We start from the raw sequence: 72,089 nt of genomic DNA, 5'->3' as shown, positions 1-72,089 counted from the left end.
ACATGTGCTGTCCTGTCACACGTTCTCCTCGCCAGACGCAGTGCAAAAGCTTTCTGCTTGCATTAAGAGCAAGAAAGGCAGAAGCCAGGACTCCGGAGCTCAGAGAAGGTAACCGCAAGAGGCGAGCCTCCTTCGGCAGAAGCTGCTTTCCGGAGCTCTTGGCAACCGGCCAAGGAACCATGTGTGTCAGAGGGAGCGTGCCGATCAGCGCGCTGGCGGGGGAAAGAGCGAGCGCTGCGGGCAGGCGAATAAGGAAGGTGTTGAACAGGTGTCTGGCAGGCGAAACTTTCATATTGCAAGTGGAACATAGCTGCCGCTCGCACGCTTGCTGATTAGTTGCTAGATGTCGTGTGGAAGAAGTACTGAAACGACTTCCTTCTGCTGCTCCCTACTGCTGTTGCTGCTCTCTGCGGCAACAATTTTACTTTCTCTTGGACTCCCAGATGCAGAGAAATGCCCTGCACAGCGCAGAAACCTGTCACACTAAGGGTGGAATAGGGTGCTGCAAATCCGTGCTTGTGTCAGTGGCAGGGGTGAGCTGCACAAACTTGTGCTCTCCTGTCACACGTTCTCCTCGCCAGACGCAGTGCAAAAGCTTTCTGCTTGCATTAAGAGCAAGAAAGGCAGAAGCCAGGACTCCGGAGCTCAGAGAAGGTAACCGCAAGAGGCGAGCCTCCTTCGGCAGAAGCTGCATTCCGGAGCTCTTGGCAACCGGCCAACTTCCCATGTATGTCTGAGGGAGAGTGCCGGTCAGCGCGCGGGCGGGGGAAAGCGCGAGCGCTGCGGGCAGGCGAATAAGGAAGGTGTTGAACAGGCATCTGGCACGCGAAACTTTCAGACTGCAAGTGGAACTTAGCTGCTGCTCGCACGCTTGTTGATTAGTCGCTAGTTGTCGTGTGGAACAAGTACGGCCATGACTTCCTTCTGCTGCTCCCTACTGCTGTTGCTGCTCTCTGCGACAACAATTGCGCTTTCCCTTGGACTCCCAGATGCAGAGAAATGCCCTGCACAGCGCAGAAACCTGTCACACCATGGGTGGAATAGGGTGCTGCAAATCCGTGCTTGTGTCAGTGGCAGGGGTGAGCTGCACAAACATGTGCTGTCCTGTCACACGTTCTCCTCGCCAGACGCAGTGCAAAAGCTTTCTGCTTGCATTAAGAGCAAGAAAGGCAGAAACCAGGACTCCGGAGCTCAGAGAAGGTAACCGCAAGAGGCGAGCCTCCTTCGGCAGAAGCTGCTTTCCGGAGCTCTTGGCAACCGGCCAAGGAACCATGTGTGTCAGAGGGAGCGTGCCGATCAGCGCGCTGGCGGGGGAAAGAGCGAGCGCTGCAGGCAGGCGAATAAGGAAGGTGTTGAACAGGTATCTGGCAGGCGAAACTTTCATATTGCAAGTGGAACATAGCTGCCGCTCGCACGCTTGCTGATTAGTTGCTAGATGTCGTGTGGAAGAAGTACTGAAACGACTTCCTTCTGCTGCTCCCTACTGCTGTTGCTGCTCTCTGCGGCAACAATTTTACTTTCTCTTGGACTCCCAGATGCAGAGAAATGCCCTGCACAGCGCAGAAACCTGTCACACTAAGGGTGGAATAGGGTGCTGCAAATCCGTGCTTGTGTCAGTGGCAGGGGTGAGCTGCACAAACATGTGCTGTCCTGTCACACGTTCTCCTCGCCAGACGCAGTGCAAAAGCTTTCTGCTTGCATTAAGAGCAAGAAAGGCAGAAGCCAGGACTCCGGAGCTCAGAGAAGGTAACCGCAAGAGGCGAGCCTCCTTCGGCAGAAGCTGCTTTCCGGAGCTCTTGGCAACCGGCCAAGGATCCATGTGTGTCAGAGGGAGAGTGCCGGTCAGAGCGCGGGCGGGGGAAAGCGCGAGCGCTGCGGGCAGGCGAATAAGGAAGGTGTTGAACAGGCATGTGGCACGGGAAACTTTCAGACTGCAAGTGGAACGTAGATGCTGCTCAGCCGCTTGCTGACAAGTCTCTAGTTGTCTTGTAGAAGAAGTACGGCCACGACTTCCTTCTGCTGCTCCCTACTGCTGTTGCTGCTCTCTGCGGCAACAATTTTACTTTCCCTTGGACTCCCAGATGCAGAGAAATGCGCTGCACAGCGCAGAAACCTGTCACACCATGGGTGGAATAGGGTGCTGCAAATCCGTGCTTGTGTCAGTGGCAGGGGTGAGCTGCACAAACATGTGCTGTCCTGTCACACGTTCTCCTCGCCAGACGCAGTGCAAAAGCTTTCTGCTTGCATTAAGAGCAAGAAAGGCAGAAGCCAGGACTCCGGAGCTCAGAGAAGGTAACCGCAAGAGGCGAGCCTCCTTCGGCAGAAGCTGCTTTCCGGAGCTCTTGGCAACCGGCCAAGGAACCATGTGTGTCAGAGGGAGCGTGCCGATCAGCGCGCTGGCGGGGGAAAGAGCGAGCGCTGCGGGCAGGCGAATAAGGAAGGTGTTGAACAGGTGTCTGGCAGGCGAAACTTTCATATTGCAAGTGGAACATAGCTGCCGCTCGCACGCTTGCTGATTAGTTGCTAGATGTCGTGTGGAAGAAGTACTGAAACGACTTCCTTCTGCTGCTCCCTACTGCTGTTGCTGCTCTCTGCGGCAACAATTTTACTTTCTCTTGGACTCCCAGATGCAGAGAAATGCCCTGCACAGCGCAGAAACCTGTCACACTAAGGGTGGAATAGGGTGCTGCAAATCCGTGCTTGTGTCAGTGGCAGGGGTGAGCTGCACAAACTTGTGCTCTCCTGTCACACGTTCTCCTCGCCAGACGCAGTGCAAAAGCTTTCTGCTTGCATTAAGAGCAAGAAAGGCAGAAGCCAGGACTCCGGAGCTCAGAGAAGGTAACCGCAAGAGGCGAGCCTCCTTCGGCAGAAGCTGCATTCCGGAGCTCTTGGCAACCGGCCAACTTCCCATGTATGTCTGAGGGAGAGTGCCGGTCAGCGCGCGGGCGGGGGAAAGCGCGAGCGCTGCGGGCAGGCGAATAAGGAAGGTGTTGAACAGGCATCTGGCACGCGAAACTTTCAGACTGCAAGTGGAACTTAGCTGCTGCTCGCACGCTTGTTGATTAGTCGCTAGTTGTCGTGTGGAACAAGTACGGCCATGACTTCCTTCTGCTGCTCCCTACTGCTGTTGCTGCTCTCTGCGACAACAATTGCGCTTTCCCTTGGACTCCCAGATGCAGAGAAATGCCCTGGGCAGCACAGAAAGCTGTCACTCCATGGGTGGAATAGGGTGCTGCAAATCCGTGCTTGTGTCAGTGGCAGGGGCAAGCTGCACAAACATGTGCTCTCCTGTCACACGTTCTCCTCGCCAGACGCAGAGCAAAAGCTTTCCGCTTGTATTAAGAGCAAAGAAAAGCAGAAGCCGCGACTCCGCAGTTCGGAGAAGGTAACCGCAAGAGGCGAGCCTCCTTCGGCAGAAGCTGCATTCCGGAGCTCTTGGCAACCGGCCAACTTCCCATGTATGACTGAGGGAGAGTGCCGGTCAGCGCGCGGGCGGGGGAAAGCGCGAGCGCTGCGGGCAGGCGAATAAGGAAGGTGTTGAACAGGCATCTGGCACGCGAAACTTTCAGACTGCAAGTGGAACTTAGCTGCTGCTCGCACGCTTGTTGATTAGTCGCTAGTTGTCGTGTGGAACAAGTACGGCCATGACTTCCTTCTGCTGCTCCCTACTGCTGTTGCTGCTCTCTGCGACAACAATTGCGCTTTCCCTTGGACTCCCAGATGCAGAGAAATGCCCTGCACAGCGCAGAAACCTGTCACACCATGGGTGGAATAGGGTGCTGCAAATCCGTGCTTGTGTCAGTGGCAGGGGTGAGCTGCACAAACATGTGCTGTCCTGTCACACGTTCTCCTCGCCAGACGCAGTGCAAAAGCTTTCTGCTTGCATTAAGAGCAAGAAAGGCAGAAACCAGGACTCCGGAGCTCAGAGAAGGTAACCGCAAGAGGCGAGCCTCCTTCGGCAGAAGGTGCTTTCCGGAGCTCTTGGCAACCGGCCAAGGAACCATGTGTGTCAGAGGGAGCGTGCCGATCAGCGCGCTGGCGGGGGAAAGAGCGAGCGCTGCGGGCAGGCGAATAAGGAAGGTGTTGAACAGGTATCTGGCAGGCGAAACTTTCATATTGCAATTGGAACATAGCTGCCGCTCGCACGCTTGCTGATTAGTTGCTAGATGTCGTGTGGAAGAAGTACTGAAACGACTTCCTTCTGCTGCTCCCTACTGCTGTTGCTGCTCTCTGCGACAACAATTTTACTTTCCCTTGGACTCCCAGATGCAGAGAAATGCGCTGCACAGCGCAGAAACCTGTCACACCATGGGTGGAATAGGGTGCTGCAAATCCGTGCTTGTGTCAGTGGCAGGGGTGAGCTGCACAAACATGTGCTGTCCTGTCACACGTTCTCCTCGCCAGACGCAGTGCAAAAGCTTTCTGCTTGCATTAAGAGCAAGAAAGGCAGAAGCCAGGACTCCGGAGCTCAGAGAAGGTAACCGCAAGAGGCGAGCCTCCTTCGGCAGAAGCTGCTTTCCGGAGCTCTTGGCAACCGGCCAAGGAACCATGTGTGTCAGAGGGAGCGTGCCGATCAGCGCGCTGGCGGGGGAAAGAGCGAGCGCTGCGGGCAGGCGAATAAGGAAGGTGTTGAACAGGTGTCTGGCAGGCGAAACTTTCATATTGCAAGTGGAACATAGCTGCCGCTCGCACGCTTGCTGATTAGTTGCTAGATGTCGTGTGGAAGAAGTACTGAAACGACTTCCTTCTGCTGCTCCCTACTGCTGTTGCTGCTCTCTGCGGCAACAATTTTACTTTCTCTTGGACTCCCAGATGCAGAGAAATGCCCTGCACAGCGCAGAAACCTGTCACACTAAGGGTGGAATAGGGTGCTGCAAATCCGTGCTTGTGTCAGTGGCAGGGGTGAGCTGCACAAACTTGTGCTCTCCTGTCACACGTTCTCCTCGCCAGACGCAGTGCAAAAGCTTTCTGCTTGCATTAAGAGCAAGAAAGGCAGAAGCCAGGACTCCGGAGCTCAGAGAAGGTAACCGCAAGAGGCGAGCCTCCTTCGGCAGAAGCTGCATTCCGGAGCTCTTGGCAACCGGCCAACTTCCCATGTATGTCTGAGGGAGAGTGCCGGTCAGCGCGCGGGCGGGGGAAAGCGCGAGCGCTGCGGGCAGGCGAATAAGGAAGGTGTTGAACAGGCATCTGGCACGCGAAACTTTCAGACTGCAAGTGGAACTTAGCTGCTGCTCGCACGCTTGTTGATTAGTCGCTAGTTGTCGTGTGGAACAAGTACGGCCATGACTTCCTTCTGCTGCTCCCTACTGCTGTTGCTGCTCTCTGCGACAACAATTGCGCTTTCCCTTGGACTCCCAGATGCAGAGAAATGCCCTGGGCAGCACAGAAAGCTGTCACCCCATGGGTGGAATAGGGTGCTGCAAATCCGTGCTTGTGTCAGTGGCAGGGGCAAGCTGCACAAACATGTGCTCTCCTGTCACACGTTCTCCTCGCCAAACGCAGAGCAAAAGCTTTCCGCTTGTATTAAGAGCAAAGAAAAGCAGAAGCCGCGACTCCGCAGTTCGGAGAAGGTAACCGCAAGAGGCGAGCCTCCTTCGGCAGAAGCTGCATTCCGGAGCTCTTGGCAACCGGCCAACTTCCCATGTATGACTGAGGGAGAGTGCCGGTCAGCGCGCGGGCGGGGGAAAGCGCGAGCGCTGCGGGCAGGCGAATAAGGAAGGTGTTGAACAGGCATCTGGCACGCGAAACTTTCAGACTGCAAGTGGAACTTAGCTGCTGCTCGCACGCTTCTTGATTAGTCGCTAGTTGTCGTGTGGAACAAGTACGGCCATGACTTCCTTCTGCTGCTCCCTACTGCTGTTGCTGCTCTCTGCGACAACAATTGCGCTTTCCCTTGGACTCCCAGATGCAGAGAAATGCCCTGCACAGCGCAGAAACCTGTCACACCATGGGTGGAATAGGGTGCTGCAAATCCGTGCTTGTGTCAGTGGCAGGGGTGAGCTGCACAAACATGTGCTGTCCTGTCACACGTTCTCCTCGCCAGACGCAGTGCAAAAGCTTTCTGCTTGCATTAAGAGCAAGAAAGGCAGAAACCAGGACTCCGGAGCTCAGAGAAGGTAACCGCAAGAGGCGAGCCTCCTTCGGCAGAAGGTGCTTTCCGGAGCTCTTGGCAACCGGCCAAGGAACCATGTGTGTCAGAGGGAGCGTGCCGATCAGCGCGCTGGCGGGGGAAAGAGCGAGCGCTGCGGGCAGGCGAATAAGGAAGGTGTTGAACAGGTATCTGGCAGGCGAAACTTTCATATTGCAATTGGAACATAGCTGCCGCTCGCACGCTTGCTGATTAGTTGCTAGATGTCGTGTGGAAGAAGTACTGAAACGACTTCCTTCTGCTGCTCCCTACTGCTGTTGCTGCTCTCTGCGGCAACAATTTTACTTTCTCTTGGACTCCCAGATGCAGAGAAATGCCCTGCACAGCTCAGAAACCTGTCACGCCATGGGTGGAATAGGGTGCTGCAAATCCGTGCTTGTGTCAGTGGCAGGGGTGAGCTGCACAAACATGTGCTGTCCTGTCACACGTTCTCCTCGCCAGACGCATTGCAAAAGCTTTCTGCTTGCATTAAGAGCAAGAAAGGCAGAAGCCAGGACTCCGGAGCTCAGAGAAGGTAACCGCAAGAGGCGAGCCTCCTTCGGCAGAAGCTGCTTTCCGGAGCTCTTGGCAACCGGCCAAGGAACCATGTGTGTCAGAGGGAGCGTGCCGATCAGCGCGCTGGCGGGGGAAAGAGCGAGCGCTGCGGGCAGGCGAATAAGGAAGGTGTTGAACAGGTGTCTGGCAGGCGAAACTTTCATATTGCAAGTGGAACATAGCTGCCGCTCGCACGCTTGCTGATTAGTTGCTAGATGTCGTGTGGAAGAAGTACTGAAACGACTTCCTTCTGCTGCTCCCTACTGCTGTTGCTGCTCTCTGCGGCAACAATTTTACTTTCTCTTGGACTCCCAGATGCAGAGAAATGCCCTGCACAGCGCAGAAACCTGTCACACTAAGGGTGGAATAGGGTGCTGCAAATCCGTGCTTGTGTCAGTGGCAGGGGTGAGCTGCACAAACTTGTGCTCTCCTGTCACACGTTCTCCTCGCCAGACGCAGTGCAAAAGCTTTCTGCTTGCATTAAGAGCAAGAAAGGCAGAAGCCAGGACTCCGGAGCTCAGAGAAGGTAACCGCAAGAGGCGAGCCTCCTTCGGCAGAAGCTGCATTCCGGAGCTCTTGGCAACCGGCCAACTTCCCATGTATGTCTGAGGGAGAGTGCCGGTCAGCGCGCGGGCGGGGGAAAGCGCGAGCGCTGCGGGCAGGCGAATAAGGAAGGTGTTGAACAGGCATCTGGCACGCGAAACTTTCAGACTGCAAGTGGAACTTAGCTGCTGCTCGCACGCTTGTTGATTAGTCGCTAGTTGTCGTGTGGAACAAGTACGGCCATGACTTCCTTCTGCTGCTCCCTACTGCTGTTGCTGCTCTCTGCGACAACAATTGCGCTTTCCCTTGGACTCCCAGATGCAGAGAAATGCCCTGGGCAGCACAGAAAGCTGTCACCCCATGGGTGGAATAGGGTGCTGCAAATCCGTGCTTGTGTCAGTGGCAGGGGCAAGCTGCACAAACATGTGCTCTCCTGTCACACGTTCTCCTCGCCAGACGCAGAGCAAAAGCTTTCCGCTTGTATTAAGAGCAAGAAAAGCAGAAGCCGCGACTCCGCAGTTCGGAGAAGGTAACCGCAAGAGGCGAGCCTCCTTCGGCAGAAGCTGCTTTCCGGAGCTCTTGGCAACCGGCCAAGGAACCATGTGTGTCAGAGGGAGCGTGCCGATCAGCGCGCTGGCGGGGGAAAGAGCGAGCGCTGCAGGCAGGCGAATAAGGAAGGTGTTGAACAGGTATCTGGCAGGCGAAACTTTCATATTGCAAGTGGAACATACTGCCGCTCGCACGCTTGCTGATTAGTTGCTAGATGTCGTGTGGAAGAAGTACTGAAACGACTTCCTTCTGCTGCTCCCTACTGCTGTTGCTGCTCTCTGCGGCAACAATTTTACTTTCTCTTGGACTCCCAGATGCAGAGAAATGCCCTGCACAGCGCAGAAACCTGTCACACTAAGGGTGGAATAGGGTGCTGCAAATCCGTGCTTGTGTCAGTGGCAGGGGTGAGCTGCACAAACTTGTGCTCTCCTGTCACACGTTCTCCTCGCCAGACGCAGTGCAAAAGCTTTCTGCTTGCATTAAGAGCAAGAAAGGCAGAAGCCAGGACTCCGGAGCTCAGAGAAGGTAACCGCAAGAGGCGAGCCTCCTTCGGCAGAAGCTGCTTTCCGGAGCTCTTGGCAACCGGCCAAGGATCCATGTGTGTCAGAGGGAGCGTGCCGGTCAGAGCGCGGGCGGGGGAAAGCGCGAGCGCTGCGGGCAGGCGAATAAGGAAGGTGTTGAACAGGCATGTGGCACGGGAAACTTTCAGACTGCAAGTGGAACGTAGATGCTGCTCAGCCGCTTGCTGACAAGTCTCTAGTTGTCTTGTAGAAGAAGTACGGCCACGACTTCCTTCTGCTGCTCCCTACTGCTGTTGCTGCTCTCTGCGACAACAATTGCGCTTTCCCTTGGACTCCCAGATGCAGAGAAATGCCCTGCACAGCGCAGAAACCTGTCACACCATGGGTGGAATAGGGTGCTGCAAATCCGTGCTTGTGTCAGTGGCAGGGGTGAGCTGCACAAACATGTGCTGTCCTGTCACACGTTCTCCTCGCCAGACGCAGTGCAAAAGCTTTCTGCTTGCATTAAGAGCAAGAAAGGCAGAAACCAGGACTCCGGAGCTCAGAGAAGGTAACCGCAAGAGGCGAGCCTCCTTCGGCAGAAGGTGCTTTCCGGAGCTCTTGGCAACCGGCCAAGGAACCATGTGTGTCAGAGGGAGCGTGCCGATCAGCGCGCTGGCGGGGGAAAGAGCGAGCGCTGCGGGCAGGCGAATAAGGAAGGTGTTGAACAGGTATCTGGCAGGCGAAACTTTCATATTGCAATTGGAACATAGCTGCCGCTCGCACGCTTGCTGATTAGTTGCTAGATGTCGTGTGGAAGAAGTACTGAAACGACTTCCTTCTGCTGCTCCCTACTGCTGTTGCTGCTCTCTGCGGCAACAATTTTACTTTCTCTTGGACTCCCAGATGCAGAGAAATGCCCTGCACAGCGCAGAAACCTGTCACGCCATGGGTGGAATAGGGTGCTGCAAATCCGTGCTTGTGTCAGTGGCAGGGGTGAGCTGCACAAACATGTGCTGTCCTGTCACACGTTCTCCTCGCCAGACGCATTGCAAAAGCTTTCTGCTTGCATTAAGAGCAAGAAAGGCAGAAACCAGGACTCCGGAGCTCAGAGAAGGTAACCGCAAGAGGCGAGCCTCCTTCGGCAGAAGCTGCTTTCCGGAGCTCTTGGCAACCGGCCAAGGAACCATGTGTGTCAGAGGGAGCGTGCCGATCAGCGCGCTGGCGGGGGAAAGAGCGAGCGCTGCGGGCAGGCGAATAAGGAAGGTGTTGAACAGGTGTCTGGCAGGCGAAACTTTCATATTGCAAGTGGAACATAGCTGCCGCTCGCACGCTTGCTGATTAGTTGCTAGATGTCGTGTGGAAGAAGTACTGAAACGACTTCCTTCTGCTGCTCCCTACTGCTGTTGCTGCTCTCTGCGGCAACAATTTTACTTTCTCTTGGACTCCCAGATGCAGAGAAATGCCCTGCACAGCGCAGAAACCTGTCACACTAAGGGTGGAATAGGGTGCTGCAAATCCGTGCTTGTGTCAGTGGCAGGGGTGAGCTGCACAAACTTGTGCTCTCCTGTCACACGTTCTCCTCGCCAGACGCAGTGCAAAAGCTTTCTGCTTGCATTAAGAGCAAGAAAGGCAGAAGCCAGGACTCCGGAGCTCAGAGAAGGTAACCGCAAGAGGCGAGCCTCCTTCGGCAGAAGCTGCATTCCGGAGCTCTTGGCAACCGGCCAACTTCCCATGTATGTCTGAGGGAGAGTGCCGGTCAGCGCGCGGGCGGGGGAAAGCGCGAGCGCTGCGGGCAGGCGAATAAGGAAGGTGTTGAACAGGCATCTGGCACGCGAAACTTTCAGACTGCAAGTGGAACTTAGCTGCTGCTCGCACGCTTCTTGATTAGTCGCTAGTTGTCGTGTGGAACAAGTACGGCCATGACTTCCTTCTGCTGCTCCCTACTGCTGTTGCTGCTCTCTGCGACAACAATTGCGCTTTCCCTTGGACTCCCAGATGCAGAGAAATGCCCTGGGCAGCACAGAAAGCTGTCACCCCATGGGTGGAATAGGGTGCTGCAAATCCGTGCTTGTGTCAGTGGCAGGGGCAAGCTGCACAAACATGTGCTCTCCTGTCACACGTTCTCCTCGCCAAACGCAGAGCAAAAGCTTTCCGCTTGTATTAAGAGCAAAGAAAAGCAGAAGCCGCGACTCCGCAGTTCGGAGAAGGTAACCGCAAGAGGCGAGCCTCCTTCGGCAGAAGCTGCATTCCGGAGCTCTTGGCAACCGGCCAACTTCCCATGTATGACTGAGGGAGAGTGCCGGTCAGCGCGCGGGCGGGGGAAAGCGCGAGCGCTGCGGGCAGGCGAATAAGGAAGGTGTTGAACAGGCATCTGGCACGCGAAACTTTCAGACTGCAAGTGGAACTTAGCTGCTGCTCGCACGCTTGTTGATTAGTCGCTAGTTGTCGTGTGGAACAAGTACGGCCATGACTTCCTTCTGCTGCTCCCTACTGCTGTTGCTGCTCTCTGCGACAACAATTGCGCTTTCCCTTGGACTCCCAGATGCAGAGAAATGCCCTGCACAGCGCAGAAACCTGTCACACCATGGGTGGAATAGGGTGCTGCAAATCCGTGCTTGTGTCAGTGGCAGGGGTGAGCTGCACAAACATGTGCTGTCCTGTCACACGTTCTCCTCGCCAGACGCAGTGCAAAAGCTTTCTGCTTGCATTAAGAGCAAGAAAGGCAGAAACCAGGACTCCGGAGCTCAGAGAAGGTAACCGCAAGAGGCGAGCCTCCTTCGGCAGAAGGTGCTTTCCGGAGCTCTTGGCAACCGGCCAAGGAACCATGTGTGTCAGAGGGAGCGTGCCGATCAGCGCGCTGGCGGGGGAAAGAGCGAGCGCTGCGGGCAGGCGAATAAGGAAGGTGTTGAACAGGTATCTGGCAGGCGAAACTTTCATATTGCAATTGGAACATAGCTGCCGCTCGCACGCTTGCTGATTAGTTGCTAGATGTCGTGTGGAAGAAGTACTGAAACGACTTCCTTCTGCTGCTCCCTACTGCTGTTGCTGCTCTCTGCGGCAACAATTTTACTTTCTCTTGGACTCCCAGATGCAGAGAAATGCCCTGCACAGCTCAGAAACCTGTCACGCCATGGGTGGAATAGGGTGCTGCAAATCCGTGCTTGTGTCAGTGGCAGGGGTGAGCTGCACAAACATGTGCTGTCCTGTCACACGTTCTCCTCGCCAGACGCATTGCAAAAGCTTTCTGCTTGCATTAAGAGCAAGAAAGGCAGAAGCCAGGACTCCGGAGCTCAGAGAAGGTAACCGCAAGAGGCGAGCCTCCTTCGGCAGAAGCTGCTTTCCGGAGCTCTTGGCAACCGGCCAAGGAACCATGTGTGTCAGAGGGAGCGTGCCGATCAGCGCGCTGGCGGGGGAAAGAGCGAGCGCTGCGGGCAGGCGAATAAGGAAGGTGTTGAACAGGTGTCTGGCAGGCGAAACTTTCATATTGCAAGTGGAACATAGCTGCCGCTCGCACGCTTGCTGATTAGTTGCTAGATGTCGTGTGGAAGAAGTACTGAAACGACTTCCTTCTGCTGCTCCCTACTGCTGTTGCTGCTCTCTGCGGCAACAATTTTACTTTCTCTTGGACTCCCAGATGCAGAGAAATGCCCTGCACAGCGCAGAAACCTGTCACACTAAGGGTGGAATAGGGTGCTGCAAATCCGTGCTTGTGTCAGTGGCAGGGGTGAGCTGCACAAACTTGTGCTCTCCTGTCACACGTTCTCCTCGCCAGACGCAGTGCAAAAGCTTTCTGCTTGCATTAAGAGCAAGAAAGGCAGAAGCCAGGACTCCGGAGCTCAGAGAAGGTAACCGCAAGAGGCGAGCCTCCTTCGGCAGAAGCTGCATTCCGGAGCTCTTGGCAACCGGCCAACTTCCCATGTATGTCTGAGGGAGAGTGCCGGTCAGCGCGCGGGCGGGGGAAAGCGCGAGCGCTGCGGGCAGGCGAATAAGGAAGGTGTTGAACAGGCATCTGGCACGCGAAACTTTCAGACTGCAAGTGGAACTTAGCTGCTGCTCGCACGCTTGTTGATTAGTCGCTAGTTGTCGTGTGGAACAAGTACGGCCATGACTTCCTTCTGCTGCTCCCTACTGCTGTTGCTGCTCTCTGCGACAACAATTGCGCTTTCCCTTGGACTCCCAGATGCAGAGAAATGCCCTGGGCAGCACAGAAAGCTGTCACCCCATGGGTGGAATAGGGTGCTGCAAATCCGTGCTTGTGTCAGTGGCAGGGGCAAGCTGCACAAACATGTGCTCTCCTGTCACACGTTCTCCTCGCCAGACGCAGAGCAAAAGCTTTCCGCTTGTATTAAGAGCAAAGAAAAGCAGAAGCCGCGACTCCGCAGTTCGGAGAAGGTAACCGCAAGAGGCGAGCCTCCTTCGGCAGAAGCTGCATTCCGGAGCTCTTGGCAACCGGCCAACTTCCCATGTATGTCTGAGGGAGAGTGCCGGTCAGCGCGCGGGCGGGGGAAAGCGCGAGCGCTGCGGGCAGGCGAATAAGGAAGGTGTTGAACAGGCATCTGGCACGCGAAACTTTCAGACTGCAAGTGGAACTTAGCTGCTGCTCGCACGCTTCTTGATTAGTCGCTAGTTGTCGTGTGGAACAAGTACGGCCATGACTTCCTTCTGCTGCTCCCTACTGCTGTTGCTGCTCTCTGCGACAACAATTTTACTTTCTCTTGGACTCCCAGATGCAGAGAAATGCCCTGCACAGCGCAGAAACCTGTCACGCCATGGGTGGAATAGGGTGCTGCAAATCCGTGCTTGTGTCAGTGGCAGGGGTGAGCTGCACAAACATGTGCTGTCCTGTCACACGTTCTCCTCGCCAGACGCAGTGCAAAAGCTTTCTGCTTGCATTAAGAGCAAGAAAGGCAGAAACCAGGACTCCGGAGCTCAGAGAAGGTAACCGCAAGAGGCGAGCCTCCTTCGGCAGAAGGTGCTTTCCGGAGCTCTTGGCAACCGGCCAAGGAACCATGTGTGTCAGAGGGAGCGTGCCGGTCAGAGCGCGGGCGGGGGAAAGCGCGAGCGCTGCGGGCAGGCGAATAAGGAAGGTGTTGAACAGGCATGTGGCACGGGAAACTTTCAGACTGCAAGTGGAACGTAGATGCTGCTCAGCCGCTTGCTGACAAGTCTCTAGTTGTCTTGTAGAAGAAGTACGGCCACGACTTCCTTCTGCTGCTCCCTACTGCTGTTGCTGCTCTCTGCGACAACAATTGCGCTTTCCCTTGGACTCCCAGATGCAGAGAAATGCCCTGCACAGCGCAGAAACCTGTCACACCATGGGTGGAATAGGGTGCTGCAAATCCGTGCTTGTGTCAGTGGCAGGGGTGAGCTGCACAAACATGTGCTGTCCTGTCACACGTTCTCCTCGCCAGACGCAGTGCAAAAGCTTTCTGCTTGCATTAAGAGCAAGAAAGGCAGAAGCCAGGACTCCGGAGCTCAGAGAAGGTAACCGCAAGAGGCGAGCCTCCTTCGGCAGAAGCTGCATTCCGGAGCTCTTGGCAACCGGCCAACTTCCCATGTATGTCTGAGGGAGAGTGCCGGTCAGCGCGCGGGCGGGGGAAAGCGCGAGCGCTGCGGGCAGGCGAATAAGGAAGGTGTTGAACAGGCATCTGGCACGCGAAACTTTCAGACTGCAAGTGGAACTTAGCTGCTGCTCGCACGCTTGTTGATTAGTCGCTAGTTGTCGTGTGGAACAAGTACGGCCATGACTTCCTTCTGCTGCTCCCTACTGCTGTTGCTGCTCTCTGCGACAACAATTGCGCTTTCCCTTGGACTCCCAGATGCAGAGAAATGCCCTGGGCAGCACAGAAAGCTGTCACCCCATGGGTGGAATAGGGTGCTGCAAATCCGTGCTTGTGTCAGTGGCAGGGGCAAGCTGCACAAACATGTGCTCTCCTGTCACACGTTCTCCTCGCCAGACGCAGAGCAAAAGCTTTCCGCTTGTATTAAGAGCAAAGAAAAGCAGAAGCCGCGACTCCGCAGTTCGGAGAAGGTAACCGCAAGAGGCGAGCCTCCTTCGGCAGAAGCTGCATTCCGGAGCTCTTGGCAACCGGCCAACTTCCCATGTATGTCTGAGGGAGAGTGCCGGTCAGCGCGCGGGCGGGGGAAAGCGCGAGCGCTGCGGGCAGGCGAATAAGGAAGGTGTTGAACAGGCATCTGGCACGCGAAACTTTCAGACTGCAAGTGGAACTTAGCTGCTGCTCGCACGCTTCTTGATTAGTCGCTAGTTGTCGTGTGGAACAAGTACGGCCATGACTTCCTTCTGCTGCTCCCTACTGCTGTTGCTGCTCTCTGCGACAACAATTTTACTTTCTCTTGGACTCCCAGATGCAGAGAAATGCCCTGCACAGCGCAGAAACCTGTCACGCCATGGGTGGAATAGGGTGCTGCAAATCCGTGCTTGTGTCAGTGGCAGGGGTGAGCTGCACAAACATGTGCTGTCCTGTCACACGTTCTCCTCGCCAGACGCAGTGCAAAAGCTTTCTGCTTGCATTAAGAGCAAGAAAGGCAGAAACCAGGACTCCGGAGCTCAGAGAAGGTAACCGCAAGAGGCGAGCCTCCTTCGGCAGAAGGTGCTTTCCGGAGCTCTTGGCAACCGGCCAAGGAACCATGTGTGTCAGAGGGAGCGTGCCGGTCAGAGCGCGGGCGGGGGAAAGCGCGAGCGCTGCGGGCAGGCGAATAAGGAAGGTGTTGAACAGGCATGTGGCACGGGAAACTTTCAGACTGCAAGTGGAACGTAGATGCTGCTCAGCCGCTTGCTGACAAGTCTCTAGTTGTCTTGTAGAAGAAGTACGGCCACGACTTCCTTCTGCTGCTCCCTACTGCTGTTGCTGCTCTCTGCGACAACAATTGCGCTTTCCCTTGGACTCCCAGATGCAGAGAAATGCCCTGCACAGCGCAGAAACCTGTCACACCATGGGTGGAATAGGGTGCTGCAAATCCGTGCTTGTGTCAGTGGCAGGGGTGAGCTGCACAAACATGTGCTGTCCTGTCACACGTTCTCCTCGCCAGACGCAGTGCAAAAGCTTTCTGCTTGCATTAAGAGCAAGAAAGGCAGAAGCCAGGACTCCGGAGCTCAGAGAAGGTAACCGCAAGAGGCGAGCCTCCTTCGGCAGAAGCTGCTTTCCGGAGCTCTTGGCAACCGGCCAAGGAACCATGTGTGTCAGAGGGAGCGTGCCGATCAGCGCGCCTGCGGGTGAAAGAGCGAGCGCTGCGGGCAGGCGAATAAGGAAGGTGTTGAACAGGTGTCTGGCAGGCGAAACTTTCATATTGCAAGTGGAACATAGCTGCCGCTCGCACGCTTGCTGATTAGTTGCTAGATGTCGTGTGGAAGAAGTACTGAAACGACTTCCTTCTGCTGCTCCCTACTGCTGTTGCTGCTCTCTGCGGCAACAATTTTACTTTCTCTTGGACTCCCAGATGCAGAGAAATGCCCTGCACAGCGCAGAAACCTGTCACACTAAGGGTGGAATAGGGTGCTGCAAATCCGTGCTTGTGTCAGTGGCAGGGGTGAGCTGCACAAACATGTGCTGTCCTGTCACACGTTCTCCTCGCCAGACGCAGTGCAAAAGCTTTCTGCTTGCATTAAGAGCAAGAAAGGCAGAAGCCAGGACTCCGGAGCTCAGAGAAGGTAACCGCAAGAGGCGAGCCTCCTTCGGCAGAAGCTGCTTTCCGGAGCTCTTGGCAACCGGCCAAGGATCCATGTGTGTCAGAGGGAGAGTGCCGGTCAGAGCGCGGGCGGGGGAAAGCGCGAGCGCTGCGGGCAGGCGAATAAGGAAGGTGTTGAACAGGCATGTGGCACGGGAAACTTTCAGACTGCAAGTGGAACGTAGATGCTGCTCAGCTGCTTGCTGACAAGTCTCTAGTTGTCTTGTAGAAGAAGTACGGCCACGACTTCCTTCTGCTGTTTCCTACTGCTGTTGCTGCTCTCTGCGACAACAATTTTACTTTCCCTTGGACTCCCAGATGCAGAGAAATGCCCTGCACAGCGCAGAAACCTGTCACACTAAGGGTGGAATAGGGTGCTGCAAATCCGTGCTTGTGTCAGTGGCAGGGGTGAGCTGCACAAACTTGTGCTCTCCTGTCACACGTTCTCCTCGCCAGACGCAGTGCAAAAGCTTTCTGCTTGCATTAAGAGCAAGAAAGGCAGAAGCCAGGACTCCGGAGCTCAGAGAAGGTAACCGCAAGAGGCGAGCCTCCTTCGGCAGAAGCTGCTTTCCGGAGCTCTTGGCAACCGGCCAAGGAACCATGTGTGTCAGAGGGAGCGTGCCGATCAGCGCGCTGGCGGGGGAAAGAGCGAGCGCTGCGGGCAGGCGAATAAGGAAGGTGTTGAACAGGTGTCTGGCAGGCGAAACTTTCATATTGCAAGTGGAACATAGCTGCCGCTCGCACGCTTGCTGATTAGTTGCTAGATGTCGTGTGGAAGAAGTACTGAAACGACTTCCTTCTGCTGCTCCCTACTGCTGTTGCTGCTCTCTGCGGCAACAATTTTACTTTCTCTTGGACTCCCAGATGCAGAGAAATGCCCTGCACAGCGCAGAAACCTGTCACACTAAGGGTGGAATAGGGTGCTGCAAATCCGTGCTTGTGTCAGTGGCAGGGGTGAGCTGCACAAACTTGTGCTCTCCTGTCACACGTTCTCCTCGCCAGACGCAGTGCAAAAGCTTTCTGCTTGCATTAAGAGCAAGAAAGGCAGAAGCCAGGACTCCGGAGCTCAGAGAAGGTAACCGCAAGAGGCGAGCCTCCTTCGGCAGAAGCTGCTTTCCGGAGCTCTTGGCAACCGGCCAAGGAACCATGTGTGTCAGAGGGAGAGTGCCGGTCAGAGCGCGGGCGGGGGAAAGAGCGAGCGCTGCGGGCAGGCGAAACTTCTGCTGCTCCCTACTGCTGTTGCTGGTCTCTGCGGCAACAATTGCGCTTTCCCTTGGACTCCCAGATGCAGAGAAATGCCCTGCACAGCGCAGAAACCTGTCACACCATGGGTGGAATAGGGTGCTGCAAATCCGTGCTTGTGTCAGTGGCAGGGGTGAGCTGCACAAACATGTGCTGTCCTGTCACACGTTCTCCTCGCCAGACGCAGTGCAAAAGCTTTCTGCTTGCATTAAGAGCAAGAAAGGCAGAAGCCAGGACTCCGGAGCTCAGAGAAGGTAACCGCAAGAGGCGAGCCTCCTTCGGCAGAAGCTGCTTTCCGGAGCTCTTGGCAACCGGCCAAGGAACCATGTGTGTCAGAGGGAGCGTGCCGATCAGCGCGCTGGCGGGGGAAAGAGCGAGCGCTGCGGGCAGGCGAATAAGGAAGGTGTTGAACAGGTGTCTGGCAGGCGAAACTTTCATATTGCAAGTGGAACATAGCTGCCGCTCGCACGCTTGCTGATTAGTTGCTAGATGTCGTGTGGAAGAAGTACTGAAACGACTTCCTTCTGCTGCTCCCTACTGCTGTTGCTGCTCTCTGCGGCAACAATTTTACTTTCTCTTGGAATCCCAGATGCAGAGAAATGCCCTGCACAGCGCAGAAACCTGTCACACTAAGGGTGGAATAGGGTGCTGCAAATCCGTGCTTGTGTCAGTGGCAGGGGTGAGCTGCACAAACTTGTGCTCTCCTGTCACACGTTCTCCTCGCCAGACGCAGTGCAAAAGCTTTCTGCTTGCATTAAGAGCAAGAAAGGCAGAAGCCAGGACTCCGGAGCTCAGAGAAGGTAACCGCAAGAGGCGAGCCTCCTTCGGCAGAAGCTGCTTTCCGGAGCTCTTGGCAACCGGCCAAGGATCCATGTGTGTCAGAGGGAGAGTGCCGGTCAGAGCGCGGGCGGGGGAAAGCGCGAGCGCTGCGGGCAGGCGAATAAGGAAGGTGTTGAACAGGCATGTGGCACGGGAAACTTTCAGACTGCAAGTGGAACGTAGATGCTGCTCAGCCGCTTGCTGACAAGTCTCTAGTTGTCTTGTAGAAGAAGTACGGGCAAGACTTCCTTCTGCTGCTCCCTACTGCTGTTGCTGCTCTCTGCGACAACAATTTTACTTTCCCTTGGACTCCCAGATGCAGAGAAATGCCCTGCACAGCGCAGAAACCTGTCACACCATGGGTGGAATAGGGTGCTGCAAATCCGTGCTTCTGTCAGTGGCAGGGGTGAGCTGCACAAACATGTGCTGTCCTGTCACACGTTCTCCTCGCCAGACGCAGTGCAAAAGCTTTCTGCTTGCATTAAGAGCAAGAAAGGCAGAAGCCAGGACTCCGGAGCTCAGAGAAGGTAACCGCAAGAGGCGAGCCTCCTTCGGCAGAAGCTGCTTTCCGGAGCTCTTGGCAACCGGCCAAGGAACCATGTGTGTCAGAGGGACCGTGCCGGTCAGAGCGCGGGCGGGGGAAAGAGCGAGCGCTGCGGGCAGGCGAACCTTCTGCTGCTCCCTACTGCTGTTGCTGCTCTCTGCGACAACAATTGCGCTTTCCCTTGGACTCCCAGATGCAGAGAAATGCCCTGCACAGCGCAGAAACCTGTCACACCATGGGTGGAATAGGGTGCTGCAAATCCGTGCTTGTGTCAGTGGCAGGGGTGAGCTGCACAAACATGTGCTGTCCTGTCACACGTTCTCCTCGCCAGACGCAGTGCAAAAGCTTTCTGCTTGCATTAAGAGCAAGAAAGGCAGAAACCAGGACTCCGGAGCTCAGAGAAGGTAACCGCAAGAGGCGAGCCTCCTTCGGCAGAAGCTGCTTTCCGGAGCTCTTGGCAACCGGCCAAGGAACCATGTGTGTCAGAGGGAGCGTGCCGATCAGCGCGCTGGCGGGGGAAAGAGCGAGCGCTGCGGGCAGGCGAATAAGGAAGGTGTTGAACAGGTATCTGGCAGGCGAAACTTTCATATTGCAATTGGAACATAGCTGCCGCTCGCACGCTTGCTGATTAGTTGCTAGATGTCGTGTGGAAGAAGTACTGAAACGACTTCCTTCTGCTGCTCCCTACTGCTGTTGCTGCTCTCTGCGACAACAATTTTACTTTCCCTTGGACTCCCAGATGCAGAGAAATGCGCTGCACAGCGCAGAAACCTGTCACACCATGGGTGGAATAGGGTGCTGCAAATCCGTGCTTGTGTCAGTGGCAGGGGTGAGCTGCACAAACATGTGCTGTCCTGTCACACGTTCTCCTCGCCAGACGCAGTGCAAAAGCTTTCTGCTTGCATTAAGAGCAAGAAAGGCAGAAGCCAGGACTCCGGAGCTCAGAGAAGGTAACCGCAAGAGGCGAGCCTCCTTCGGCAGAAGCTGCTTTCCGGAGCTCTTGGCAACCGGCCAAGGAACCATGTGTGTCAGAGGGAGCGTGCCGATCAGCGCGCTGGCGGGGGAAAGAGCGAGCGCTGCGGGCAGGCGAATAAGGAAGGTGTTGAACAGGTGTCTGGCAGGCGAAACTTTCATATTGCAAGTGGAACATAGCTGCCGCTCGCACGCTTGCTGATTAGTTGCTAGATGTCGTGTGGAAGAAGTACTGAAACGACTTCCTTCTGCTGCTCCCTACTGCTGTTGCTGCTCTCTGCGGCAACAATTTTACTTTCTCTTGGACTCCCAGATGCAGAGAAATGCCCTGCACAGCGCAGAAACCTGTCACACTAAGGGTGGAATAGGGTGCTGCAAATCCGTGCTTGTGTCAGTGGCAGGGGTGAGCTGCACAAACTTGTGCTCTCCTGTCACACGTTCTCCTCGCCAGACGCAGTGCAAAAGCTTTCTGCTTGCATTAAGAGCAAGAAAGGCAGAAGCCAGGACTCCGGAGCTCAGAGAAGGTAACCGCAAGAGGCGAGCCTCCTTCGGCAGAAGCTGCATTCCGGAGCTCTTGGCAACCGGCCAACTTCCCATGTATGTCTGAGGGAGAGTGCCGGTCAGCGCGCGGGCGGGGGAAAGCGCGAGCGCTGCGGGCAGGCGAATAAGGAAGGTGTTGAACAGGCATCTGGCACGCGAAACTTTCAGACTGCAAGTGGAACTTAGCTGCTGCTCGCACGCTTGTTGATTAGTCGCTAGTTGTCGTGTGGAACAAGTACGGCCATGACTTCCTTCTGCTGCTCCCTACTGCTGTTGCTGCTCTCTGCGACAACAATTGCGCTTTCCCTTGGACTCCCAGATGCAGAGAAATGCCCTGGGCAGCACAGAAAGCTGTCACCCCATGGGTGGAATAGGGTGCTGCAAATCCGTGCTTGTGTCAGTGGCAGGGGCAAGCTGCACAAACATGTGCTCTCCTGTCACACGTTCTCCTCGCCAAACGCAGAGCAAAAGCTTTCCGCTTGTATTAAGAGCAAAGAAAAGCAGAAGCCGCGACTCCGCAGTTCGGAGAAGGTAACCGCAAGAGGCGAGCCTCCTTCGGCAGAAGCTGCATTCCGGAGCTCTTGGCAACCGGCCAACTTCCCATGTATGACTGAGGGAGAGTGCCGGTCAGCGCGCGGGCGGGGGAAAGCGCGAGCGCTGCGGGCAGGCGAATAAGGAAGGTGTTGAACAGGCATCTGGCACGCGAAACTTTCAGACTGCAAGTGGAACTTAGCTGCTGCTCGCACGCTTCTTGATTAGTCGCTAGTTGTCGTGTGGAACAAGTACGGCCATGACTTCCTTCTGCTGCTCCCTACTGCTGTTGCTGCTCTCTGCGACAACAATTGCGCTTTCCCTTGGACTCCCAGATGCAGAGAAATGCCCTGCACAGCGCAGAAACCTGTCACACCATGGGTGGAATAGGGTGCTGCAAATCCGTGCTTGTGTCAGTGGCAGGGGTGAGCTGCACAAACATGTGCTGTCCTGTCACACGTTCTCCTCGCCAGACGCAGTGCAAAAGCTTTCTGCTTGCATTAAGAGCAAGAAAGGCAGAAACCAGGACTCCGGAGCTCAGAGAAGGTAACCGCAAGAGGCGAGCCTCCTTCGGCAGAAGGTGCTTTCCGGAGCTCTTGGCAACCGGCCAAGGAACCATGTGTGTCAGAGGGAGCGTGCCGATCAGCGCGCTGGCGGGGGAAAGAGCGAGCGCTGCGGGCAGGCGAATAAGGAAGGTGTTGAACAGGTATCTGGCAGGCGAAACTTTCATATTGCAATTGGAACATAGCTGCCGCTCGCACGCTTGCTGATTAGTTGCTAGATGTCGTGTGGAAGAAGTACTGAAACGACTTCCTTCTGCTGCTCCCTACTGCTGTTGCTGCTCTCTGCGGCAACAATTTTACTTTCTCTTGGACTCCCAGATGCAGAGAAATGCCCTGCACAGCTCAGAAACCTGTCACGCCATGGGTGGAATAGGGTGCTGCAAATCCGTGCTTGTGTCAGTGGCAGGGGTGAGCTGCACAAACATGTGCTGTCCTGTCACACGTTCTCCTCGCCAGACGCATTGCAAAAGCTTTCTGCTTGCATTAAGAGCAAGAAAGGCAGAAGCCAGGACTCCGGAGCTCAGAGAAGGTAACCGCAAGAGGCGAGCCTCCTTCGGCAGAAGCTGCTTTCCGGAGCTCTTGGCAACCGGCCAAGGAACCATGTGTGTCAGAGGGAGCGTGCCGATCAGCGCGCTGGCGGGGGAAAGAGCGAGCGCTGCGGGCAGGCGAATAAGGAAGGTGTTGAACAGGTGTCTGGCAGGCGAAACTTTCATATTGCAAGTGGAACATAGCTGCCGCTCGCACGCTTGCTGATTAGTTGCTAGATGTCGTGTGGAAGAAGTACTGAAACGACTTCCTTCTGCTGCTCCCTACTGCTGTTGCTGCTCTCTGCGGCAACAATTTTACTTTCTCTTGGACTCCCAGATGCAGAGAAATGCCCTGCACAGCGCAGAAACCTGTCACACTAAGGGTGGAATAGGGTGCTGCAAATCCGTGCTTGTGTCAGTGGCAGGGGTGAGCTGCACAAACTTGTGCTCTCCTGTCACACGTTCTCCTCGCCAGACGCAGTGCAAAAGCTTTCTGCTTGCATTAAGAGCAAGAAAGGCAGAAGCCAGGACTCCGGAGCTCAGAGAAGGTAACCGCAAGAGGCGAGCCTCCTTCGGCAGAAGCTGCATTCCGGAGCTCTTGGCAACCGGCCAACTTCCCATGTATGTCTGAGGGAGAGTGCCGGTCAGCGCGCGGGCGGGGGAAAGCGCGAGCGCTGCGGGCAGGCGAATAAGGAAGGTGTTGAACAGGCATCTGGCACGCGAAACTTTCAGACTGCAAGTGGAACTTAGCTGCTGCTCGCACGCTTGTTGATTAGTCGCTAGTTGTCGTGTGGAACAAGTACGGCCATGACTTCCTTCTGCTGCTCCCTACTGCTGTTGCTGCTCTCTGCGACAACAATTGCGCTTTCCCTTGGACTCCCAGATGCAGAGAAATGCCCTGGGCAGCACAGAAAGCTGTCACCCCATGGGTGGAATAGGGTGCTGCAAATCCGTGCTTGTGTCAGTGGCAGGGGCAAGCTGCACAAACATGTGCTCTCCTGTCACACGTTCTCCTCGCCAGACGCAGAGCAAAAGCTTTCCGCTTGTATTAAGAGCAAGAAAAGCAGAAGCCGCGACTCCGCAGTTCGGAGAAGGTAACCGCAAGAGGCGAGCCTCCTTCGGCAGAAGCTGCTTTCCGGAGCTCTTGGCAACCGGCCAAGGAACCATGTGTGTCAGAGGGAGCGTGCCGATCAGCGCGCTGGCGGGGGAAAGAGCGAGCGCTGCAGGCAGGCGAATAAGGAAGGTGTTGAACAGGTATCTGGCAGGCGAAACTTTCATATTGCAAGTGGAACATACTGCCGCTCGCACGCTTGCTGATTAGTTGCTAGATGTCGTGTGGAAGAAGTACTGAAACGACTTCCTTCTGCTGCTCCCTACTGCTGTTGCTGCTCTCTGCGGCAACAATTTTACTTTCTCTTGGACTCCCAGATGCAGAGAAATGCCCTGCACAGCGCAGAAACCTGTCACACTAAGGGTGGAATAGGGTGCTGCAAATCCGTGCTTGTGTCAGTGGCAGGGGTGAGCTGCACAAACTTGTGCTCTCCTGTCACACGTTCTCCTCGCCAGACGCAGTGCAAAAGCTTTCTGCTTGCATTAAGAGCAAGAAAGGCAGAAGCCAGGACTCCGGAGCTCAGAGAAGGTAACCGCAAGAGGCGAGCCTCCTTCGGCAGAAGCTGCTTTCCGGAGCTCTTGGCAACCGGCCAAGGATCCATGTGTGTCAGAGGGAGCGTGCCGGTCAGAGCGCGGGCGGGGGAAAGCGCGAGCGCTGCGGGCAGGCGAATAAGGAAGGTGTTGAACAGGCATGTGGCACGGGAAACTTTCAGACTGCAAGTGGAACGTAGATGCTGCTCAGCCGCTTGCTGACAAGTCTCTAGTTGTCTTGTAGAAGAAGTACGGCCACGACTTCCTTCTGCTGCTCCCTACTGCTGTTGCTGCTCTCTGCGACAACAATTGCGCTTTCCCTTGGACTCCCAGATGCAGAGAAATGCCCTGCACAGCGCAGAAACCTGTCACACCATGGGTGGAATAGGGTGCTGCAAATCCGTGCTTGTGTCAGTGGCAGGGGTGAGCTGCACAAACATGTGCTGTCCTGTCACACGTTCTCCTCGCCAGACGCAGTGCAAAAGCTTTCTGCTTGCATTAAGAGCAAGAAAGGCAGAAACCAGGACTCCGGAGCTCAGAGAAGGTAACCGCAAGAGGCGAGCCTCCTTCGGCAGAAGGTGCTTTCCGGAGCTCTTGGCAACCGGCCAAGGAACCATGTGTGTCAGAGGGAGCGTGCCGATCAGCGCGCTGGCGGGGGAAAGAGCGAGCGCTGCGGGCAGGCGAATAAGGAAGGTGTTGAACAGGTATCTGGCAGGCGAAACTTTCATATTGCAATTGGAACATAGCTGCCGCTCGCACGCTTGCTGATTAGTTGCTAGATGTCGTGTGGAAGAAGTACTGAAACGACTTCCTTCTGCTGCTCCCTACTGCTGTTGCTGCTCTCTGCGGCAACAATTTTACTTTCTCTTGGACTCCCAGATGCAGAGAAATGCCCTGCACAGCGCAGAAACCTGTCACGCCATGGGTGGAATAGGGTGCTGCAAATCCGTGCTTGTGTCAGTGGCAGGGGTGAGCTGCACAAACATGTGCTGTCCTGTCACACGTTCTCCTCGCCAGACGCATTGCAAAAGCTTTCTGCTTGCATTAAGAGCAAGAAAGGCAGAAACCAGGACTCCGGAGCTCAGAGAAGGTAACCGCAAGAGGCGAGCCTCCTTCGGCAGAAGCTGCTTTCCGGAGCTCTTGGCAACCGGCCAAGGAACCATGTGTGTCAGAGGGAGCGTGCCGATCAGCGCGCTGGCGGGGGAAAGAGCGAGCGCTGCGGGCAGGCGAATAAGGAAGGTGTTGAACAGGTGTCTGGCAGGCGAAACTTTCATATTGCAAGTGGAACATAGCTGCCGCTCGCACGCTTGCTGATTAGTTGCTAGATGTCGTGTGGAAGAAGTACTGAAACGACTTCCTTCTGCTGCTCCCTACTGCTGTTGCTGCTCTCTGCGGCAACAATTTTACTTTCTCTTGGACTCCCAGATGCAGAGAAATGCCCTGCACAGCGCAGAAACCTGTCACACTAAGGGTGGAATAGGGTGCTGCAAATCCGTGCTTGTGTCAGTGGCAGGGGTGAGCTGCACAAACTTGTGCTCTCCTGTCACACGTTCTCCTCGCCAGACGCAGTGCAAAAGCTTTCTGCTTGCATTAAGAGCAAGAAAGGCAGAAGCCAGGACTCCGGAGCTCAGAGAAGGTAACCGCAAGAGGCGAGCCTCCTTCGGCAGAAGCTGCATTCCGGAGCTCTTGGCAACCGGCCAACTTCCCATGTATGTCTGAGGGAGAGTGCCGGTCAGCGCGCGGGCGGGGGAAAGCGCGAGCGCTGCGGGCAGGCGAATAAGGAAGGTGTTGAACAGGCATCTGGCACGCGAAACTTTCAGACTGCAAGTGGAACTTAGCTGCTGCTCGCACGCTTCTTGATTAGTCGCTAGTTGTCGTGTGGAACAAGTACGGCCATGACTTCCTTCTGCTGCTCCCTACTGCTGTTGCTGCTCTCTGCGACAACAATTGCGCTTTCCCTTGGACTCCCAGATGCAGAGAAATGCCCTGGGCAGCACAGAAAGCTGTCACCCCATGGGTGGAATAGGGTGCTGCAAATCCGTGCTTGTGTCAGTGGCAGGGGCAAGCTGCACAAACATGTGCTCTCCTGTCACACGTTCTCCTCGCCAAACGCAGAGCAAAAGCTTTCCGCTTGTATTAAGAGCAAAGAAAAGCAGAAGCCGCGACTCCGCAGTTCGGAGAAGGTAACCGCAAGAGGCGAGCCTCCTTCGGCAGAAGCTGCATTCCGGAGCTCTTGGCAACCGGCCAACTTCCCATGTATGACTGAGGGAGAGTGCCGGTCAGCGCGCGGGCGGGGGAAAGCGCGAGCGCTGCGGGCAGGCGAATAAGGAAGGTGTTGAACAGGCATCTGGCACGCGAAACTTTCAGACTGCAAGTGGAACTTAGCTGCTGCTCGCACGCTTCTTGATTAGTCGCTAGTTGTCGTGTGGAACAAGTACGGCCATGACTTCCTTCTGCTGCTCCCTACTGCTGTTGCTGCTCTCTGCGACAACAATTGCGCTTTCCCTTGGACTCCCAGATGCAGAGAAATGCCCTGCACAGCGCAGAAACCTGTCACACCATGGGTGGAATAGGGTGCTGCAAATCCGTGCTTGTGTCAGTGGCAGGGGTGAGCTGCACAAACATGTGCTGTCCTGTCACACGTTCTCCTCGCCAGACGCAGTGCAAAAGCTTTCTGCTTGCATTAAGAGCAAGAAAGGCAGAAACCAGGACTCCGGAGCTCAGAGAAGGTAACCGCAAGAGGCGAGCCTCCTTCGGCAGAAGGTGCTTTCCGGAGCTCTTGGCAACCGGCCAAGGAACCATGTGTGTCAGAGGGAGCGTGCCGATCAGCGCGCTGGCGGGGGAAAGAGCGAGCGCTGCGGGCAGGCGAATAAGGAAGGTGTTGAACAGGTATCTGGCAGGCGAAACTTTCATATTGCAATTGGAACATAGCTGCCGCTCGCACGCTTGCTGATTAGTTGCTAGATGTCGTGTGGAAGAAGTACTGAAACGACTTCCTTCTGCTGCTCCCTACTGCTGTTGCTGGTCTCTGCGACAACAATTTTACTTTCTCTTGGACTCCCAGATGCAGAGAAATGCCCTGCACAGCTCAGAAACCTGTCACGCCATGGGTGGAATAGGGTGCTGCAAATCCGTGCTTGTGTCAGTGGCAGGGGTGAGCTGCACAAACATGTGCTGTCCTGTCACACGTTCTCCTCGCCAGACGCATTGCAAAAGCTTTCTGCTTGCATTAAGAGCAAGAAAGGCAGAAGCCAGGACTCCGGAGCTCAGAGAAGGTAACCGCAAGAGGCGAGCCTCCTTCGGCAGAAGCTGCTTTCCGGAGCTCTTGGCAACCGGCCAAGGAACCATGTGTGTCAGAGGGAGCGTGCCGATCAGCGCGCTGGCGGGGGAAAGAGCGAGCGCTGCGGGCAGGCGAATAAGGAAGGTGTTGAACAGGTGTCTGGCAGGCGAAACTTTCATATTGCAAGTGGAACATAGCTGCCGCTCGCACGCTTGCTGATTAGTTGCTAGATGTCGTGTGGAAGAAGTACTGAAACGACTTCCTTCTGCTGCTCCCTACTGCTGTTGCTGCTCTCTGCGGCAACAATTTTACTTTCTCTTGGACTCCCAGATGCAGAGAAATGCCCTGCACAGCGCAGAAACCTGTCACACTAAGGGTGGAATAGGGTGCTGCAAATCCGTGCTTGTGTCAGTGGCAGGGGTGAGCTGCACAAACTTGTGCTCTCCTGTCACACGCTCTCCTCGCCAGACGCAGTGCAAAAGCTTTCTGCTTGCATTAAGAGCAAGAAAGGCAGAAGCCAGGACTCCGGAGCTCAGAGAAGGTAACCGCAAGAGGCGAGCCTCCTTCGGCAGAAGCTGCATTCCGGAGCTCTTGGCAACCGGCCAACTTCCCATGTATGTCTGAGGGAGAGTGCCGGTCAGCGCGCGGGCGGGGGAAAGCGCGAGCGCTGCGGGCAGGCGAATAAGGAAGGTGTTGAACAGGCATCTGGCACGCGAAACTTTCAGACTGCAAGTGGAACTTAGCTGCTGCTCGCACGCTTGTTGATTAGTCGCTAGTTGTCGTGTGGAACAAGTACGGCCATGACTTCCTTCTGCTGCTCCCTACTGCTGTTGCTGCTCTCTGCGGCAACAATTGCGCTTTCCCTTGGACTCCCAGATGCAGAGAAATGCCCTGGGCAGCACAGAAAGCTGTCACCCCATAGGTGGAATAGGGTGCTGCAAATCCGTGCTTGTGTCAGTGGCAGGGGCAAGCTGCACAAACATGTGCTCTCCTGTCACACGTTCTCCTCGCCAGACGCAGAGCAAAAGCTTTCCGCTTGTATTAAGAGCAAAGAAAAGCAGAAGCCGCGACTCCGCAGTTCGGAGAAGGTAACCGCAAGAGGCGAGCCTCCTTCGGCAGAAGCTGCATTCCGGAGCTCTTGGCAACCGGCCAACTTCCCATGTATGACTGAGGGAGAGTGCCGGTCAGCGCGCGGGCGGGGGAAAGCGCGAGCGCTGCGGGCAGGCGAATAAGGAAGGTGTTGAACAGGCATCTGGCACGCGAAACTTTCAGACTGCAAGTGGAACTTAGCTGCTGCTCGCACGCTTGTTGATTAGTCGCTAGTTGTCCTGTGGAACAAGTACGGCCATGACTTCCTTCTGCTGCTCCCTACTGCTGTTGCTGCTCTCTGCGGCAACAATTTTACTTTCTCTTGGACTCCCAGATGCAGAGAAATGCCCTGCACAGCGCAGAAACCTGTCACACTAAGGGTGGAATAGGGTGCTGCAAATCCGTGCTTGTGTCAGTGGCAGGGGTGAGCTGCACAAACTTGTGCTCTCCTGTCACACGTTCTCCTCGCCAGACGCAGTGCAAAAGCTTTCTGCTTGCATTAAGAGCAAGAAAGGCAGAAGCCAGGACTCCGGAGCTCAGAGAAGGTAACCGCAAGAGGCGAGCCTCCTTCGGCAGAAGCTGCTTTCCGGAGCTCTTGGCAACCGGCCAAGGATCCATGTGTGTCAGAGGGAGCGTGCCGGTCAGAGCGCGGGCGGGGGAAAGCGCGAGCGCTGCGGGCAGGCGAATAAGGAAGGTGTTGAACAGGCATGTGGCACGGGAAACTTTCAGACTGCAAGTGGAACGTAGATGCTGCTCAGCCGCTTGCTGACAAGTCTCTAGTTGTCTTGTAGAAGAAGTACGGCCACGACTTCCTTCTGCTGCTCCCTACTGCTGTTGCTGCTCTCTGCGACAACAATTGCGCTTTCCCTTGGACTCCCAGATGCAGAGAAATGCCCTGCACAGCGCAGAAACCTGTCACACCATGGGTGGAATAGGGTGCTGCAAATCCGTGCTTGTGTCAGTGGCAGGGGTGAGCTGCACAAACATGTGCTGTCCTGTCACACGTTCTCCTCGCCAGACGCAGTGCAAAAGCTTTCTGCTTGCATTAAGAGCAAGAAAGGCAGAAGCCAGGACTCCGGAGCTCAGAGAAGGTAACCGCAAGAGGCGAGCCTCCTTCGGCAGAAGCTGCTTTCCGGAGCTCTTGGCAACCGGCCAAGGAACCATGTGTGTCAGAGGGAGCGTGCCGATCAGCGCGCTGGCGGGGGAAAGAGCGAGCGCTGCGGGCAGGCGAATAAGGAAGGTGTTGAACAGGTATCTGGCAGGCGAAACTTTCATATTGCAATTGGAACATAGCTGCCGCTCGCACGCTTGCTGATTAGTTGCTAGATGTCGTGTGGAAGAAGTACTGAAACGACTTCCTTCTGCTGCTCCCTACTGCTGTTGCTGGTCTCTGCGGCAACAATTGCGCTTTCCCTTGGACTCCCAGATGCAGAGAAATGCCCTGCACAGCGCAGAAACCTGTCACACCATGGGTGGAATAGGGTGCTGCAAATCCGTGCTTGTGTCAGTGGCAGGGGTGAGCTGCACAAACATGTGCTGTCCTGTCACACGTTCTCCTCGCCAGACGCAGTGCAAAAGCTTTCTGCTTGCATTAAGAGCAAGAAAGGCAGAAGCCAGGACTCCGGAGCTCAGAGAAGGTAACCGCAAGAGGCGAGCCTCCTTCGGCAGAAGCTGCTTTCCGGAGCTCTTGGCAACCGGCCAAGGAACCATGTGTGTCAGAGGGAGCGTGCCGATCAGCGCGCTGGCGGGGGAAAGAGCGAGCGCTGCGGGCAGGCGAATAAGGAAGGTGTTGAACAGGTGTCTGGCAGGCGAAACTTTCATATTGCAAGTGGAACATAGCTGCCGCTCGCACGCTTGCTGATTAGTTGCTAGATGTCGTGTGGAAGAAGTACTGAAACGACTTCCTTCTGCTGCTCCCTACTGCTGTTGCTGCTCTCTGCGGCAACAATTTTACTTTCTCTTGGACTCCCAGATGCAGAGAAATGCCCTGCACAGCGCAGAAACCTGTCACACTAAGGGTGGAATAGGGTGCTGCAAATCCGTGCTTGTGTCAGTGGCAGGGGTGAGCTGCACAAACTTGTGCTCTCCTGTCACACGTTCTCCTCGCCAGACGCAGTGCAAAAGCTTTCTGCTTGCATTAAGAGCAAGAAAGGCAGAAGCCAGGACTCCGGAGCTCAGAGAAGGTAACCGCAAGAGGCGAGCCTCCTTCGGCAGAAGCTGCTTTCCGGAGCTCTTGGCAACCGGCCAAGGATCCATGTGTGTCAGAGGGAGAGTGCCGGTCAGAGCGCGGGCGGGGGAAAGCGCGAGCGCTGCGGGCAGGCGAATAAGGAAGGTGTTGAACAGGCATGTGGCACGGGAAACTTTCAGACTGCAAGTGGAACGTAGATGCTGCTCAGCCGCTTGCTGACAAGTCTCTAGTTGTCTTGTAGAAGAAGTACGGCCACGAGTTCCTTCTGCTGCTCCCTACTGCTGTTGCTGCTCTCTGCGACAACAATTTTACTTTCCCTTGGACTCCCAGATGCAGAGAAATGCCCTGCACAGCGCAGAAACCTGTCACACCATGGGTGGAATAGGGTGCTGCAAATCCGTGCTTCTGTCAGTGGCAGGGGTGAGCTGCACAAACATGTGCTGTCCTGTCACACGTTCTCCTCGCCAGACGCAGTGCAAAAGCTTTCTGCTTGCATTAAGAGCAAGAAAGGCAGAAGCCAGGACTCCGGAGCTCAGAGAAGGTAACCGCAAGAGGCGAGCCTCCTTCGGCAGAAGCTGCTTTCCGGAGCTCTTGGCAACCGGCCAAGGAACCATGTGTGTCAGAGGGACCGTGCCGGTCAGAGCGCGGGCGGGGGAAAGAGCGAGCGCTGCGGGCAGGCGAACCTTCTGCTGCTCCCTACTGCTGTTGCTGCTCTCTGCGACAACAATTGCGCTTTCCCTTGGACTCCCAGATGCAGAGAAATGCCCTGCACAGCGCAGAAACCTGTCACACCATGGGTGGAATAGGGTGCTGCAAATCCGTGCTTTTGTCAGTGGCAGGGCTGAGCTGCACAAACATGTGCTGTCCTGTCACACGTTCTCCTCGCCAGACGCAGTGCAAAAGCTTTCTGCTTGCATTAAGAGCAAGAAAGGCAGAAGCCAGGACTCCGGAGCTCAGAGAAGGTAACCGCAAGAGGCGAGCCTCCTTCGGCAGAAGCTGCTTTCCGGAGCTCTGCGTCTGGCGAGAAGAACGTGTGACAGGAGAGCACATGTTTGTGCAGCTTACCCCTGCCACTGACACAAGCACGGATTTGCAGCACCCTATTCCACCCATGGGGTGACAGCTTTCTGTGCTGCCCAGGGCATTTCTCTGCATCTGGGAGTCCAAGGGAAAGCGCAATTGTTGTGGCAGAGGGTAGCAACAGCAGTAGGGAGCAGCAGAAGGAAGTCATGGCCGTACTTGTTCCACACGACAACTAGCGACTAATCAACAAGCGTGCGAGCAGCAGCTAAGTTCCACTTGCAGTCTGAAAGTTTCGCGTGCCAGATGCCTGTTCAAACACCTTCCTTATTCGCCTGCCCGCAGCGCTCGCGCTTTCCCCCGCCCGCGCGCTGACCGGCACTCTCCCTCAGACATACATGGGAAGTTGGTCGGTTGCCAAGAGCTCCGGAATGCAGCTTCTGCCGAAGGAGGCTCGCCTCTTGCGGTTACCTTCTCCGAACTGCGGAGTCGCGGCTTCTGCTTTTCTTTGCTCTTAATGCAAGCGGAAAGCTTTTGCTCTGCGTCTGGCGAGGAGAACGTGTGACAGGAGAGCACATGTTTGTGCAGCTTACCCCTGCCACTGACACAAGCACGGATTTGCAGCACCCTATTCCACCCATGGGGTGACAGCTTTCTGTGCTGCCCAGGGCATTTCTCTGCATCTGGGAGTCCAAGGGAAAGCGCAATTGTTGTGGCAGAGGGTAGCAACAGCAGTAGGGAGCAGCAGAAGGAAGTCATGGCCGTACTTGTTCCACACGGCAACTAGCGACTAATCAACAAGCGTGCGAGCAGCAGCTAAGTTCCACTTGCAGTCTGAAAGTTTCGCGTGCCAGATGCCTGTTCAACACCTTCCTTATTCGCCTGCCCGCAGCGCTCGCGCTTTCCCCCGCCCGCGCGCTGACCGGCACTCTCCCTCAGACATACATGGGAAGTTGGCCGGTTGCCAAGAGCTCCGGAATGCAGCTTCTGCCGAAGGAGGCTCGCCTCTTGCGGTTACCTTCTCCGAACTGCGGAGTCGCGGCTTCTGCTTTTCTTTGCTCTTAATGCAAGCGGAAAGCTTTTGCTCTGCGTCTGGCGAGGAGAACGTGTGACAGGAGAGCACATGTTTGTGCAGCTTACCCCTGCCACTGACACAAGCACGGATTTGCAGCACCCTATTCCACCCATGGGGTGACAGCTTTCTGTGCTGCCCAGGGCATTTCTCTGCATCTGGGAGTCCAAGGGAAAGCGCAATTGTTGTGGCAGAGGGTAGCAACAGCAGTAGGGAGCAGCAGAAGGAAGTCATGGCCGTACTTGTTCCACACGGCAACTAGCGACTAATCAACAAGCGTGCGAGCAGCAGCTAAGTTCCACTTGCAGTCTGAAAGTTTCGCGTGCCAGATGCCTGTTCAACACCTTCCTTATTCGCCTGCCCGCAGCGCTCGCGCTTTCCATCGCCCGCGCGCTGACCGGCACTCTCCCTCAGACATACATGGGAAGTTGGTCGGTTGCCAAGAGCTCCGGAATGCAGCTTCTGCCGAAGGAGGCTCGCCTCTTGCGGTTACCTTCTCCGAACTGCGGAGTCGCGGCTTCTGCTTTTCTTTGCTCTTAATGCAAGCGGAAAGCTTTTGCTCTGCGTCTGGCGAGGAGAACGTGTGACAGGAGAGCACATGTTTGTGCAGCTTACCCCTGCCACTGACACAAGCACGGATTTGCAGCACCCTATTCCACCCATGGGGTGACAGCTTTCTGTGCTGCCCAGGGCATTTCTCTGCATCTGGGAGTCCAAGGGAAAGCGCAATTGTTGTGGCAGAGGGTAGCAACAGCAGTAGGGAGCAGCAGAAGGAAGTCATGGCCGTACTTGTTCCACTCGGCAACTAGCGACTAATCAACAAGCGTGCGAGCAGCAGCTAAGTTCCACTTGCAGTCTGAAAGTTTCGCGTGCCAGATGCCTGTTCAACACCTTCCTTATTCGCCTGCCCGCAGCGCTCGCGCTTTCCCCCGCCCGCGCGCTGACCGGCACTCTCCCTCAGACATACATGGGAAGTTGGCCGGTTGCCAAGAGCTCCGGAATGCAGCTTCTGCCGAAGGAGGCTCGCCTCTTGCGGTTACCTTCTCCGAACTGCGGAGTCGCGGCTTCTGCTTTTCTTTGCTCTTAATGCAAGCGGAAAGCTTTTGCTCTGCGTCTGGCGAGGAGAACGTGTGACAGGAGAGCACATGTTTGTGCAGCTTACCCCTGCCACTGACACAAGCACGGATTTGCAGCACCCTATTCCACCCATGGGGTGACAGCTTTCTGTGCTGCCCAGGGCATTTCTCTGCATCTGGGAGTCCAAGGGAAAGCGCAATTGTTGTGGCAGAGGGTAGCAACAGCAGTAGGGAGCAGCAGAAGGAAGTCATGGCCGTACTTGTTCCACACGGCAACTAGCGACTAATCAACAAGCGTGCGAGCAGCAGCTAAGTTCCACTTGCAGTCTGAAAGTTTCGCGTGCCAGATGCCTGTTCAACACCTTCCTTATTCGCCTGCCCGCAGCGCTCGCGCTTTCCCCCGCCCGCGCGCTGACCGGCACTCTCCCTCAGACATACATGGGAAGTTGGCCGGTTGCCAAGAGCTCCGGAATGCAGCTTCTGCCGAAGGAGGCTCGCCTCTTGCGGTTACCTTCTCCGAACTGCGGAGTCGCGGCTTCTGCTTTTCTTTGCTCTTAATGCAAGCGGAAAGCTTTTGCTCTGCGTCTGGCGAGGAGAACGTGTGACAGGAGAGCACATGTTTGTGCAGCTTACCCCTGCCACTGACACAAGCACGGATTTGCAGCACCCTATTCCACCCATGGGGTGACAGCTTTCTGTGCTGCCCAGGGCATTTCTCTGCATCTGGGAGTCCAAGGGAAAGCGCAATTGTTGTGGCAGAGGGTAGCAACAGCAGTAGGGAGCAGCAGAAGGAAGTCATGGCCGTACTTGTTCCACACGGCAACTAGCGACTAATCAACAAGCGTGCGAGCAGCAGCTAAGTTCCACTTGCAGTCTGAAAGTTTCGCGTGCCAGATGCCTGTTCAACACCTTCCTTATTCGCCTGCCCGCAGCGCTCGCGCTTTCCCCCGCCCGCGCGCTGACCGGCACTCTCCCTCAGACATACATGGGAAGTTGGCCGGTTGCCAAGAGCTCCGGAATGCAGCTTCTGCCGAAGGAGGCTCGCCTCTTGCGGTTACCTTCTCCGAACTGCGGAGTCGCGGCTTCTGCTTTTCTTTGCTCTTAATGCAAGCGGAAAGCTTTTGCTCTGCGTCTGGCGAGGAGAACGTGTGACAGGAGAGCACATGTTTGTGCAGCTTACCCCTGCCACTGACACAAGCACGGATTTGCAGCACCCTATTCCACCCATGGGGTGACAGCTTTCTGTGCTGCCCAGGGCATTTCTCTGCATCTGGGAGTCCAAGGGAAAGCGCAATTGTTGTGGCAGAGGGTAGCAACAGCAGTAGGGAGCAGCAGAAGGAAGTCATGGCCGTACTTGTTCCACACGGCAACTAGCGACTAATCAACAAGCGTGCGAGCAGCAGCTAAGTTCCACTTGCAGTCTGAAAGTTTCGCGTGCCAGATGCCTGTTCAACACCTTCCTTATTCGCCTGCCCGCAGCGCTCGCGCTTTCCCCCGCCCGCGCGCTGACCGGCACTCTCCCTCAGACATACATGGGAAGTTGGCCGGTTGCCAAGAGCTCCGGAATGCAGCTTCTGCCGAAGGAGGCTCGCCTCTTGCGGTTACCTTCTCCGAACTGCGGAGTCGCGGCTTCTGCTTTTCTTTGCTCTTAATGCAAGCGGAAAGCTTTTGCTCTGCGTCTGGCGAGGAGAACGTGTGACAGGAGAGCACATGTTTGTGCAGCTTACCCCTGCCACTGACACAAGCACGGATTTGCAGCACCCTATTCCACCCATGGGGTGACAGCTTTCTGTGCTGCCCAGGGCATTTCTCTGCATCTGGGAGTCTAAGGGAAAGCGCAATTGTTGTGGCAGAGGGTAGCAACAGCAGTAGGGAGCAGCAGAAGGAAGTCATGGCCGTACTTGTTCCACACGGCAACTAGCGACTAATCAACAAGCGTGCGAGCAGCAGCTAAGTTCCACTTGCAGTCTGAAAGTTTCGCGTGCCAGATGCCTGTTCAACACCTTCCTTATTCGCCTGCCCGCAGCGCTCGCGCTTTCCCCCGCCCGCGCGCTGACCGGCACTCTCCCTCAGACATACATGGGAAGTTGGCCGGTTGCCAAGAGCTCCGGAATGCAGCTTCTGCCGAAGGAGGCTCGCCTCTTGCGGTTACCTTCTCCGAACTGCGGAGTCGCGGCTTCTGCTTTTCTTTGCTCTTAATGCAAGCGGAAAGCTTTTGCTCTGCGTCTGGCGAGGAGAACGTGTGACAGGAGAGCACATGTTTGTGCAGCTTACCCCTGCCACTGACACAAGCACGGATTTGCAGCACCCTATTCCACCCATGGGGTGACAGCTTTCTGTGCTGCCCAGGGCATTTCTCTGCATCTGGGAGTCCAAGGGAAAGCGCAATTGTTGTGGCAGAGGGTAGCAACAGCAGTAGGGAGCAGCAGAAGGAAGTCATGGCCGTACTTGTTCCACACGGCAACTAGCGACTAATCAACAAGCGTGCGAGCAGCAGCTAAGTTCCACTTGCAGTCTGAAAGTTTCGCGTGCCAGATGCCTGTTCAACACCTTCCTTATTCGCCTGCCCGCAGCGCTCGCGCTTTCCCCCGCCCGCGCGCTGACCGGCACTCTCCCTCAGACATACATGGGAAGTTGGCCGGTTGCCAAGAGCTCCGGAATGCAGCTTCTGCCGAAGGAGGCTCGCCTCTTGCGGTTACCTTCTCCGAACTGCGGAGTCGCGGCTTCTGCTTTTCTTTGCTCTTAATGCAAGCGGAAAGCTTTTGCTCTGCGTCTGGCGAGGAGAACGTGTGACAGGAGAGCACATGTTTGTGCAGCTTACCCCTGCCACTGACACAAGCACGGATTTGCAGCACCCTATTCCACCCATGGGGTGACAGCTTTCTGTGCTGCCCAGGGCATTTCTCTGCATCTGGGAGTCCAAGGGAAAGCGCAATTGTTGTGGCAGAGGGTAGCAACAGCAGTAGGGAGCAGCAGAAGGAAGTCATGGCCGTACTTGTTCCACACGGCAACTAGCGACTAATCAACAAGCGTGCGAGCAGCAGCTAAGTTCCACTTGCAGTCTGAAAGTTTCGCGTGCCAGATGCCTGTTCAACACCTTCCTTATTCGCCTGCCCGCAGCGCTCGCGCTTTCCATCGCCCGCGCGCTGACCGGCACTCTCCCTCAGACATACATGGGAAGTTGGTCGGTTGCCAAGAGCTCCGGAATGCAGCTTCTGCCGAAGGAGGCTCGCCTCTTGCGGTTACCTTCTCCGAACTGCGGAGTCGCGGCTTCTGCTTTTCTTTGCTCTTAATGCAAGCGGAAAGCTTTTGCTCTGCGTCTGGCGAGGAGAACGTGTGACAGGAGAGCACATGTTTGTGCAGCTTACCCCTGCCACTGACACAAGCACGGATTTGCAGCACCCTATTCCACCCATGGGGTGACAGCTTTCTGTGCTGCCCAGGGCATTTCTCTGCATCTGGGAGTCCAAGGGAAAGCGCAATTGTTGTGGCAGAGGGTAGCAACAGCAGTAGGGAGCAGCAGAAGGAAGTCATGGCCGTACTTGTTCCACACGGCAACTAGCGACTAATCAACAAGCGTGCGAGCAGCAGCTAAGTTCCACTTGCAGTCTGAAAGTTTCGCGTGCCAGATGCCTGTTCAACACCTTCCTTATTCGCCTGCCCGCAGCGCTCGCGCTTTCCCCCGCCCGCGCGCTGACCGGCACTCTCCCTCAGACATACATGGGAAGTTGGCCGGTTGCCAAGAGCTCCGGAATGCAGCTTCTGCCGAAGGAGGCTCGCCTCTTGCGGTTACCTTCTCCGAACTGCGGAGTCGCGGCTTCTGCTTTTCTTTGCTCTTAATGCAAGCGGAAAGCTTTTGCTCTGCGTCTGGCGAGGAGAACGTGTGACAGGAGAGCACATGTTTGTGCAGCTTACCCCTGCCACTGACACAAGCACGGATTTGCAGCACCCTATTCCACCCATGGGGTGACAGCTTTCTGTGCTGCCCAGGGCATTTCTCTGCATCTGGGAGTCCAAGGGAAAGCGCAATTGTTGTGGCAGAGGGTAGCAACAGCAGTAGGGAGCAGCAGAAGGAAGTCATGGCCGTACTTGTTCCACATGGCAACTAGCGACTAATCAACAAGCGTGCGAGCAGCAGCTAAGTTCCACTTGCAGTCTGAAAGTTTCGCGTGCCAGATGCCTGTTCAACACCTTCCTTATTCGCCTGCCCGCAGCGCTCGCGCTTTCCCCCGCCCGCGCGCTGACCGGCACTCTCCCTCAGACATACATGGGAAGTTGGCCGGTTGCCAAGAGCTCCGGAATGCAGCTTCTGCCGAAGGAGGCTCGCCTCTTGCGGTTACCTTCTCCGAACTGCGGAGTCGCGGCTTCTGCTTTTCTTTGCTCTTAATGCAAGCGGAAAGCTTTTGCTCTGCGTCTGGCGAGGAGAACGTGTGACAGGAGAGCACATGTTTGTGCAGCTTACCCCTGCCACTGACACAAGCACGGATTTGCAGCACCCTATTCCACCCATGGGGTGACAGCTTTCTGTGCTGCCCAGGGCATTTCTCTGCATCTGGGAGTCCAAGGGAAAGCGCAATTGTTGTGGCAGAGGGTAGCAACAGCAGTAGGGAGCAGCAGAAGGAAGTCATGGCCGTACTTGTTCCACACGGCAACTAGCGACTAATCAACAAGCGTGCGAGCAGCAGCTAAGTTCCACTTGCAGTCTGAAAGTTTCGCGTGCCAGATGCCTGTTCAACACCTTCCTTATTCGCCTGCCCGCAGCGCTCGCGCTTTCCCCCGCCCGCGCGCTGACCGGCACTCTCCCTCAGACATACATGGGAAGTTGGCCGGTTGCCAAGAGCTCCGGAATGCAGCTTCTGCCGAAGGAGGCTCGCCTCTTGCGGTTACCTTCTCCGAACTGCGGAGTCGCGGCTTCTGCTTTTCTTTGCTCTTAATGCAAGCGGAAAGCTTTTGCTCTGCGTCTGGCGAGGAGAACGTGTGACAGGAGAGCACATGTTTGTGCAGCTTACCCCTGCCACTGACACAAGCACGGATTTGCAGCACCCTATTCCACCCATGGGGTGACAGCTTTCTGTGCTGCCCAGGGCATTTCTCTGCATCTGGGAGTCCAAGGGAAAGCGCAATTGTTGCCGCAGAGAGCAGCAACAGCAGTAGGGAGCAGCAGAAGGAAGTCATGGCCGTACTTGTTCCACACGACAACTAGCGACTAATCAACAAGCGTGCGAGCAGCAGCTAAGTTCCACTTGCAGTCTGAAAGTTTCGCGTGCCAGATGCCTGTTCAACACCTTCCTTATTCGCCTGCCCGCAGCGCTCGCGCTTTCCCCCGCCCGCGCGCTGACCGGCACTCTCCCTCAGACATACATGGGAAGTTGGCCGGTTGCCAAGAGCTCCGGAATGCAGCTTCTGCCGAAGGAGGCTCGCCTCTTGCGGTTACCTTCTCCGAACTGCGGAGTCGCGGCTTCTGCTTTTCTTTGCTCTTAATGCAAGCGGAAAGCTTTTGCTCTGCGTCTGGCGAGGAGAACGTGTGACAGGAGAGCACATGTTTGTGCAGCTTACCCCTGCCACTGACACAAGCACGGATTTGCAGCACCCTATTCCACCCATGGGGTGACAGCTTTCTGTGCTGCCCAGGGCATTTCTCTGCATCTGGGAGTCCAAGGGAAAGCGCAATTGTTGTGGCAGAGGGTAGCAACAGCAGTAGGGAGCAGCAGAAGGAAGTCATGGCCGTACTTGTTCCACACGGCAACTAGCGACTAATCAACAAGCGTGCGAGCAGCAGCTAAGTTCCACTTGCAGTCTGAAAGTTTCGCGTGCCAGATGCCTGTTCAACACCTTCCTTATTCGCCTGCCCGCAGCGCTCGCGCTTTCCATCGCCCGCGCGCTGACCGGCACTCTCCCTCAGACATACATGGGAAGTTGGCCGGTTGCCAAGAGCTCCGGAATGCAGCTTCTGCCGAAGGAGGCTCGCCTCTTGCGGTTACCTTCTCCGAACTGCGGAGTCGCGGCTTCTGCTTTTCTTTGCTCTTAATGCAAGCGGAAAGCTTTTGCTCTGCGTCTGGCGAGGAGAACGTGTGACAGGAGAGCACATGTTTGTGCAGCTTACCCCTGCCACTGACACAAGCACGGATTTGCAGCACCCTATTCCACCCATGGGGTGACAGCTTTCTGTGCTGCCCAGGGCATTTCTCTGCATCTGGGAGTCCAAGGGAAAGCGCAATTGTTGTGGCAGAGGGTAGCAACAGCAGTAGGGAGCAGCAGAAGGAAGTCATGGCCGTACTTGTTCCACACGGCAACTAGCGACTAATCAACAAGCGTGCGAGCAGCAGCTAAGTTCCACTTGCAGTCTGAAAGTTTCGCGTGCCAGATGCCTGTTCAACACCTTCCTTATTCGCCTGCCCGCAGCGCTCGCGCTTTCCCCCGCCCGCGCGCTGACCGGCACTCTCCCTCAGACATACATGGGAAGTTGGCCGGTTGCCAAGAGCTCCGGAATGCAGCTTCTGCCGAAGGAGGCTCGCCTCTTGCGGTTACCTTCTCCGAACTGCGGAGTCGCGGCTTCTGCTTTTCTTTGCTCTTAATGCAATCGGAAAGCTTTTGCTCTGCGTCTGGCGAGGAGAACGTGTGACAGGAGAGCACATGTTTGTGCAGCTTACCCCTGCCACTGACACAAGCACGGATTTGCAGCACCCTATTCCACCCATGGGGTGACAGCTTTCTGTGCTGCCCAGGGCATTTCTCTGCATCTGGGAGTCTAAGGGAAAGCGCAATTGTTGTGGCAGAGGGTAGCAACAGCAGTAGGGAGCAGCAGAAGGAAGTCATGGCCGTACTTGTTCCACACGACAACTAGCGACTAATCAACAAGCGTGCGAGCAGCAGCTAAGTTCCACTTGCAGTCTGAAAGTTTCGCGTGCCAGATGCCTGTTCAACACCTTCCTTATTCGCCTGCCCGCAGCGCTCGCGCTTTCCCCCGCCCGCGCGCTGACCGGCACTCTCCCTCAGACATACATGGGAAGTTGGCCGGTTGCCAAGAGCTCCGGAATGCAGCTTCTGCCGAAGGAGGCTCGCCTCTTGCGGTTACCTTCTCCGAACTGCGGAGTCGCGGCTTCTGCTTTTCTTTGCTCTTAATGCAAGCGGAAAGCTTTTGCTCTGCGTCTGGCGAGGAGAACGTGTGACAGGAGAGCACATGTTTGTGCAGCTTACCCCTGCCACTGACACAAGCACGGATTTGCAGCACCCTATTCCACCCATGGGGTGACAGCTTTCTGTGCTGCCCAGGGCATTTCTCTGCATCTGGGAGTCCAAGGGAAAGCGCAATTGTTGTGGCAGAGGGTAGCAACAGCAGTAGGGAGCAGCAGAAGGAAGTCATGGCCGTACTTGTTCCACACGGCAACTAGCGACTAATCAACAAGCGTGCGAGCAGCAGCTAAGTTCCACTTGCAGTCTGAAAGTTTCGCGTGCCAGATGCCTGTTCAACACCTTCCTTATTCGCCTGCCCGCAGCGCTCGCGCTTTCCATCGCCCGCGCGCTGACCGGCACTCTCCCTCAGACATACATGGGAAGTTGGTCGGTTGCCAAGAGCTCCGGAATGCAGCTTCTGCCGAAGGAGGCTCGCCTCTTGCGGTTACCTTCTCCGAACTGCGGAGTCGCGGCTTCTGCTTTTCTTTGCTCTTAATGCAAGCGGAAAGCTTTTGCTCTGCGTCTGGCGAGGAGAACGTGTGACAGGAGAGCACATGTTTGTGCAGCTTACCCCTGCCACTGACACAAGCACGGATTTGCAGCACCCTATTCCACCCATGGGGTGACAGCTTTCTGTGCTGCCCAGGGCATTTCTCTGCATCTGGGAGTCCAAGGGAAAGCGCAATTGTTGTGGCAGAGGGTAGCAACAGCAGTAGGGAGCAGCAGAAGGAAGTCATGGCCGTACTTGTTCCACACGGCAACTAGCGACTAATCAACAAGCGTGCGAGCAGCAGCTAAGTTCCACTTGCAGTCTGAAAGTTTCGCGTGCCAGATGCCTGTTCAACACCTTCCTTATTCGCCTGCCCGCAGCGCTCGCGCTTTCCCCCGCCCGCGCGCTGACCGGCACTCTCCCTCAGACATACATGGGAAGTTGGCCGGTTGCCAAGAGCTCCGGAATGCAGCTTCTGCCGAAGGAGGCTCGCCTCTTGCGGTTACCTTCTCCGAACTGCGGAGTCGCGGCTTCTGCTTTTCTTTGCTCTTAATGCAAGCGGAAAGCTTTTGCTCTGCGTCTGGCGAGGAGAACGTGTGACAGGAGAGCACATGTTTGTGCAGCTTACCCCTGCCACTGACACAAGCACGGATTTGCAGCACCCTATTCCACCCATGGGGTGACAGCTTTCTGTGCTGCCCAGGGCATTTCTCTGCATCTGGGAGTCCAAGGGAAAGCGCAATTGTTGTGGCAGAGGGTAGCAACAGCAGTAGGGAGCAGCAGAAGGAAGTCATGGCCGTACTTGTTCCACATGGCAACTAGCGACTAATCAACAAGCGTGCGAGCAGCAGCTAAGTTCCACTTGCAGTCTGAAAGTTTCGCGTGCCAGATGCCTGTTCAACACCTTCCTTATTCGCCTGCCCGCAGCGCTCGCGCTTTCCCCCGCCCGCGCGCTGACCGGCACTCTCCCTCAGACATACATGGGAAGTTGGCCGGTTGCCAAGAGCTCCGGAATGCAGCTTCTGCCGAAGGAGGCTCGCCTCTTGCGGTTACCTTCTCCGAACTGCGGAGTCGCGGCTTCTGCTTTTCTTTGATCTTAATGCAAGCGGAAAGCTTTTGCACTGCGTCTGGCGAGGAGAACGTGTGACAGGAGAGCACATGTTTGTGCAGCTTACCCCTGCCACTGACACAAGCACGGATTTGCAGCACCCTATTCCACCCATGGGGTGACAGCTTTCTGTGCTGCCCAGGGCATTTCTCTGCATCTGGGAGTCCAAGGGAAAGCGCAATTGTTGTGGCAGAGGGTAGCAACAGCAGTAGGGAGCAGCAGAAGGAAGTCATGGCCGTACTTGTTCCACACGGCAACTAGCGACTAATCAACAAGCGTGCGAGCAGCAGCTAAGTTCCACTTGCAGTCTGAAAGTTTCGCGTGCCAGATGCCTGTTCAACACCTTCCTTATTCGCCTGCCCGCAGCGCTCGCGCTTTCCCCCGCCCGCGCGCTGACCGGCACTCTCCCTCAGACATACATGGGAAGTTGGCCGGTTGCCAAGAGCTCCGGAATGCAGCTTCTGCCGAAGGAGGCTCGCCTCTTGCGGTTACCTTCTCCGAACTGCGGAGTCGCGGCTTCTGCTTTTCTTTGCTCTTAATGCAAGCGGAAAGCTTTTGCTCTGCGTCTGGCGAGGAGAACGTGTGACAGGAGAGCACATGTTTGTGCAGCTTACCCCTGCCACTGACACAAGCACGGATTTGCAGCACCCTATTCCACCCATGGGGTGACAGCTTTCTGTGCTGCCCAGGGCATTTCTCTGCATCTGGGAGTCCAAGGGAAAGCGCAATTGTTGCCGCAGAGAGCAGCAACAGCAGTAGGGAGCAGCAGAAGGAAGTCATGGCCGTACTTGTTCCACACGACAACTAGCGACTAATCAACAAGCGTGCGAGCAGCAGCTAAGTTCCACTTGCAGTCTGAAAGTTTCGCGTGCCAGATGCCTGTTCAACACCTTCCTTATTCGCCTGCCCGCAGCGCTCGCGCTTTCCCCCGCCCGCGCGCTGACCGGCACTCTCCCTCAGACATACATGGGAAGTTGGCCGGTTGCCAAGAGCTCCGGAATGCAGCTTCTGCCGAAGGAGGCTCGCCTCTTGCGGTTACCTTCTCCGAACTGCGGAGTCGCGGCTTCTGCTTTTCTTTGCTCTTAATGCAAGCGGAAAGCTTTTGCTCTGCGTCTGGCGAGGAGAACGTGTGACAGGAGAGCACATGTTTGTGCAGCTTACCCCTGCCACTGACACAAGCACGGATTTGCAGCACCCTATTCCACCCATGGGGTGACAGCTTTCTGTGCTGCCCCGGGCATTTCTCTGCATCTGGGAGTCCAAGGGAATGCGCAATTGTTGTCGCAGAGAGCAGCAACAGCAGTAGGGAGAAGCAGAAGGAAGTCGTGGCCGTACTTTCCGCTTGCATTAAGAGCAAAGAAAAGCAGAAGCCGCGACTCCGCAGTTCGGAGAAGGTAACCGCAAGAGGCGAGCCTCCTTCGGCAGAAGCTGCATTCCGGAGCTCTTGGCAACCGGCCAACTTCCCATGTATGTCTGAGGGAGAGTGCCGGTCAGCGCGCGGGCGGGGGAAAGCGCGAGCGCTGCGGGCAGGCGAATAAGGAAGGTGTTGAACAGGCATCTGGCACGCGAAAATCGGGCGGAATGCTCCGAGTCGGTCGGCGTCGGCAGGTTTTTCGTTCAGGCATGTAAGTTAGACAGACGCGCTGAGAGCAGCGGGGGCCTTAATTGTGCCATAACAAAGATGGCCGCTCTACCGGAAGTGGCTTCAGCCATAGCAAAGATGGCGGCGAGGAAGGGCGGAAGGTACGTCACGCCACGCAGAAGATGGCTGCCAGGTCGCGGCCGGCTTGTCCTTCCAAGGATGGCGGCCAAAAAGGCGGGAAAATGGAAGGACCCCGGGCAGTGGGTGCGTGAATTCGACTGCCTGACAAACACCCCAGCGTCGACGCCGCCCCGTCGCAATTTTCCACGGTTGTTCCAGCCGTGCGGACACGGGCTGTGTGCTCGGCGGCACCGGGGCCGAGCGCGAGCCGGTCGGGTGCCGACAGGCAGCGGTGACGACGCCGCACTCTGCCGGGGTCCTTGACGCGGCCGCTTTTTCGGGCTTCTGGCACTCGCGACAACCCGTACCATGCTGCCACTCCTCTCACTCGGTTCCCCTATTTATTTAAAAGCTTGGCATTTAAATGAATAATATAGAAATTAAAATATACAAATCTACAATAAAGAAATGCATATAGGGTGATAGATAGGGAGATATATAGATAGGGAGATATATAGAGAGGGAGATAGATAGATAGATAGATAGATAGATAGATAGATAGATAGATAGATAAGTCTTCCCAAAAACACGACCAAATTCTAGAAAAATATCCCACCAAATCTCCACAAATTCCCACAAAATACATGAAAAATCCCTCAAGATCCTTAAATCGCCTCAATATCCCACAAAATCCCACAAAAATCACACAAAACCTCCACAAGTTTCCACAAAATATAAAAAAAAATCCTCAAAATTCTTCAAGTCTCCTCAAAACCACACAAAGTCCTTGAAAAGGCCCACCAAATTCCAGAAAAATCCCACAGAATCTACACAAATTCCCCAAAATCTAAAACAAATTCCTCAAAATTTTTCAAGTCTCCTCAGAATCCCACACAATTCCAGAAAAAACCCACAAAATTCCAGAGAAGTCCCACAAAACTCCCTAAATCATTTCAAAACCCTACCAATTCACAGGAATGTCCCACAAAATCTCCACCAATTCCCAGAACATCCCACAAAAATCTCACAAAAATCCCTAAATCTTCTGAAAACTCGACCAAATTCCAGAAACGCCCCATAAAATCAGCACAGTTTCCCACAAAATTCAAGAAAAAACACCACAAAATTCCCTAAATCTTTTCAAAATACCACAAAATTCTTGAAAAGCCCCACCAAATTCCAGAAACATCCCACAAAATGTCCTCAATACCCAACAAAATCCCAGAAACATCCCACAAAATTCCCTAAATCTTCTCTAAACACGGCCAAAATCCACAAAAATCCCACCAAATCTCCACAAATTCCCACAGAATACATGAAAAATCCCTCAAGATCCCTAAATCGCCTCAATATCTCACAAAATCCCACAAAAATCACACAAAACCTCCACAAGTTTCCACAAAATCTAAGAAAAATTCCTCAAAATTCTTCAAGTCTCCTCAAAAGCACACAAAGTCCTTGAAAAGGCCCACCAAATTCCAGAAAAATCTTACAGAATTCCCTAAATCTTCTCAAAACTCTACCAAATTCCAGAAAAATCCCACAGAATCTACACAAATTCCCACAAAATCTAAAACAAATCCCTCAAAATTCACTGAATTTCCTCAATATCCCACCAAATTCCAGAACCAGCTCACAAAATCTCAACAAATTTCCACAAAATCTAAGAAAATTCCGCAAAATTCTTCAGGTCTCCTCCAAATCCCACAAAATTCAAGACAAATCCTCAAAATTCCACAAAAATCCCACAAAATTCGTTCCATCTTCTCAAAATCCAAACAAATTCCTGAAACATCTCACAAAATCTCCACCAATTTCCAAACAATTCAAGAAAAATCTCGCAAAATTCTTCAAGTCTCCTCCAAATACCACAAACATCCTACAAACATCTCACAAACATCCCACAAACATCCCATAAAATTCAATAGAAATCCCACAAAATTCAAGAGAAATCCCACCAAATTCTGTACAAGCCCCACACAATTCCCTAAATCTTCTCAGAACCCAACCACATTCCTGCAACATCCCACAAAATCTCCAACAATTTCCACAAAATTCAAGAAAATTCCCTCCAAATTCACTGAATTTCCTCAATATCCCACCAAACTCCAGAACCATCTCACAAAATCTCAACAAATTTCCAAAAAATTCAAAAAAACTCTCACAAAGTTCTTGAAAGCCCCTCAAAATTCCAGAAAAATGCCACAAAATTCCCTACATCTTCTCAAAACATTACAAAATTCTACAGACATCTCACAAAATCTCCACACATTTCCACAAAATCTAAGAAAATTCCCGCAAAATTCTTCAAGTTTCCTCCAAATCCCACAAAATTCAAGAGAAATCCTCAAAATTCCACAAAAATCCAACAAAATTCCCTACATCTTCTCAAAATCCAAACAAATTCCTGAAACATCTCACAAAATCTCCACCAATTTCCACAACATTTAGGAAAAATCCCTCCAGCTTCTTCAAGTCTCCTCCAAATCCCACAAAATTCAAGAGAATTCCTCAAAATTCCACAAAAATCCCACAAAATTCCTGCAACATCTCACAAAATCTCCGGAAATTTCCACAAAATTCAAGAAGACTCTCACAAAATACTTGTAAGCTGCTGAAAATTCCACGAATATCCCACAAAAATCCCTAAATCTTCTCAAAACCCAACCACATTCCTGCAGCATCTCACAAAATCTCCACCAATATCCAAAAAATTCAAGAAAATTCCCTCCAAATTCTTCAAGTCTCCTCCAAATCCCACAAAATTCAAGACAAATCCTCAAAATCCCACAAAAATCCCACCAAATTCCAGAACCATCTCACAAAATCTCAACAAATTTCCACTAAATTCAAGAAAACTCTCACAAAGTTCTTGAAAGCCCCTCAAAATTCCAGAAAAATGCCACAAACTTCCCTACATCTTCTCAAAACCCAAACAAACTCCTGCAACATCTCACAAAATCTCCACCAATTTCCAAACAATTCAAGAAAAATCCCGCAAAATTCTTCAAGTCTCGTACAAATCCCAGAAAAATCCCACAAAATTCCAGAAACATCCCACCAAATCACCTCAATATCACCAAAAATTCTGGAAAAGCCTCACAAAATTGCAGAAAAATGCCACAAAATTCCCTAAACCTTCTCAAAACCCTACCCAATTCCTGCAACATCCCACAAAATCTCCAACAATTTCCACAAAATTCAAGAAAAATCCCTCAAAATTCACTGAATTTCCTCAATATCCCAGCAAATTCCAGAACCATCTCACAAAATCTCAACAAATTTCCACAAAATCTAAGAAAATTCCCTCCAAATTCTTCAAGTCTCCTCCAAATCCCACAAAATTCAAGAGAAATCCTCAAAATTCCACAAAAATCCAACAAAATTCCTTCCATCTTCTCAAAACCCAAACAAATTCCTGCAACATCTCACAAAATCTCCACCAATTTCCAAACATTTCAAGAAAAATCCTGCAAAATTCTTCAAGTCTCCTCCAAATACCACAAACATCCTACAAACATCTCACAAACATACCACAAACATCCCATAAAATTCAATAGAAATCCCACAAAATTCAAGAGAAATCCCACCAAATTCTGTACAAGCCCCACACAATTCCCTAAATCTTCTCAGAACCCAACCACATTCCTGCAACATCCCACAAAATCTCCAACAATTTCCTCAAAATTCAAGAAAATTCCCTCCAAATTCACTGAATTTCCTCAATATCCCACCAAACTCCAGAACCATCTCACAAAATCTCAACAAATTTCCAAAAAATTCAAAAAAACTCTCACAAAGTTCTTGAAAGCCCCTCAAAATTCCAGAAAAATGCCACAAAATTCCCTACATCGTCTCAAAACATTACAAAATTCCACAGACATCTCACAAAATCTCCACACATTTCCAAAAAATCTAAGAAAATTCCCGCAAAATTCTTCAAGTCTCCTCCAAATCCCACAACATTCAAGAGAAATCCTCAAAATTCCAAAAAAATCCAACAAAATTCCCTACATCTTCTCAAAATCCAAACAAATTCCTGAAACATCTCACAAAATCTCCACCAATTTCCACAACATTTAGGAAAAATCCCTCCAACTTCTTCAAGTCTCCTCCAAATCCCACAAAATTCAAGAGAATTCCTCAAAATTCCACAAAAATCCCACAAAATTCCTGCAACATCTCACAAAACCTCCGGAAATTTCCACAAAATTCAAGAAGACTCTGACAAATTCCAGAAAAGTCCCTCAAAGTTCCACAAACATCCCACAAAATCTCCCCAGTATCCAACAAAATTTTAGGAAAAATCCCACAAAATTCCCTAAATCTTCTCAAAACACGACCAAATTCTAGAAAAATATCCCACCAAATCTCCACAAAATCCCACAAAATACATGAAAAATCCCACAAGATCCCTAAGTCGCCTCAATATCCCACAAAATCCCACAAAAATCACACAAAACCTCCACAAGTTTCCACAAAATATAAAAAAAAATTTCCTCAAAATTCTTCAAGTCTCCTCCAAACCACACAAAGTCCTTGAAAAGGCCCACCAAATTCCAGTAAAATCCCACAGAATCTACACAAATTCCCAAAAATCTAAAACAAATTGCTCAAAATTCTTCAAGTCTCCTCAGAATTCCACACAATTCCAGAAAAAACCCACAAAATTCCAGAGAAGTCCCACAAAACTCCCTAAATCATTACAAAACCCTACCAATTCACAGGAATGTCCCAAAAAATCTCCACCAATTCCAAGAACATGCCCCCAAAAATCTCACAAAAATCCCTAAATCTTCTGAAAACTCGACCAAATTCCAGAAACGCCCCATAAAATCAGCACAGATTCCCACAAAATTCAAGAAAAAACACCACAAAATTCCCTAAATCTTTTCAAAATACCACAAAATTCTTGAAAAGCCCCACCAAATTCCAGAAACATCCCACAAAATGTCCTCAATACCCAACAAAATTCCAGGAAAAAACCCACAAAATTCCCTAAATCTTCTCAAAACACGACCAATTTCTAGAAAAATATCCCACCAAATCTCCACAAATTCCCACAAAATACATGAAAAATCCCTCAAGATCCCTAAGTCGCCTCAATATCCCACAAAATCCCACAAAGATCACACAAAACCTCCACAACTTTCCACAAAATCTAAGAAAATTTCCTCAAAATTCTTCAAGTCTCCTCAAAACCACACAAAGTCCTTGAAAAGGCCCACCAAATTCCAGAAAAATCCCACAGAATCTACACAAATTCCTACAAAATCTAAAACAAATTCCTCAAAATTCTTCAAGTCTCCTCAGAATCCCACACAATTCCAGAAAAAACCCACAAAATTCCAGAGAAGTCCCACAAAACTCCCTAAATCATTTCAAAACCCTACCAATTCACAGGAAAGTCCCACAAAATCTCCACCAATTCCCAGAACATCCCACAAAAATCTGACAAAAATCCCTAAATCTTCTGAAAACTCGACCAAATTCCAGAAACGCCCCATAAAATCAGCACAGTTTCCCACAAAATTCAAGAAAAAACACCACAAAATTCCCTAAATCTTTTCAAAATACCACAAAATTCTTGAAAAGCCCTACCAAATTCCAGAAACATCCCACAAAATGTCCTCAATACCCAACAAAATCCCAGAAAAATCACACAAAATTCCCTAAATCTTCTCAAAACACGGCCAAAATCCACAAAAATCCCACCAAATCTCCACAAATTCCCACAGAATACATGAAAAATCCCTGATAATTCGTCAGTTCTCTACAGAATCTCACCAAATTCCAGAAAAGTCCCTCAAAGTTCCACAAACATCCCACAAAATCTCCCCAGTATCCAACAAAATTCCAGGAAAAATCCCACAAAATTCCCTAAATCTTCTCAAAACATGACCAAATTCTAGAAAAATATCCCACCGAATCTCCACAAATTCCCACAGAATACATGAAAAATCCCTCAAGATCCCTAAATCGCCTCAATATCCGACAAAATTCAACAAAAATCACACAAAACCTCCACAAGTTTCCACAAAATCTAAGAAAATTTCCTCAAAATCCTTCAAGTCTCCTCAAAACCACACAAAGTCCTTGAAAAGGCCCACCAAATTCCAGAAAAATCCCACAGAATCTCCACAAATTCCCACAAAATCTAAAACAAATTCCTCAAAATTTTTCAAGTCTCCTCAGAATCCCACACAATTCCAGAAAAAACCCACAAAATTCCAGAGAAGTCCCACAAAACTCCCTAAATCATTTCAAAACCCTACCAATTCACAGGAATGTCCCACAAAATCTCCACCAATTCCCAGAACATCCCACAAAAATCTGACAAAAATCCCTAAATCTTCTGAAAACTCGACCAAATTCCAGAAACGCCCCATAAAATCAGCACAGTTTCCCACAAAATTCAAGAAAAAACACCACAAAATTCCCTAAATCTTCTCAAAATACCTCAAAATTCTTGAAAAGCCCCACCAAATTCCAGAAATATCCCACAAAATGTCCTCAATACCCAACAAAATCCCAGAAAAATCACACAAAATTCCCTAAATCTTCTCAAAACACGGCCAAAATCCACAAAAATCCCACCAAATCTCCACAAATTCCCACAGAATACAAGAAAAATCCCTGATAATTCGTCAGTTCTCTACAGAATCTCACAAAATTCCAGAAGAGTCCCTCAAAGTTCCACAAACATCCCACAAAATCTCCCCAGTATCCAACAAAATTCCAGGAAAAATCCCACAAAATTCCCTAAATCTTCTCAAAACACGACCAAATTCTAGAAAAATATCCCACCGAATCTCCACAAATTCCCACAGAATACATGAAAATCCCTGATAATTCGTCAGTTCTCTACAGAATCTCACCAAATTCCAGAAGAGTCCCTCAAAGTTCCACAAACATCCCACAAAATCTCCCCAGTATCCAATAAAATTCCAGGAAAAATCCCACAAAATTCCCTAAATCTTCTCAAAACACGACCAAATTCTAGAAAAATATCCCACCAAATCTCCACAAATTCCCACAAAATACATGAAAAATCCCTCAAGATCCCTAAATCGCCTCAATATCCCACAAAATCCCACAAAAATCCCACCAAACCTCCACAAGTTTCCACAGAATCTAAGAAAAATTCCTCAAAACTCTTCAAGTCTCCTCAAAACCACAAAAAGTCCTTCAAAAAGGCCTACCAAATTCCAGAAATATCTTGCAGAATTCCCTAAATCTTCTCAAAACTCTACCAAATTCCAGAAAAATCCCACCAAATCTCCACAAATTCCCACAGAATACATGAAAAATCCCTGATAATTCTTCAGTTCTCTACAGAATCTCACCAAATTCCAGAAAAGTCCCTCAAAATTCAACAAACACCCCACAAAATCTCCTCAATATCCAATAAAATTCCAGGAAAAATGCAACAAAATTCCCTAAATCTTCTCAAAACACGACCAAATTCTAGAAAAATATCCCACCAAATCTCCACAAATTCCCACAAAATACATGAAAAATCCCTCAAGATCCCTAAATCGCCTCAATATCCCACAAAATTCCACAAAAATCCCACCAAACCTCCACAAGTTTCCACAGAATACATGAAAAATCCCTGATAATTCGTCAGTTCTCTACAGAATCTCACCAAATTCCAGAAAAGTCCCTCAAAGTTCCACAAACATCCCACAAAATCTCCCCAGTATCCAACAAAATTCCAGGAAAAATCCCACAAAATTCCCTAAATCTTCTTAAAATATGGCAAAATCCACAAAAATCACACCAAATCTCCACAAATTCCCACAGAATACATGAAAAATATCTGATAATTTGTCAGTTCTCTACAGAATCTCACCAAATTCCAGAAAAGTCCCTCAAAGTTCCACAAACATCCCACAAAATCTCCCCAGTATCCAACAAAATTCCAGGAAAAATCCCACAAAATTCCCTAAATCTTCTCAAAACATGACCAAATTCTAGAAAAATATCCCACCGAATCTCCACAAATTCCCACAGAATACATGAAAAATCCCTGATAATTCGTCAGTTCTCTACAGAATCTCACAAAATTCCAGAAAAGTCCCTCAAAGTTCCGCAAATATTCCACAAAATCTCCCCAGTATCCAACAAAATTCCAGGAAAAATGCAACAAAATTCCCTAAATCTTCTTAAAACACGACCAAATTCTAGAAAAATATCCCACCAAATCTCCACAAATTCCCTCAAAATACATGAAAAATCCCTCAAGATCCCTAAATCGCCTCAATATCCCACAAAATTCCACAAAAATCCCACAAAACGTCCACAAGTTTCCACAGAACCTAAGAAAAAATCCTCAAAATTCTTCAAGTCTTCTCAAAACCACAAAAAGTCCTTCAAAAAAGCCTACCAAATTCCAGAAATATCTTGCAGAATTCCCTAAATCTTCTCAAAACTCTACCAAATTCCAGAAAAATCCCACCAAATCTCCACAAATTCCCACAGAATACATGAAAAATCCCTGATAATTCGTCAGTTCTCTAAAGAATCTCACCAAATTCCAGAAAAGTCCCTCAAAGTTCCACAAGCATCCCACAAAATCTCCCCAGTATCGAACAAAATTCCAGGAAAAATCCCACAAAATTCCCTAAATCTTCTCAAAACACGACCAAATTCTAGAAAAATATCCCACCAAATCTCCACAAATTCCCACAAAATACATGAAAAATCCCTCAAGATCCCTAAATCGCCTCAATATCCCACAAAATCCCACAAAGATCACACAAAACCTCCACAAGTTTCCACAAAATATAAAAAAAATTCCTGAAAATTTTTCAAGTCTCCTCAAAACCACACAAAGTCCTTGAAAAGGCCCACCAAATTCCAGAAAAATCCCACAGAATCTACACAAATTCCTACAAAATCTAAAACAAATTCCTCAAAATTCTTCAAGTCTCCTCAGAATCCCACACAATTCCAGAAAAACCCACAAAATTCCAGAGAAGTCCCACAAAACTCCCTAAATCATTTCAAAACCCTACCAATTCACAGGAAAGTCCCACAAAATCTCCACCAATTCCCAGAACATCCCACAAAAATCTCACAAAAATCCCTAAATCTTCTGAAAACTCGACCAAATTCCAGAAACGCCCCATAAAATCAGCACAGTTTCCCTCAAAATTCAAGAAAAAACACCACAAAATTCCCAAAATCTTTTCAAAATACCACAAAATTCTTGAAAAGCCCCACCAAATTCCAGAAACATCCCACAAAATGTCCTCAATACCCAAAAAAATCCCAGAAAAATCACACAAAATTCCCTAAATCTTCTCAAAACACGGCCAAAATCCACAAAAATCCCACCAAATCTCCACAAATTCCCACAGAATACATGAAAAATCCCTGATAATTCGTCAGTTCTCTACAGAATCTCACCAAATTCCAGAAGAGTCCCTCAAAGTTCCACAAGCATCCCACAAAATCTCCCCAGTATCCAACAAAATTCCAGGAAAAATCCCACAAAATTCCCTAAATCTTCTCAAAACATGACCAAATTCTAGAAAAATATCCCACCAAATCTCCACAAATTCCCACAAAATACATGAAAAATCCCTCAAGATCCCTAAATCGCCTCAATATCCCACAAAATTCCACAAAAATCCCACAAAACCTCCACAAGTTTCCACAAAATCTAAGAAAAATTCCTCAAAATTCTTCAAGTCTCCTCAAAACCACACAAAGTCCTTGAAAAGACCCACCAAATTCCAGAAAAATCTTACAGAATTCCCTAAATCTTCTCAAAACTCTACCAAATTCCAGAAAAATCCCTCCAAATCTCCACAAATTCCCACAGAATACATGAAAAATCCCTGATAATTCTTCAGTTCTCTACAGAATCTCACCAAATTCCAGAAAAGTCCCTCAAAGTTCCACAAACATCCCACAAAATCTCCCCAGTATCCAACAAAATTCCAGGAAAAATCCCACAAAATTCCCTAAATCTTCTCAAAACACGGCCAAAATCCACAAAAATCCCACCAATTCTCCTCAAATTCCCACAAAATACATGAAAAATCCCTCAAGATCCCTAAATCGCCTCAATATCCCACAAAATCCCACAAAAATCCCACCAAACCTCCACAAGTTTCCACAGAATCTAAGAAAAATTCCTCAAAACTCTTCAAGTCTCCTCAAAACCACAAAAAGTCCTTCAAAAAGGCCTACCAAATTCCAGAAATATCTTGCAGAATTCCCTAAATCTTCTCAAAACTCTACCAAATTCCAGAAAAATCCCACCAAATCTCCACAAATTCCCACAGAATACATGAAAAATCCCTGATAATTCTTCAGTTCTCTACAGAATCTCACCAAATTCCAGAAAAGTCCCTCAAAGTTCCACAAACACCCCACAAAATCTCCTCAATATCCAATAAAATTCCAGGAAAAATGCAACAAAATTCCCTAAATCTTCTCAAAACACGACCAAATTCTAGAAAAATATCCCACCAAATCTCCAAAAATTCCCACAAAATACATGAAAAATCCCTCAAGATCCCTAAATCGCCTCAATATCCCAGAAAATCCCACAAAGATCACACAAAACCTCCACAAGTTTCCACAAAATCTAAGAAAATTTCCTCAAAATTCTTCAAGTCTCCTCAAAACCACACAAAGTCCTTGAAAAGGCCCACCAAATTCCAGTAAAATCCCACAGAATCTACACAAATTCCTACAAAATCTAAAACAAATTCCTCAAAATTCTTCAAGTCTCCTCAGAATCCCACACAATTCCAGAAAAAACCCACAAAATTCCAGAGAAGTCCCACAAAACTCCCTAAATCATTTCAAAACCCTACCAATTCACAGGAATGTCCCACAAAATCTCCACCAATTCCCAGAACATCCCACAAAAATCTGACAAAAATACCTAAATCTTCTGAAAACTCGACCAAATTCCAGAAACGCCCCATAAAATCAGCACAGTTTCCCACAAAATTCAAGAAAAAACACCACAAAATTCCATAAATCTTTTCAAAATACCACAAAATTCTTGAAAAGCCCCACCAAATTCCAGAAACATCCCACAGAATGTCCTCAATACCCAACAAAATCCCAGAAAAATCACACAAAATTCCCTAAATCTTCTCAAAACATGACCAAATTCTAGAAAAATATCCCACCGAATCTCCAAAAATTCCCACAGAATACATGAAAAATCCCTGATAATTCGTCAGTTCTCTACAGAATCTCACCAAATTCCAGAAAAGTCCCTCAAAGTTCCAGAAATGTCCCACAAAATCTCCCCAGTATCCAATAAAATTCCAGAAAAAATCCCACAAAATTCCCTACATCTTCTCAAAACATTACAAAATTCTACAGACATCTCACAAAATCTCCACACATTTCCACAAAATCTAAGAAAATTCCCGCAAAATTCTTCAAGTCTCCTCCAAATCCCACAAAATTCAAGAGAAATCCTCAAAATTCCACAAAAATCCAACAAAATTCCCTACATCTTCTCAAAATCCAAACAAATTCCTAAAACATCTCACAAAATCTCCACCAATTTCCACAACATTTAGGAAAAATCCCTCCAACTTCTTCAAGTCTCCTCCAAATCCCACAAAATTCAAGAGAATTCCTCAAAATTCCACAAAAATCCCACACAATTCCTGCAACATCTCACAAAATCTCCGGAAATTTCCACAAAATTCAAGAAGACTCTCACAAAATACTTGAAAGCTGCTGGAAATTCCACGAAAATCCCACAAAAATCCCTAAATCTTCTCAAAACCCAACCACATTCCTGCAGCATCTCCCAAAATCTCCACCAATATCCAAAAAATTCAAGAAAATTCCCTCCAAATTCTTCAAGTCTCCTCCAAATCCCACAAAATTCAAGACAAATCCTCAAAATCCCACAAAAATCCCACCAAATTCCAGAACAATCTCACAAAATCTCAACAAATTTCCACTAAATTCAAGAAAACTCTCACAAAGTTCTTGAAAGCCCCTCAAAATTCCAGAAAAATGCCACAAACTTCCCTACATCTTCTCAAAACCCAAACAAACTCCTGCAACATCTCACAAAATCTCCACCAATTTCCAAACAATTCAAGAAAAATCCCGCAAAATTCTTCAAGTCTCCTACAAATCCCAGAAAAATCCCACAAAATTCCAGAAACATCCCACCAAATCACCTCAATATCACCAAAAATTCTGGAAAAGCCTCACAAAATTGCAGAAAAATGCCACAAAATTCCCTAAACCTTCTCAAAACCCTACCCAATTCCTGCAACATCCCACAAAATCTCCAACAATTTCCACAAAATTCAAGAAAAATCCCTCAAAATTCACTGAATTTCCTCAATATCCCACCAAATTCCAGAACCATCTCACAAAATCTCAACAAATTTCCACAAAATCTAAGAAAATTCCCGCAAAATTCTTCAAGTCTCCTCCAAATCCCACAAAATTCAAGAGAAATCCTCAAAATTCCACAAAAATCCAACAAAATTCCCTACATCTTCTCAAAATCCAAACAAATTCCTGAAACATCTCACAAAATCTCCACCAATTTCCACAACATTTAGGAAAAATCCCTCCAACTTCTTCAAGTCTCCTCCAAATCCCACAAAATTCAAGAGAATTCCTCAAAATTCCACAAAAATCCCACAAAATTCCTGCAACATCTCACAAAATCTCCGGAAATTTCCACAAAATTCAAGAAGACTCTCACAAATTACTTGAAAGCTGCTGAAAATTCCACGAAAATCCCACAAAAATCCCTAAATCTTCTCAAAACCCAACCACATTCCTGCAGCATCTCACAAAATCTCCACCAATATCCAAAAAATTCAAGAAAATTCCCTCCAAATTCTTCAAGTCTCCTCCAAATCCCACAAAATTCAAGACAAATCCTCAAAATCCCACAAAAATCCCACCAAATTCCAGAACCATCTCACAAAATCTCAACAAATTTCCACTAAATTCAAGAAAACTCTCAGAAAGTTCTTGAAAGCCCCTCAGAATTCCAGAAAAATGCCACAAACTTCCCTACATCTTCTCAAAACCCAAACAAACTCCTGCAACATCTCACAAAATCTCCACCAATTTCCAAACAATTCAAGAAAAATCCCGCAAAATTCTTCAAGTCTCCTACAAATCCCAGAAAAATCCCACAAAATTCCAGAAACATCCCACCAAATCACCTCAATATCACCAAAAATTCTGGAAAAGCCTCACAAAATTGCAGAAAAATGCCACAAAATTCCCTAAACCTTCTCAAAACCCTACCCAATTCCTGCAACATCCCACAAAACCTCCAACAATTTCCACAAAATTCAAGAAAAATCCCTCAAAATTCACTGAATTTCCTCAATATTCCACCAAATTCCAGAACCATCTCACAAAATCTCAACAAATTTCCACAAAATCTAAGAAAATTCCGCAAAATTCTTCAAGTCTCCTCCAAATCCCACAAAATTCAAGAGAAATCCTCAAAATTCCACAAAAATCCCACAAAATTCCTTCCATCTTCTCAGAACCCAAACAAACTCCTGCAACATCTCACAAAATCTCCACCAATTTCCAAACAATTCAAGAAAAATCCCGCAAAATTCTTCAAGTCTCCTCCAAATACCACAAACATCCCACAAACATCCCACAAACATCCCACAAAATTCAAGAGAAATCCCACAAAATTCAAAAGAAATCGCACAAAATCCTGTACAAGCCCCACACAATTCCCTAAATCTTCTCAGAACCCAACAACATTCCTGCAACATCCCACAAAATCTCTGGAAATTTCCACAAAATTCAAGAAGACTTACACAAAGAACTTGAAAGCTGCTGAAAATTCCACGAAAATCCCACAAAAATCCCTACATCTTCTCAAAACCCAACCACATTCCTGCAGCATCTCACAAAATCTCCACCAATATCCAAAAAATTCAAGAAAATTCCCTCCAAATTCTTCAAGTCTCCTCCAAATCCCACAAAATTCAAGACAAATCCTCAAAATCCCGCAAAAATCCCACCAAATTCCAGAACCATCTCACAAAATCTCAACAAATTTCCACTAAATTCAAGAAAACTCTCACAAAGTTCTTGAAAGCCCCTCAAAATTCCAGAAAAATGCCACAAACTTCCCTACATCTTCTCAAAACCCAAACAAACTCCTGCAACATCTCACAAAATCTCCACCAATTTCCAAACAATTCAAGAAAAATCCCGCAAAATCCTTCAAGTCTCGTACAAATCCCAGAAAAATCCCACCAAATTCCAGAAACATCCCACCAAATCACCTCAATATCACCAAAAATTCTGGAAAAGCCTCACAAAATTGCAGAAAAATGCCACAAAATTCCCTAAACCTTCTCAAAACCCTACCCAATTCCTGCAACATCCCACAAAATCTCCAACAATTTCCACAAAATTCAAGAAAAATCCCTCAAAATTCACTGAATTTCCTCAATATCCCACCAAATTCCAGAACCATCTCACAAAATCTCAACAAATTTCCACTAAATCTAAGAAAATTCCCTCCAAATTCTTCAAGTCTCCTCCAAATCCCACAAAATTCAAGACAAATCCTCAAAATTCCACAAAAATCCCACAAAATTCCTTCCATCTTCTCAGAACCCAAACAAACTCCTGCAACATCTCACAAAATCTCCACCAATTTCCAAACAATTCAAGAAAAATCCCGCAAAATTCTTCAAGTCTCCTCCAAATACCACAAACATCCCACAAACATCCCACAAACATCCCACAAACATCCCACAAAATTCAAGGGAAATCCCACAAAATTCAAAAGAAATCGCACAAAATCCTGTACAAGCCCCACACAATTCCCTAAATCTTCTCAGAACCCAACCACATTCCTGCAACATCCCACAAAATCTCTGGAAATTTCCACAAAATTCAAGAAGACTCACACAAAAAACTTGAAAGCTGCTGAAAATTCCACGAAAATCCCACAAAAATCCCTAAATCTTCTCAAAACCCAACCACATTCCTGCAGCATCTCACAAAATCTCCACCAATATCCAAAAAATTCAAGAAAATTCCCTCCAAATTCTTCAAGTCTCCTCCAAATCCCACAAAATTCAAGACAAATCCTCAAAATCCCACAAAAATCCCACCAAATTCCAGAACCATCTCACAAAATCTCAACAAATTTCCACTAAATTCAAGAAAACTCTCACAAAGTTCTTGAAAGCCCCTCAAAATTCCAGAAAAATGCCACAAACTTCCCTACATCTTCTCAAAACCCAAACAAACTCCTGCAACATCTCACAAAATCTCCACCAATTTCCAAACAATTCAAGAAAAATCCCGCAAAATTCTTCAAGTCTCGTACAAATCCCAGAAAAATCCCACAAAATTCCAGAAACATCCCACCAAATCACCTCAATATCACCAAAAATTCTGGAAAAGCCTCACAAAATTGCAGAAAAATGCCACAAAATTCCCTAAATCTTCTCAAAACCCTACCAAATTCCTGCAACATCCCACAAAATCTCCAACAATTTCCACAAAATTCAAGAAAAATCCCTCAAAATTCACTGAATTTCCTCAATATCCCACCAAATTCCAGAACCATCTCACAAAATCTCAACAAATTTCCACAAAATCTAAGAAAATTCCGCAAAATTCTTCAAGTCTCCTCCAAATCCCACAAAATTCAAGACAAATCCTCAAAATTCCACAAAAATCCCACAAAATTCCTTCCATCTTCTCAGAACCCAAACAAACTCCTGCAACATCTCACAAAATCTCCACCAATTTCCAAACAATTCAAGAAAAATCCCGCAAAATTCTTCAAGTCTCCTCCAAATACCACAAACATCCTACAAACATCTCAAAAACATCCCATAAAATTCAGTAGAAATCCCACAAAATTCAAGAGAAATCCCACCAAATTCTGTACAAGCCCCACACAATTCCCTAAATCTTCTCAGAACCCAACCACATTCCTGCAACATCCCACAAAATCTCCAACAATTTCCACAAAATTCAAGAAAATTCCCTCCAAATTCACTGAATTTCCTCAATATCCCACCAAACTCCAGAACCATCTCACAAAATCTCAACAAATTTCCAAAAAATTGAAAAAAACTCTCACAAAGTTCTTGAAAGCCCCTCAAAATTCCAGAAAAATGCCACAAAATTCCCTACATCTTCTCAAAATCCAAACAAATTCCTGAAACATCTCACAAAATCTCCACCAATTTCCACAACATTTAGGAAAAATCCCTCCAACTTCTTCAAGTCTCCTCCAAATCCCACAAAATTCAAGAGAATTCCTCAAAATTCCACAAACATCCCACAAAATTCCTGCAACATCTCACAACATCTCCAACAATTTCCACAAAATTCAAGAAGACTCTCACAAAATACTTGAAAGCTGCTGAAAATTCCACAAATATCCCACAAAAATCCCTACATCTTCTCAAAACCCAACCACATTCCTGCAGCATCTCACAAAATCTCCACCAATATCCAAAAAATTCAAGAAAATTCCCTCCAAATTCTTCAAGTCTCCTCCAAATCCCACAAAATTCAAGAGAAATCCTCAAAATCCCACAAAAATCCCACCAAATTCCAGAACCATCTCACAAAATCTCAACAAATTTCCACTAAATTCAAGAAAACTCTCACAAAGTTCTTGAAAGCCCCTCAAAATTCCAGAAAAATGCCACAAACTTCCCTACATCTTCTCAAAACCCAAACAAACTCCTGCAACATCTCACAAAATCTCCACCAATTTCCAAACAATTCAAGAAAAATCCCGCAAAATTCTTCAAGTCTCGTACAAATCCCAGAAAAATCCCACAAAATTCCAGAAACATCCCACCAAATCACCTCAATATCACCAAAAATTCTGGAAAAGCCTCACAAAATTGCAGAAAAATGCCACAAAATTCCATAAATCTTCTCAAAACCCTACCCAATTCCTGCAACATCCCACAAAATCTCCAACAATTTCCAAAAAATTCAAGAAAAATCCCTCAAAATTCACTGTATTTCCTCAATATCCCACCAAATTCCAGAACCATCTCACAATATCTCAACAAATTTCCACAAAATCTAAGAAAATTCCGCAAAATTCTTCAAGTCTCCTCCAAATCCCACAAAATTCAAGACAAATCCTCAAAATTCCACAAAAATCCCACAAAATTCCTTCCATCTTCTCAGAACCCAAACAAACTCCTGCAACATCTCACAAAATCTCCACACATTTCCAAACAATTCAAGAAAAATACCGCAAAATTCTTCAAGTCTCCTCCAAATACCACAAACATCCTACAAACATCCCACAAACATCCCACAAAATTCAAGAGAAATCCCACAAAATTCAAAAGAAATCGCACAAAATCCTGTACAAGCCCCACACAATTCCCTAAATCTTCTCAGAACCCAACAACATTCCAGCAACATCCCACAAAATCTCCAACAATTTCCACAAAATTCAAGAAGACTCACACAAAAAACTTGAAAGCTGCTGAAAATTCCACGAAAATCCCACAAAAATCCCTAAATCTTCTCAAAACCCAACCACATTCCTGCAGCATCTCACAAAATCTCCACCAATATCCAAAAAATTCAAGAAAATTCCCTCCAAATTCTTCAAGTCTCCTCCAAATCCCACAAAATTCAAGACAAATCCTCAAAATCCCACAAAAATCCCACCAAATTCCAGAACCATCTCACAAAATCTCAACAAATTGCCACTAAATTCAAGAAAACTCTCACAAAGTTCTTGAAAGCCCCTCAAAATTCCAGAAAAATGCCACAAACTTCCCTACATCTTCTCAAAACCCAAACAAACTCCTGCAACATCTCACAAAATCTCCACCAATTTCCAAACAATTCAAGAAAAATCCCGCAAAATTCTTCAAGTCTCGTACAAATCCCAGAAAAATCCCACAAAATTCCAGAAACATCCCACCAAATCACCTCAATATCACCAAAAATTCTGGAAAAGCCTCACAAAATTGCAGAAAAATGCCACAAAATTCCCTAAACCTTCTCAAAACCCTACCCAATTCCTGCAACATCCCACAAAATCTCCAACAATTTCCACAAAATTCAAGAAAAATCCCTCAAAATTCACTGAATTTCCTCAATATCCCACCAAATTCCAGAACCATCTCACAAAATCTCAACAAATTTCCACAAAATCTAAGAAAATTCCCGCAAAAATCTTCAAGTCTCCTCCAAATCCCACAAAATTCAAGACAAATCCTCAAAATTCCACAAAAATCCCACAAAATTCCTTCCATCTTCTCAGAACCCAAACAAACTCCTGCAACATCTCACAAAATCTCCACCAATTTCCAAACAATTCAAGAAAAATCCCGCAAAATTCTTCAAGTCTCCTCCAAATACCACAAACATCCTACAAACATCTCACAAACATCCCACAAACATCCCATAAATTTCAATAGAAATCCCACAAAATTCAAGAGAAATCCCACCAAATTCTGTACAAGCCCCACACAATTCCCTAAATCTTCTCAGAACCCAACCACATTCCTGCAACATCCCACAAAATCTCCAACAATTTCCACAAAATTCAAGAAAAATCCCTCCAAATTCACTGAATTTCCTCAATATCCCACCAAATTCCAGAACCATCTCAGAAAATCTCAACAAATTTCCACAAAATCTAAGAAAATTCCGCAAAATTCTTCAAGTCTCCTCCAAATCCCACAAAATTCAAGAGAAATCCTCAAAATTCCACAAAAATCCCACAAAATTCCTTCCATCTTCTCAGAACCCAAACAAACTCCTGCAACATCTCACAAAATCTCCACCAATTTCCAAACAATTCAAGAAAAATCCCGCAAAATTCTTCAAGTCTCCTCCAAATACCACAAACATCCCACAAACATCCCACAAACATCCCACAAAATTCAAGAGAAATCCCACAAAATTCAAAAGAAATCGCACAAAATCCTGTACAAGCCCCACACAATTCCCTAAGTCTTCTCAGAACCCAACCACATTCCTGCAACATCCCACAAAATCTCTGGAAATTTCCACAAAATTCAAGAAGACTCACACAAAAAACTTGAAAGCTGCTGAAAATTCCACGAAAATCCCACAAAAATCCCTAAATCTTCTCAAAACCCAAACAAACTCCTGCAACATCTCACAAAATCTCCACCAATATCCAAAAAATTCAAGAAAATTCCCTCCAAATTCTTCAAGTCTCCTCCAAATCCCACAAAAATCAAGACAAATCCTCAAAATCCCACAAAAATCCCACCAAATTCCAGAACCATCTCACAAAATCTCAACAAATTGCCACTAAATTCAAGAAAACTCTCACAAAGTTCTTGAAAGCCCCTCAAAATTCCAGAAAAATGCCACAAACTTCCCTACATCTTCTCAAAACCCAAACAAACTCCTGCAACATCTCACCAAATCTCCACCAATTTCCAAACAATTCAAGAAAAATCCCGCAAAATTCTTCAAGTCTCCTACAAATCCCAGAAAAATCCCACAAAATTCCAGAAACATCCCACCAAATCACCTCAATATCACCAAAAATTCTGGAAAAGCCTCACAAAATTGCAGAAAAATGCCACAAAATTCCCTAAACCTTCTCAAAACCCTACCCAATTCCTGCAACATCCCACAAAATCTCCAACAATTTCCACAAAATTCAAGAAAAATCCCTCAAAATTCACTGAATTTCCTCAATATCCCACCAAATTCCAGAACCATCTCAGAAAATCTCAACAAATTTCCACATAATCTAAGAAAATTCCGCAAAATTCTTCAAGTCTCCTCCAAATCCCACAAAATTCAAGACAAATCCTCAAAATTCCACAAAAATCCAACAAAATTCCTTCCATCTTCTCAGAACCCAAACAAACTCCTGCAACATCTCACAAAATCTCCACCAATTTCCAAACAATTCAAGAAAAATCCCGCAAAATTCTTCAAGTCTCCTCCAAATACCACAAACATCCAACAAACATCTCACAAACATCCCACAAACATCCCATAAAATTCAATAGAAATCCTACAAAATTCAAGAGAAATCCCACCAAATTCTGTACAAGCCCCACACAATTCCCTAAATCTTCTCAAAACCCAACCACATTCCTGCAACATCCCACAAAATCTCTGGAAATTTACACAAAATTCAAGAAGACTCTCACAAAATACTTGAAAGCTGCTGAAAATTCCACGAAAATCCCACAAAAAACCCAACCACATTCCTGCAGCATCTCACAAAATCTCCACCAATATCCAAAAAATTCAAGAAAATTCCCTCCAAATTCTTCAAGTCTCCTCCAAATCCCACAAAATTCAAGACAAATCCTCAAAATCCCACAAAAATCCCACCAAATTCCAGAACCATCTCACAAAATCTCAACAAATTTCCACTAAATTCAAGAAAACTCTCACAAAGTTCTTGAAAGCCCCTCAAAATTCCAGAAAAATGCCACAAACTTCCCTACATCTTCTCAAAACCCAAACAAACTCCTGCAACATCTCACAAAATCTCCACCAATTTCCAAACAATTCAAGAAAAATCCCGCAAAATCCTTCAAGTCTCGTACAAATCCCAGAAAAATCCCACAAAATTCCAGAAACATCCCACCAAATCACCTCAATATCACCAAAAATTCTGGAAAAGCCTCACAAAATTGCAGAAAAATGCCACAAAATTCCCTAAACCTTCTCAAAACCCTACCCAATTCCTGCAACATCCCACAAAATCTCCAACAATTTCCACAAAATTCAAGAAAAATCCCTCAAAATTCACTGAATTTCCTCAATATCCCACCAAATTCCAGAACCATCTCACAAAATCTCAACAAATTTCCACAAAATCTAAGAAAATTCCCTCCAAATTCTTCAAGTCTCCTCCAAATCCCACAAAATTCAAGACAAATCCTCAAAATCCCACAAAAATCCCACCAAATTCCAGAACCATCTCACAAAATCTCAACAAATTTCCACTAAATTCAAGAAAACTCTCACAAAGTTCTTGAAAGCCCCTCAAAATTCCAGAAAAATGCCACAAACTTCCCTACATCTTCTCAAAACCCAAACAAACTCCTGCAACATCTCACAAAATCTCCACCAATTTCCAAACAATTCAAGAAAAATCCCGCAAAATTCTTCAAGTCTCCTACAAATCCCAGAAAAATCCCACAAAATTCCAGAAACATCCCACCAAATCACCTCAATATCACCAAAAATTCTGGAAAAGCCTCACAAAATTGCAGAAAAATGCCACAAAATTCCCTAAACCTTCTCAAAACCCTACCCAATTCCTGCAACATCCCACAAAATCTCCAACAATTTCCACAAAATTCAAGAAAAATCCCTCAAAATTCACTGAATTTCCTCAATATCCCACCAAATTCCAGAACCATCTCACAAAATCTCAACAAATTTCCACAAAATCTAAGAAAATTCCCGCAAAATTCTTCAAGTCTCCTCCAAATCCCACAAAATTCAAGACAAATCCTCAAAATTCCACAAAAATCCCACAAACTTCCTTCCATCTTCTCAGAACCCAAACAAACTCCTGCAACATCTCACAAAATCTCCACCAATTTCCAAACAATTCAAGAAAAATCCCGCAAAATTCTTCAAGTCTCCTCCAAATTCCACAAACATCCCACAAACATCCCACAAACATCCCACAAAATTCAAGAGAAATCCCACAAAATTCAAAAGAAATCGCACAAAATCCTGTACAAGCCCCACACAATTCCCTAAATCTTCTCAGAACCCAACAACATTCCAGCAACATCCCACAAAATCTCCAACAATTTCCACAAAATTCAAGAAGACTCACACAAAAAACTTGAAAGCTGCTGAAAATTCCACGAAAATCCCACAAAAATCCCTAAATCTTCTCAGAACCCAACCACATTCCTGCAACATCCCACAAAATCTCCAACAATTTCCACAAAATTCAAGAAAATTCCCTCCAAATTCACTGAATTTCCTCAATATCCCACCAAACTCCAGAACCATCTCACAAAATCTCAACAAATTTCCAAAAAATTGAAAAAAACTCTCACAAAGTTCTTGAAAGCCCCTCAAAATTCCAGAAAAATGCCACAAAATTCCCTACATCTTCTCAAAATCCAAACAAATTCCTGAAACATCTCACAAAATCTCCACCAATTTCCACAACATTTAGGAAAAATCCCTCCAACTTCTTCAAGTCTCCTCCAAATCCCACAAAATTCAAGAGAATTCCTCAAAATTCCACAAACATCCCACAAAATTCCTGCAACATCTCACAACATCTCCAACAATTTCCACAAAATTCAAGAAGACTCTCACAAAATACTTGAAAGCTGCTGAAAATTCCACAAATATCCCACAAAAATCCCTAAATCTTCTCAAAACCCAACCACATTCCTGCAGCATCTCCCAAAATCTCCACCAATATCCAAAAAATTCAAGAAAATTCCCTCCAAATTCTTCAAGTCTCCTCCAAATCCCACAAAATTCAAGAGAAATCCTCAAAATCCCACAAAAATCCCACCAAATTCCAGAACCATCTCACAAAATCTCAACAAATTTCCACTAAATTCAAGAAAACTCTCACAAAGTTCTTGAAAGCCCCTCAAAATTCCAGAAAAATGCCACAATCTTCCCTACATCTTCTCAAAACCCAAACAAACTCCTGCAACATCTCACAAAATCTCCACCAATTTCCAAACAATTCAAGAAAAATCCCGCAAAATTCTTCAAGTCTCGTACAAATCCCAGAAAAATCCCACAAAATTCCAGAAACATCCCACCAAATCACCTCAATATCACCAAAAATTCTGGAAAAGCCTCACAAAATTGCAGAAAAATGCCACAAAATTCCATAAATCTTCTCAAAACCCTACCCAATTCCTGCAACATCCCACAAAATCTCCAACAATTTCCAAAAAATTCAAGAAAAATCCCTCAAAATTCACTGTATTTCCTCAATATCCCACCAAATTCCAGAACCATCTCACAAAATCTCAACAAATTTCCACAAAATCTAAGAAAATTCCCGCAAAAATCTTCAAGTCTCCTCCAAATCCCACAAAATTCAAGACAAATCCTCAAAATTCCACAAAAATCCCACAAAATTCCTTCCATCTTCTCAGAACCCAAACAAACTCCTGCAACATCTCACAAAATCTCCACACATTTCCAAACAATTCAAGAAAAATACCGCAAAATTCTTCAAGTCTCCTCCAAATACCACAAACATCCTACAAACATCCCACAAACATCCCACAAAATTCAAGAGAAATCCCACAAAATTCAAAAGAAATCGCACAAAATCCTGTACAAGCCCCACACAATTCCCTAAATCTTCTCAGAACCCAACAACATTCCAGCAACATCCCACAAAATCTCCAACAATTTCCACAAAATTCAAGAAGACTCACACAAAAAACTTGAAAGCTGCTGAAAATTCCACGAAAATCCCACAAAAATCCCTAAATCTTCTCAAAACCCAACCACATTCCTGCAGCATCTCACAAAATCTCCACCAATATCCAAAAAATTCAAGAAAATTCCCTCCAAATTCTTCAAGTCTCCTCCAAATCCCACAAAATTCAAGACAAATCCTCAAAATCCCACAAAAATCCCACCAAATTCCAGAACCATCTCACAAAATCTCAACAAATTGCCACTAAATTCAAGAAAACTCTCACAAAGTTCTTGAAAGCCCCTCAAAATTCCAGAAAAATGCCACAAACTTCCCTACATCTTCTCAAAACCCAAACAAACTCCTGCAACATCTCACAAAATCTCCACCAATTTCCAAACAATTCAAGAAAAATCCCGCAAAATTCTTCAAGTCTCGTACAAATCCCAGAAAAATCCCACAAAATTCCAGAAACATCCCACCAAATCACCTCAATATCACCAAAAATTCTGGAAAAGCCTCACAAAATTGCAGAAAAATGCCACAAAATTCCCTAAACCTTCTCAAAACCCTACCCAATTCCTGCAACATCCCACAAAATCTCCAACAATTTCCACAAAATTCAAGAAAAATCCCTCAAAATTCACTGAATTTCCTCAATATCCCACCAAATTCCAGAACCATCTCACAAAATCTCAACAAATTTCCACAAAATCTAAGAAAATTCCCGCAAAAATCTTCAAGTCTCCTCCAAATCCCACAAAATTCAAGACAAATCCTCAAAATTCCACAAAAATCCCACAAAATTCCTTCCATCTTCTCAGAACCCAAACAAACTCCTGCAACATCTCACAAAATCTCCACCAATTTCCAAACAATTCAAGAAAAATCCCGCAAAATTCTTCAAGTCTCCTCCAAATACCACAAACATCCTACAAACATCTCACAAACATCCCACAAACATCCCATAAATTTCAATAGAAATCCCACAAAATTCAAGAGAAATCCCACCAAATTCTGTACAAGCCCCACACAATTCCCTAAATCTTCTCAGAACCCAACCACATTCCTGCAACATCCCACAAAATCTCCAACAATTTCCACAAAATTCAAGAAAAATCCCTCAAAATTCACTGAATTTCCTCAATATCCCACCAAATTCCTGAACCATCTCAGAAAATCTCAACAAATTTCCACAAAATCTAAGAAAATTCCGCAAAATTCTTCAAGTCTCCTCCAAATCCCACAAAATTCAAGAGAAATCCTCAAAATTCCACAAAAATCCCACAAAATTCCTTCCATCTTCTCAGAACCCAAACAAACTCCTGCAACATCTCACAAAATCTCCACCAATTTCCAAACAATTCAAGAAAAATCCCGCAAAATTCTTCAAGTCTCCTCCAAATACCACAAACATCCCACAAACATCCCACAAACATCCCACAAAATTCAAGAGAAATCCCACAAAATTCAAAAGAAATCGCACAAAATCCTGTACAAGCCCCACACAATTCCCTAAGTCTTCTCAGAACCCAACCACATTCCTGCAACATCCCACAAAATCTCTGGAAATTTCCACAAAATTCAAGAAGACTCACACAAAAAACTTGAAAGCTGCTGAAAATTCCACGAAAATCCCACAAAAATCCCTAAATCTTCTCAAAACCCAAACAAACTCCTGCAACATCTCACAAAATCTCCACCAATATCCAAAAAATTCAAGAAAATTCCCTCCAAATTCTTCAAGTCTCCTCCAAATCCCACAAAATTCAAGACAAATCCTCAAAATCCCACAAAAATCCCACCAAATTCCAGAACCATCTCACAAAATCTCAACAAATTTCCACTAAATTCAAGAAAACTCTCACAAAGTTCTTGAAAGCCCCTCAAAATTCCAGAAAAATGCCACAAACTTCCCTACATCTTCTCAAAACCCAAACAAACTCCTGCAACATCTCACAAAATCTCCACCAATTTCCAAACAATTCAAGAAAAATCCCGCAAAATTCTTCAAGTCTCCTACAAATCCCAGAAAAATCCCACAAAATTCCAGAAACATCCCACCAAATCACCTCAATATCACCAAAAATTCTGGAAAAGCCTCACAAAATTGCAGAAAAATGCCACAAAATTCCCTAAACCTTCTCAAAACCCTACCCAATTCCTGCAACATCCCACAAAATCTCCAACAATTTCCACAAAATTCAAGAAAAATCCCTCAAAATTCACTGAATTTCCTCAATATCCCACCAAATTCCAGAACCATCTCAGAAAATCTCAACAAATTTCCACATAATCTAAGAAAATTCCGCAAAATTCTTCAAGTCTCCTCCAAATCCCACAAAATTCAAGACAAATCCTCAAAATTCCACAAAAATCCAACAAAATTCCTTCCATCTTCTCAGAACCCAAACAAACTCCTGCAACATCTCACAAAATCTCCACCAATTTCCAAACAATTCAAGAAAAATCCCGCAAAATTCTTCAAGTCTCCTCCAAATACCACAAACATCCTACAAACATCTCACAAACATCCCACAAACATCCCATAAAATTCAATAGAAATCCTACAAAATTCAAGAGAAATCCCACCAAATTCTGTACAAGCCCCACACAATTCCCTAAATCTTCTCAAAACCCAACCACATTCCTGCAACATCCCACAAAATCTCTGGAAATTTACACAAAATTCAAGAAGACTCTCACAAAATACTTGAAAGCTGCTGAAAATTCCACGAAAATCCCACAAAAATCCCTAAATCTTCTCAAAACCCAACCACATTCCTGCAGCATCTCACAAAATCTCCACCAATATCCAAAAAATTCAAGAAAATTCCCTCCAAATTCTTCAAGTCTCCTCCAAATCCCACAAAATTCAAGACAAATCCTCAAAATCCCACAAAAATCCCACCAAATTCCAGAACCATCTCACAAAATCTCAACAAATTTCCACTAAATTCAAGAAAACTCTCACAAAGTTCTTGAAAGCCCCTCAAAATTCCAGAAAAATGCCACAAACTTCCCTACATCTTCTCAAAACCCAAACAAACTCCTGCAACATCTCACAAAATCTCCACCAATTTCCAAACAATTCAAGAAAAATCCCGCAAAATCCTTCAAGTCTCGTACAAATCCCAGAAAAATCCCACAAAATTCCAGAAACATCCCACCAAATCACCTCAATATCACCAAAAATTCTGGAAAAGCCTCACAAAATTGCAGAAAAATGCCACAAAATTCCCTAAACCTTCTCAAAACCCTACCCAATTCCTGCAACATCCCACAAAATCTCCAACAATTTCCACAAAATTCAAGAAAAATCCCTCAAAATTCACTGAATTTCCTCAATATCCCACCAAATTCCAGAACCATCTCACAAAATCTCAACAAATTTCCACAAAATCTAAGAAAATTCCCTCCAAATTCTTCAAGTCTCCTCCAAATCCCACAAAATTCAAGACAAATCCTCAAAATCCCACAAAAATCCCACCAAATTCCAGAACCATCTCACAAAATCTCAACAAATTTCCACTAAATTCAAGAAAACTCTCACAAAGTTCTTGAAAGCCCCTCAAAATTCCAGAAAAATGCCACAAACTTCCCTACATCTTCTCAAAACCCAAACAAACTCCTGCAACATCTCACAAAATCTCCACCAATTTCCAAACAATTCAAGAAAAATCCCGCAAAATTCTTCAAGTCTCCTACAAATCCCAGAAAAATCCCACAAAATTCCAGAAACATCCCACCAAATCACCTCAATATCACCAAAAATTCTGGAAAAGCCTCACAAAATTGCAGAAAAATGCCACAAAATTCCCTAAACCTTCTCAAAACCCTACCCAATTCCTGCAACATCCCACAAAATCTCCAACAATTTCCACAAAATTCAAGAAAAATCCCTCAAAATTCACTGAATTTCCTCAATATCCCACCAAATTCCAGAACCATCTCACAAAATCTCAACAAATTTCCACAAAATCTAAGAAAATTCCCGCAAAATTCTTCAAGTCTCCTCCAAATCCCACAAAATTCAAGACAAATCCTCAAAATTCCACAAAAATCCCACAAAATTCCTTCCATCTTCTCAGAACCCAAACAAACTCCTGCAACATCTCACAAAATCTCCACCAATTTCCAAACAATTCAAGAAAAATCCCGCAAAATTCTTCAAGTCTCCTCCAAATTCCACAAACATCCCACAAACATCCCACAAACATCCCACAAAATTCAAGAGAAATCCCACAAAATTCAAGAGAAATCGCACAAAATCCTGTACAAGCCCCACACAATTCCCTAAATCTTCTCAGAACCCAACAACATTCCAGCAACATCCCACAAAATCTCCAACAATTTCCACAAAATTCAAGAAGACTCACACAAAAAACTTGAAAGCTGCTGAAAATTCCACGAAAATCCCACAAAAATCCCTAAATCTTCTCAAAACCCAACCACATTCCTGCAGCGTCTCACAAAATCTCCACCAATATCCAAAAAATTCAAGAAAATTCCCTCCAAATTCTTCAAGTCTCCTCCAAATCCCACAAAATTCAAGACAAATCCTCAAAATCCCACAAAAATCCCACCAAATTCCAGAACCATCTCACAAAATCTCAACAAATTTCCACTAAATTCAAGAAAACTCTCACAAAGTTCTTGAAAGCCACTCAAAATTCCAGAAAAATGCCACAAACTTCCCTACATCTTCTCAAAACCCAAACAAACTCCTGCAACATCTCACAAAATCTCCACCAATTTCCAAACAATTCAAGAAAAATCCCGCAAAATTCTTCAAGTCTCGTACAAATCCCAGAAAAATCCCACCAAATTCCAGAAACATCCCACCAAATCACCTCAATATCACCAAAAATTCTGGAAAAGCCTCACAAAATTGCAGAAAAATGCCACAAAATTCCCTAAACCTTCTCAAAACCCTACCCAATTCCTGCAACATCCCACAAAATCTCCAACAATTTCCACAAAATTCAAGAAAAATCCCTCAAAATTCACTGGATTTCCTCAATATCCCACCAAATTCCAGAACCATCTCACAAAATCTCAACAAATTTCCACAAAATCTAAGAAAATTCCCGCAAAAATCTTCAAGTCTCCTCCAAATCCCACAAAATTCAAGACAAATCCTCAAAATTCCACAAAAAT

Source organism: Cyanistes caeruleus, chromosome 2 (assembly GCF_971803275.1).
Source record: "Cyanistes caeruleus chromosome 2, bCyaCae1.hap1.1, whole genome shotgun sequence".
Taxonomy (NCBI): Eukaryota; Metazoa; Chordata; class Aves; order Passeriformes; family Paridae; genus Cyanistes; species Cyanistes caeruleus.
This window is presented reverse-complemented; position numbering follows the sequence as displayed.